The sequence below is a fragment of the Nomascus leucogenys genome, chromosome X, assembly GCF_006542625.1.
Source record: "Nomascus leucogenys isolate Asia chromosome X, Asia_NLE_v1, whole genome shotgun sequence".
Lineage (NCBI taxonomy): Eukaryota > Metazoa > Chordata > Mammalia > Primates > Hylobatidae > Nomascus > Nomascus leucogenys.
In genome coordinates, this window is record NC_044406.1 from 35816654 (window position 1) to 35888742 (window position 72089).

Here is a 72089-nt window from a genome sequence, read left to right on the forward strand (position 1 = left end):
CAAACAAAATAGTGAGGAGAACAGAGCTGAGCAAGAAAATCTAGCCAGCTGAGTCTGTATACCACAAACTCTTATCAAATCCTTTGTAGGAAATGCACAAAAGGAGCACAAAGCCTTCACGAAGCTCCATTCAGGGACACGGCTGAATAGATTCCCCAAAATGAGGAGGACCTTATATGATTAAACAGAGAAACTGTCATGTTTAAGACAACCTGGCTTCCTTTTTTATCCCATGATACTACATAGTAGTTTCATCACAACTTCACCCAGCTAGGGGGAAAAAAGTGATCTACTCATGTCATGCTGAAGAAACAGAGATTGGAGACAAAGTCAAGAAAACAGCCACAATTTCTGAAGTTTAAGATCTTTTTATTAATAAAAAAGTACAATAATTATACTGAACAAGATTGCTTAGTATCCAAGCACACACCCTGCATGGATGCCATAGTGGAGAGTCTCTGAAGTAGAACAGAGTAATCTCTAAGTGGCCATGCTAACAGAGGCAAATCTTGAGTATCTCCAGGTGCATAACAGACTTGTTTATGAGAGATTGCTCATGATTCTAGCCTCAAAGCCATGCCTCTGGAGCAAGAACTAGTATAAAGTAGAGGAAAAACAAGGTGTTTCTCTAAAGCACTAAAATAATGAGGCACAAACATAAGAGTTACAGTGACTAAAGCTTAATATACTGTCTTATAATTTATTTAAACAAACTAACAATGACAAAAAATCCAGCTGATCCTTTCACTGCAGGCTCCTTTCCCCAACACAAAAAAGAGAACCAGTTTCTGGCACTGCTCACCTGTGTGACTGCCTGTCAAAAAACAGGGATGGACACCACTAGGAACTCTCTTACCCTTTTAATTCTGTGATACAATGAAAACAGCACTGCATACAGCATCGTTATAAAGTAATGTCCAACACAGCTACTTGTAGCGACTCTAGGAAAGGAAGGAGAGCTTTTAACAGTTAACAAAATAGTATCTCTTCCCCTGACCCCACCCCAACACCAGAAAAGGAAATGGAAATTAAAACCAGTGTTTGGAAAACAAAGAAATATCCTGCCACTGGTATAAATCCCATCCTCTTCCAACCCACTCCCACCCCCAACCACCCTACCCAACTTCCCTTCTCCTACCTATACTATTCAGAGTAAAGTAAGTTGGGAAAGAGAAAATATAAGTGGTGAAACTGAACTGGCCAAAGCTTAAAGGGCTCTGGAAAATTGCCTTTGTGCCTCTGAGAATGTGACATGGAATGTGGTCCAAGCAGAGTTACAAAGGGGGAAGAATACAGCTTCTGAAGCAATGAATTTTGCCTACCTCTTCCTTTAGGTCCTAATACATTTCCAGTATGGAAACAGATGATAATCCTATTGTTAGTAACAAAGAAGATATAGGGAAAGTGAAAGTAAGAGAATAAATAATATTGCTTCCAGTGGCCACTCTTTAATTATCCTTCTTACTCAAATTTATCTGTTTATCACCTAGGAAGCCTAATCTTCTCTTTTACATAGGGTAAATATAAGGTACTGTAACTATCATTATAATAATGGTTATAATACTTGGCTGTTCACTTAAAGATCTTTCATCATTTTTGCCAAAATCAATTTATGAGAAGCCTCACAACATTCCTGTGAGGTAGATATTGAGATCCCCATTTTGCAAATGGATTAATTGAGGCACAGAGAGGTGATATGACTTGCCTAAGGTCAACCAAGTGAGACCTGGGAAAATACAGAAGAGAGGTAACTCAGGGTATCATCACTGTTGTTAGAGAGCTATATTTAACAGTGAGAAAATATAGTGCTATGTGTTTATTTAAATTTGGCCCACCCAGTTCCTCCTATATCCATCCCTCTATAGTACCTCATACAAGAATTAGCAAACTGTGGAGCATCAGTAACTTCCCTTGGCTTATTTAAGGTTAGGTACATTCTTGATGGTTTGGTTCATGAAAAAAGTTTTTGGGGGCAGGATAGACCCCAGAATCTTGGAACTCAGATCACAGAAATCCCTAATTCCAGAATTTTGCAGACCACTTTGTTTCAAAGAGCTGTTGGAGTTCTAAAAATATTACTATTTTTATGTACATACACACTGTGCTGTAGTTGATAAAGTTGTTTCCCATGGGTATACAGGTTAACAATTCAGATACTGCTATATGTGCACACTGAATTTGAAAAATTAAGTAAATAGATGACAGAGGTTGAGAGCCAGGTTTCTCAGTATTAGTGTGGGAGGCTTCATGTAACTAACAGGAAGAAGCTAGAATGATTCACGTGGTAACAGGTTAGAGTTGAAAACATCAATATGAACTCATGTTTAGCTAAATAAAAATCTGGGTGATTACATATAGAAATATTTATAGAATGTGCATATACATAGGATAGTATACACACATATGTTTCCTTGCTCTGTTAGCTGAGACGCCCTAGAAGCAACAATAGCCCAGTAACAGTGAGCATACCTAATGCCCAGATATTGGTTTCTAATACAATTTTCCAGTAAAAGAAACCAGGACTTCTTGAAGAAATGGCTGATTATAGGAATAGGCCACAAAATATACAAGATGAGCCTGGAACATCTTGCAGTGGCAGAAAGCAAGGACGTGCTAAAAAAAATGATGGGGGTGTGTCAAAAGGACTTGAAAATCACCCAAAAGAGCTCCCAATGGCCAAAGCTGGAACAATTCGAGCAATAAAATAAAGTAGTAGTATTAGATTATAACTCAAAGTATAAAATAAATACCCATGAGTCCATGCTGATATAAATATTGTATAAATAAATAAATGGGGGAGAAGAGACAATCTCCCTTAGAGAATAATTCCAAATAATTTATGTAAGATACGTGCTCTGAAGGGTGTGGCATATAACTTACCACTCCGGAAGCATGGGCTGCACATAGTGATTTCCTTTCAGAGAGTACAGTATGGAGGGGAGGAAAAGAGTACAGGGGAGAAACCTGACAACGACTATTTCAGCCAGGTGATCAAGGTTAAACAACAGTGATGAGTCATGTAAATACAGGCATACCTCGTTTTATTGTGCTTCACTTTATTGCACTTTGCTGATATAGCATTTTTTACAAATTAAAAGTTTGTGGCAACCCTGTGACCAACAAGTCTATTGGCACCATTTTTCCAACAGCATGTGCTCACTTTGTGTTTGTGCCAGTAACATTTTAGCAATAAAGTATTTTAAAATAAGGTATGTACATTGTTTTTTAGACATAATGCTATTGCACATTTACCAGACTACAGGATAGTGTAAACGTAAAATTTTATATGCACTGGGAAACCAAAAAATTTGTGTGACTTGCTTTATTGTAATATTTGCTTCGTTGCAGTGATCTGGAACCAAATCTGCATTGTCTCCAAAGTATGCCTGTATGATGTGATGAAAATGGCACTTCTCCGTGGTCCTACTCTCAAAAACTCATAACCTCAGTCTAATCATGAGAAAGACAGTTGACAAATCTCAGTTGAGGAAAATCTCTCTCAAAACTGTCAAGATCACTGAAAACAAGGAAAGTCTGAGAAACTGTCACAATCAAAAGGATCCTAAGGAGATATGACTACTAGATGTAATGTGGAATCCTGAACAAGATGCTGAAACAATTTTTTTTTTTTTTTGAGATGGAGTGTCGCTCTGTCACCCGCGCTGGAGTGCAGTGGCATGATCTCGGCTCACTGCAACCTCCGCCTCCCAGGTTCAAGCAATTTTCCTGCCTCAGCCTCTCAAGTAGCTGGGATTACAGGCACCCACCACTACACCTGGCTAATTTTTTGTATTTTTAATAGAGACGGGGTTTCACCATGTTGTCCAGGCTGGTCTCGAACTCCTGACTTCGTGATCCGCCCGTCTCCGCCTCCCAAAGTGCTGGGATTACAGGTGTGAGCCACAGTGCCTGGCCAAAACAATTCTTTAAAAAGGATCTTAGGTAAAAACTAAAGAAACCTGAATAAAGTATGGACTTCAGTTAATAATTTTAACATATCAATGTGTTTCATTAATTGTAACAAATATACCACATACTAATGTGAGATGTTAATAATAGGAGAAACTGGGTGTGGGCTAAATGAGACCTCTCTGCACTAGCTTCACATTTTTTCTGTAAATCTGAAACTGTTTGAAAATAAAAAGTTTATTTTAAAAGAAGTTAATATCGAAAACCTTTGTCTTGCCCATAATGCACTCTGCCTAATCTACCCAATCAGTTCATACTCTTCACACTCATAGTTTTTCCTCAATTTTACTATAATTATGAAGTTTATGTTCAACTGCTGATCATCAGATAGAGGAATTCAGCTGCAACAAATCCCATAATATTATCCAATCCTATCGATGCCCTAAGCAACTGTCCAGGCTAAAGGTGCTTTGCTATTGTAAACACAACAAATTCAATTGAACCCCAAATGCTATTCAAGAGAGATACATTTTAGTTCCTTTCCACCTCACTGTCTATCTAGCAAAGTTTTATGTGTTTTTGGTAAACTCTGCACTGTGCTATATTTGAATTCCTGTACTCTATAAAATTCTGTTAATGAATCCTGAGACACTTCTTAGAGCATATGTAAGTAATTGGAAAGCTTTTATCATTTTTTGGAGGGGAGAGGGAAATGAGAATAGGCTTAAAATTGCTTCTTTACTATAGGCAATTAACAAACATAAAAGCTGTCATTATGTTACAGAAACATTTTTAGATAAAGGCTCAGATGTCAGGGACCCCAATATTTGGGATCCTAATTTGATCAACCTAATTAGTTCAACAAGATATTTGATAACCTTTATTTATAAATAGATCATATGTCTCAATGCAAAAGATTCTGAGGTCTTAGGGGAGCAGTTAAGTTCTGAACTCTGAAAAAGGATTATCAGGATCCAAATTTTGAAGAAAATGAGTAAGCTCAGGCTCTACTGTGAAATACTGCATCAACTACTGAATTATTAGCTTAAACTTGTTAGTTCATCTTTACCAATCTGTCTTACAGCTACATTAGAGGTCCCCTTTAACAGACTGGCCCTAGATATCGCCTAGTGCATTAGCAATTATTATGCAAGTTGGGAACGTGTATACCCAAAATCCGGAAAAAGCCCTATCAAAATAACAATGATAACAGTAAAAACCCACGTGTCATTTTGAAAACTACAGGCAGTTCTTGGATTTATGGAGAGTTCATGAGCTAGACAGACATTGAAAGTTAAAATGAGGTAAATAAAATCTAGATATTATAGAAGTGCTAGAAGCATGTGCCTAATGTTATATGGTAATGACCACAAGTACATTTTACTTGCTATTTAATCAGCTGTAAATGATTATTGAGTTCTAAAGTTTTTCTGAAGAATAACATATAAAATTAGACAAATATTTCAACCAATCACGTAAACTTTAATTTGGTTTAATAATGTGATCCTGGCCAGGCGTGATGGCTCACACCTGTAATCCCAGCACTTTGGGAGGCCGAGGTGGGGGCATCACTTGAGGTCAGGAGTTTGAGACCAGCCTGGCCAACATGGCAAAACCCCATCTCTATTAATAATACAAAACTTAGCCAGGCGTGGTGGCACACACCTGTAATCCAAGCTATTTGGGAGGCTGAGGCAGGAGAATCACTTGAACCCAGAAGGCGGAGGTTGCAGTGAGCCGAGATTACGCCACTGCACTCCAGCCTGGGTGACAGAGTGAAACTGTCTCTCAAAAAATAAATAAATCAAATTATGTGATCCCTAGGAGAATAAGCGTGCAGTTGTATAAGGGCTCAAAGAAACATTTGGAGAAAAAAATCTGACCCGTATTTGTCTCATCTGTAAAATATGAGGGATGGGTAGGACTAGATGGTTAACGGAATCCCTTCTTGGTGCTAGAATTCTACAATTTAGTGAGAATGGACAGCCTCAGGAAATAGTAACCTAAAGTATTCAAGCAGGGTTGAAGAGAAAAAGGTGTTCAATATAAAGACAATCTTTAAAAGAGAGGCTGAGTCCAAATTCAAGTGATGCAAAGACCCTCCCGCACCCCTGACCCCAGGAAAGGAAATATGCCATGTGGAGGTAGATCTGTGGTCCAGGGCCAGGAACAGAGGATTTTGTACCCCAGGTAATATTATAAAACAATATGATTGGGCAGCTAAATGAGTATATTATGCAATCTGCTATCACAGCTAAAATAAATGGCTTAGGTTTTCATAGCAGTTGCAGAACATCAAATTGCTTTTTGTATGTCAGTTTTCATGAAAAGCATCTTATGTTTCATTTGAAACATTGGAACAAATGCCAATAACTCCATGGAGTGAACAACATTCCGTTTTTCCAACCCCTTACTTCTGTATAACGTGCCCCTAGTGTGTGATTTCTCATCATGCAATATACTCAATTGCTTCTTTGTGTAAATGAAAAAATAAACAATACAGCCAGCCCCTCAAGACACTGTCTCGACAGCCTGCCATTTGAATGAGGTTTGTGATTAACAGCACTTTTAATATCCTATCCAAGTAAATGAACCCCTCTATTTGTTCTCAGGATCATTCTAGGTCTGTTTGTTCCTGTCACTGCCCAACCTACTCTCCTGGAACATTTTTCTCCTTACTGATATGTCTATGTGTGCTTTGAATATTTGTCCAAATTTAACCTAACAAATAATAATTGTGCAGCAAAATCTTTAATCCTGCAGGAGAAAGTGGAAAAGAAGAAAAAGAGGAGGAGAAGGACAAGAACTCCTCATTCCCTTGATGAACTTAAGAAGCAGAAGCACCAGCACTGTCTGAAAACCAAACTTTAAGAAGAAATAGGGTTAGATTTATTAAAACCTTTTGAGTGTGGTATGGGACTCAGCTTATTCACTGGGAATGTGCCTCAAACTCAGAAACCAAATCCCTGTAAATCTTACCAATCAACTACATTGTTATGCTCTTTCCATTTAGGAAGTTAAAAAAGTCATTTAGGACACTATCAAACCACTTTTAGGTACTTATTTAAAAAAAATATGGATAAGAGTTCTAGAAAACAAGAGAAAAATTGGAAAGAATAAAGCAGCGTATGTTTGTTCACAGCCTTGAGTTTGATTCCTGTTTTGTTACTGTAGGAAAAAAGTCCTATTTCAGAGCAGGGGGGATGGGAAGGCAGCCATGGGTGCCACACTGGAATTCAACCCATGTGGAGGTTGAAAAAAACGGGTCTGGACAGTGGAGAAGTGAAGGTAGAATATGAAGAGCCCCATGGGAGACCAGCTCTCTTTTCCTCCAGTCTCCTCAACTTGGCTCAGTGGGCTGCTTCAACCCCATATGCAAGCTGAAGTCAAAGAGGAAAAAATTGTCCCGACCTCAGCACACGAACAGGAAAGATACCAGCGCAGCTTCTCTAGTGTGACTTGTGCAGCTCACATGGTGTCATGGCGACGGCGATGCAGGGACAGGTGGTCAGAACGAGAAAAGCTGCGGTTGCAGTCTGTGCACCGAAAAGGCTTGATGCCTGTGTGCTTGCGGAAATGGCGAGTGAGCTCATCTGAGCGAGCAAATTTCCAGGAGCAGCCATCCCAGGTGCATTTATAAGGCTTCTCTCCTAAAAAGGGAATGTGACAAAAAAAAGAGAATCAGAGAGATGATTGGATACTAGAAAGATAATAGAATACGTAACTCGTATCAAGGCTTTAGTGAAAAGGTTAGGCAATAACCTTGAGGGCATATGCCTGTAAATCTTTTAAGTTAATTAATTGATTGAGAAGCACTGCATAAATGTGCAACATGATGTTTTGAGATGTATATACATTGTGGAATGGCTAAGTCGAGTTAATTAACATACATATTACCTATATACTTATCTTTTTTTGTGGTAAGAACACTTGAAATCTACTCTCTCATTGATTTTCAATAATACAATACATTGTTACCTACAGGAGTTCTAAAGAAAGGCCAAGATGTTAGAGTGGGAAGCACATAGCCTCTTGTTCAAATAGGCCTTTGTATGATCCGGCTCTACTACAAACTAGCTGTGTGATCTTACATAATCACTTCTCCCTGGCTTGGTCTCTGTTTTCTCATCTCTAAAGGATAAAAATATATCACAAAGTTGTTCAAAACATTTTCTTTTTTAAAGATAGCTAGCAACCAATACAACTGGGATCTAAACTCAGGTCTTTGGCACTTTATAATATCCGTTCCTCTAATATCTCCTACCAAACAGTCTAAAATAGAGCCATATGGCCCGGTGCGGTGGCTCATGCCTGTAATCTCAGCACTTTGAGAGGCTGAGGCGGACGGATCATGAGATCAGGATATTGAGACCATCCTGGCTAACACGGTGAAAACCCGTCTCTACTGAAAATGCAAAAAATAAGCTGGGCGTGGTGGCGGGCGCCTGTAGTTCCAGCTACCCAGGAGGCTGAGGCAGGAGAATGGCGTGAACACGGGAGGCAGAGCTTGCAGTGAGCCGAGATTGCGCCGCTGCACTCCAGCCTGGGAGAGAGCGAGACTCCGTCTCAAAAAATAAAATAAAATAAAATAAAGCCATATATATACACAGGATGAATGTGTGATTCACTGGAAAGGGCCCTCAGCTAAGGCTACAGGTCTTTTGTGTAAGGTTAGAAACTCAAGGGCATGTAATGGCATGGGAGGCAGTGTCAGGCCAAACTTTTTGAAATAGCTCCATGCCCAGAATCTTTGGGTTGTATTTGAATTATATATAGGATATGTATGCTCAAGATAGAAAGCTAAATGGAAAAAAAGTAGTATAAAAAATTAACACAGTATGACCCCATTATGGTATATAGATCACACACCATACATTTGTATACTCATAATAAAGCCAATATCAATACGCTTAAATGTACATTATGAGAGAAACTGTTAACAGTGAATGACTTTGTGGAAAGTGAGGACCAGGGATGGTGGGAAGAGAACTTTTCATTTTTACTTTATATCCTTTTGTACTGTTTTAAATGCTTTAAAATCATAATGTTGTATCGTATAATAAAAAATTTAAGAAAGGAAATAAGCTATATGAGCAACAATAAATATTAACTGTAGTTAAGTCTGGGTTGTAGGATTAGGGTAATGTTTGCTTTCTTCTTAATACATTTTTCTGTTTCCCATCTTCTACAACAAGCATGTATTATTTTATAATCAGAAACAAACAATAATGCAGACACAAAAATGCATTGGTATTCTAACAGTCTCTTTCTCTTGGTCTTTTCCCCTTTACTCCCTGTAAATTACCTAGGGCATTTAATTCTATGCTGTTCTAAATTCTGGTGGCAATCTGGCTTGCATAAACTGTTTTCCAACTTACTACACACCACCTACCAGCCCTCCCAAGTGTTTGCTAATTAACTGTATAGTGTTCACATAATGAGCAACAGAATAAAATCCAGTCTGAATCACAGCTTTGGACTATACCCAGGCAAACATTTCGAAAATTAAAGACATCAATTACTGATCATTTCAATATTCAGAAATAGCTGCATTAGCTGCTAAGAAGAATGAGATAAAGCTGGATGTAATGAGATAAAAAGATGGCCAATGAAATGTTATCAAATCAAAAAAGATACTGAACAACCACACACACACATGCTCACGGAGAGTAGGATCTCATTTATGTTTTCTAAATCTTGTACCTGTCCTTCTCTGTCTCTCTCTCTCTCCAAGGAGGAAAGATCTGGAAGGCTATACAACAAATTGTTAACAGAGGGAAGAAGAATAGGATTTCAGGGGATGTTTAGAGTGTGTAAATGAAATTTTCACTTTTTGTTCTATGTGATTTTATAGCATCTCCACATCTCCCAATGGCTGCATTGCTATCTATACATTTTGTTGTGATCTCTCAAGAATGTCTTCTGAGAATTCCTATATACACCTCAACCAATTGAGGAAAATTTGACTTGTAAAGCAGTGACACCCTGTGGTGATCGGAGCTCATTTCTAGAACACACAAATTATTGTGAAGGAATTCAGCAGTGAGGCCCATTTTCCTATTTCAAAAGCATTTACCCTTGTATTATCATTGAACAAGCTCCTGTTTGTGCCAATGAACATCATACAACACAACTTGTAATCTCCATCAACTTATCATTTGAATTAAAGAACAAAGTATATATGCAGAGAAAGAATTCATAATATAAAGCATATATATTAACTATGTGACAAAGATAGTAAGTGTGACATGGCAGGTGCAGTGGCTCACACCTGTAATCCCAGCACTTTGGGAGGCTGAGGCACATGGATCACCTGAGGTCAGGAGTTCAAGACCAGCCTGGCCAACATAGTGAAACCCCGTCTCTACTAAAAACACAAAAATTAGCCAGGTGTGGTGGTGCGCACCTGTAGTCCCGCTGCTTGGGAGGCTGAGGCATGAGAATTGCTTGAACCCGGGAGGCAGAGGTTGCAGTGAGCTGAGATCGCACCACTGCACTCCAGCCTGGGTGACAGAGCAAGACTCTGTTTCAAAAAAATAAATAAGTGTGATATAAGTTCCAAGGCTAGTTAATAACCTCTGGGTTACTGTGAAGGCACAAATATGGAGGTGTGGGTAGGTTTTAGATGAAGAAAGCAACCCAGGCAGCTGGTGGCAAGGTCTTGGCAAGGCAGTGCAGTGAATGGTACATATAGGGTCAGCCATCTTGGAGCATGGAACATCCTTACAAGAGTATTATGAGATGATCCTTATTATAAAAGACAGATGAAAAACTTGGGATTATTTTTAAAAAGAGAATTTGGACTTAAGCATAAAAGGCAATGATATACCCAAGGGGGTGTGTGTGAGAGCAGTCTGTCCTAGGTGTGAGCAATAATGGGGATGCATTGACAATAGAGAACTTTAAAACAATAATAAAACAGACTAAAAGTTAGTCTAAAAGTTAGTCTGTTTAACTCAAGAATGACTTGGTCAAAGTTGTACATTAAAATTATTTACCCATGCTGTATAAGGTGGACTACAATGACTAGGAGCCTACTGGGTAATCTATTTGTCTGGCATATAAAGCTCAAATTAATTTTTCATTGAATTGATGAAGGAATCAATAATAAATATAAGAATAAAACCTAAGGAGGTGACAGCAAGATTGGAATTGAAAGAAAAACATTAATAAAACCTAGCATTTATTGAGTATTCACCATATGCTGGATACTATTTTAAGTATTTTACACTACTAATATTCCAAGATTGGGAAATTGAAGTAAAGAGGGGTGAAGCAACTTTCAGCAGTGAGTAGCAGATTGAGATGTCAAATCAAGACACTAGTTTCACAATACCTAGCCTTAGCCATTATGAATAAAAAGGCTATTCAAAATTAGAAAGAAATAATAGAACTTTAGAAACAAATAACTCGAGACATAAGAGAATATTAATGGCTCATGCCTATAATCCCACCCAATTTGGGAAGCTGAGGTAGGAGGATCACTTGAGTCCAGAAGTTCGAGACCAACCTGGGCAACATAGTGAGACCTTGTTTCTACAAAAAAAAAAACAAAATTAGCCAGGTGTGGTGGCATGTGCCTGTAGTCCCAGCTACTCCAGAGGTTGAGGTGGGAGAATTGCTTGAGCCTGAGAGAGCGAGGCTGCAGTGAGTCGAGATTGTGCTACTGCACTCCAGCATTGGAAACAGAGCGAGACTCTGACTTGGGGAAAAAAAAAAGATAATGGTAAGAATCAATGATACATTCAGAGCCTGGGAAGATGGGTGATGCCATTATAAATATACTGGGACTTGACAGTATGAACACAGTATGTTTAACGAGAACTGTTATGTCTGTGTTTCCTGCTTTGTATGATTGCAAACTCAAGGGAGATGAAGTGCTGCACTGCATGCCTGGTGTTTGCAGATAAGCAAGAGTCTCATGGCTCTCTGCTGGAAGAATAGCTACCAAAGACAGAGACAGCACTCTCTAGGACACTTAACAATGAATCACAATCTTTGGAGGGCAATGAATCAGGCATTTCTGTAGCTGCCTCAGTCCCAGGGAACCTGTGGAATACTAGCAATAGAGAAAGGTATACCTAGGTTAGGTACAAAGGTCTAATCCTATAGAGCTTTACCCATTTACTACCTGTGTAACTATTGGCAAATTCTCTAGCTCTATAAATGGCACCTCCATTCACCCAGTCACCCAAAACAGAAACCTTAGAGTCACCAACATCCCCTCAATCATCAATGTACCTCCTTCTCTCCATTCCACGGGCAACATACTAGTTGGGCTGTCATCATTTTTTGCCTGGATTGCTTCATTAGCCTCTTTGATCTTCCCCCTTCCACTCTTGCACCTCAATGCTTTCTCCACCCACTGCTGCGCTCAATATGTCCTAGCTAAGCTGAACTAGTATCAGTTATTAGAATAAGGCAAGCTTATTTCCATCTCACTAGTTTTGTACTCTGCCTAGCCAAGAATAGTCTTTTGCCATGCTTTTTATATAGCTTGCTCCTTCTCATATGATCGCTATTCTCCCTACTTTAAAAAACTTCCTTAGTTACACTAAAAGTTCAGACTTCATCACTATGTATCATATCCATGTAACAAAACTGCACTGGTACCCTTTAAACTTATACAATTGAAAAATAAATGGAGAAGAGGGGCAGAGCAAGGGGGCCAAATAGAATGTTCTACCAATCATGCCCCAACAAGAACACCAATTTCACAACTATCTACACAAAAAAGGACCTTCATAAGAATGAAAGTTGTAAACATGTACCCTAAAACTTAAACCATAATAATAAAAAAAAAGAACGAAAAATCATATGACCACTCACAGTACCTGGTTTTAACTTCATATTGTTTAAAGAAGCACTGAAAGAGGGTAGGAAAGAGTCTTGAATCACCAACACCACCCCTCACCCATCCCTCTGCAGTGCCTACATGGTGTGGAGAGAGAATCTGGGTGCTTCAGACAGGGATAGTATAGCACTTGTGAGACACTGCATTAAATTCAGTGCTGCCTTGTCACAACAGAAAGCAAAACTAGGCTGAACTCTGCTGACTCCCACCCATGGAGGGAATGTTTAAACAAGTCAGAGCCAGAGGGGAATCACCCATCCCAGAAGTCAGAACTTGCATTCTGGGAAGACTCACCACTATGAGATAAAGTACTCTGGGGGCTTGAATTAACTTGAAATGCAGTATAGGCCACAAGGACTTCAAGTCTTAGGTGAGTCCTAGTGATGAACTGGGCTCAGAGCCGGTGGACTTGCGGGGAGCATATGACATATTAAGATATCAGTTGGATCAGATAAGACAGTGGTTGCACCACCACTTCCCCAACCCTAGGATGCACAGCTCACAGCTTCAAAAGAGACCCCTTCCTCCCACTTGAGGAGAGGTGAGGGCAGAGTAAAAAGGACTTTGTCTTGCATCTTGGATACAAGCTTAGCCACAGTAGGATAGGGCATCATTCAGAGTCGTGAGGCTTCTTTTCCAGGACCTAGCTCATGGTTGACATTTCTAGACACACCCTGGGCCACAAGGGAAGCTGTTGCTTTGAAGGGAAGAACCCAGTTCTGGCAGGACGAATCACCTACTGACTAAAGAGCCCTTGGTCCCTGAATAACCAGTGGCAAAACTCAGGTAGTACACCATGGGCCTAGGATGAGACTCTGAGACTTGCTGGCTTCAGATGAGACTCGGCACATTCCCAAGCTGTGATGGCTATGGGGAGACACTCCAGCTTAGGAAAGGTGGAAAGAAAAGTAAAGGGGCCTTTGTCTTGCGCCTTAGATACCAATTAGCCACAGAGGGATAGAGTACAAGCAGGATATTGGGGTCTCCAGTTCCAGGATTATGCTCTTGCATGGCATTTCTGGATCTGCCCAGGGCCAGAGGGGAGCCCACTGCCCTCAAGCGTGAGTCCCAGGCCAAGCAGCATTCACGATAAGCTGAATAAAGAGGCCTTGGGCCTTATGGGAACATCAGCAGTAGCCTGGCAGTACTCCCTGTAAGCCTACGGTAGTGGTAGCCAAGGGGTGAGGCTCTTCTGGTTGTGGAAAGTGAAGGGAAGACTGGGAAGAACTGTGTCTCATGGTTTGAGTGCCAGTTCAGCCACAGTACAATAGAACACCAGGTGGACTTCTAAGGTTTTTGACTCGAGTTCCTGGCTTCCAGATGGCATCTCTAGACCTACCAAGGGCCTAGGGGAACTCACTGCCCTGAAGGAAAAGACATAGGTACAGCTGGCTTCACCAACGGGTGATTGTAGAGACCCAGGGCCTTGAGTGAACATTGGCAATAGCCAGGTAGTGGTTACAGCGGGTCTTGGCTGAAATCTAGTGCTGTATTAGTTTAAGGCCTGACCCAGCACAGTCCCAGTGGTGGTAGCCACAGGGATGCTTCTGTCAACCCACTCGCAGATCTAGGTGGCTCGGAAGAGAGAGAGAGAGACTGTTTGTCTGGGATAAAGTAAAAGAAAAGAACAAGAGTCTCTGCTTGGTAATCCAGAAAATTCTTCTGGATCTTATTCAAGAACATCAAAGTGGAACCTCTACAAGTCTGCAAGAACCATAGGGCTTCTGGGCTTGGGTTCTGCATCCCCTAATGCAGAGATGGCTTAGATCACAACACCCAACCCCTTTGAATATGTGGAAAGACTTCCTGAGAAGGATGAATACAAACCAACCCAGACTGTGAAGACTACAATAAATACCTAACTCTTCAATGCCCAGACACTAATGAACATCTACAAGCATCAAGACGATCCAGGAAAACATGACCAAACCAAATGAAACACATAAGGCACCAGGGACCAATCCTGGAGAGATATGTGTCCATTCAGAAAGAGAATTCAAAATATGTTTTGAGGAAACTCAAAGAAATTCAAGATAATACAGAGAAGGAATTAAGAATCCCATAAGTTAACAAAGAGATTGAAACAATTAAATAGAATAAAGCAGAAGAAAAAATTAGTGAGCTTGAAGACAGCCTATTTGAAAATGCATAGACAGGAGACAAAAGAATAAAAAACAATGAAGCAACAACTATAGGATCCAGAAAGTAGCCTCAAAAAGGCAAATCTAAGAGCTATCGCCTTAAAGAGCAAGTAGATAAAGAGATAGGGGTAGAAATATTCAAAGGGACAATAATACAGAACTTCCCAACCTAGGGAAAGATATTAATATCCAAGTACAAGAAGGTTATAGAACACCAAGCAAATTTAACCCAAAGAAGACCACCTCAAAGCATTTAATAATTAAACTCCCAAAGGTCAAGGATAAAGAAAGGATCCTAAAAGAAGCAAGAGAAAAGAAAGAAATAACATACACTGGAGTTCCAACACCTTTGATGAGACTTTTTAGTAGAAACCTTAAAGGCCAGTAGAGAGTGGCATGACATATTTAAGATGCTGAAGGAAAAAAAACTTTTGCCCTAGAATAGTATATCTGGTGAAAATATCCTTCAAACATGAAGGAGAAACAAAGACTTTCCCAGATGAACAAAAGCTGAGGGATTTCATCAATACCATGCTCATCCTACAAGAAATGCTAAAGGGAGTACTTCAATCAGAAAGAAAAGGACATTAATGAGAAATAAGAAATCATCTGAAGGTACAAAACTCACTGGTAATATTAAGGACAAGGAAAAACACAGAATCAGGAAGAAATCCAAAACCTGAACAGACTAACCAACAAGTAATGAGACAAAAGCCATAATTAAAACTCTCCCAGAAGGTGGAGGTTGCAGTGAGCTGAGATCATGCCACTGCACTCCAGCCTGGGCAACAGAGTGAGACTTGGTTTTCGGGGTGAGGTGCGGGGGCGGGGGGGGTGAGGTCTCCCAGGAAGGAAAGCCCAGGACCTGATGGCTTCACTGTCGAATTCTAACAAATATCTAAAGATTAGTTCATATCAATTCTACTGAAACTATTTTGAAAAATAGAACAGGAAGAAATACTCCGAACTCATTCTATGAGGCCAGTATTACCCTGATACCAAAACCAGACAAAGACACATCAAAAAATGAAAACCATAGACCAATATCACTGATGAATATTGATGCAAAAATCCTCAACAAAATACTAGCAACACATTAAAAAGATAATTCATCATGTCCAAATGGGATTTATCCCACAGATGTGGGGATGGTTCAGCATATGCAAATCAATTAATGTGATACATCATATCAACAGAATGAAAAATAAAAACCATTTGGTCATTTCAATTGATGCTGAAAAAGTATTTGATAAAATTCAACATCTTTTCATAATAAAAATCATCAGAAGACTGGGTATAGGAGGAACATAGTTCAACATAATAAAAGTCATTAATTACTGACCCATAAGTATCATACTAAATGGGGAAAAACTGAAATACTTTCCTCTAAGATTGGGAACATGACAAGGATGCCCAATTTCACCTTTATTCAACATAGTACAGGAAGTCCTACCTAGAGGAGTCAGATGAGAAAAGAATTAAAGGGCATCCAAATTGGAAAGGAAAAAGACAAATTATTCTTGTTTGCAGAAGATATAATCTTATATTTGGAAAAACCTAAAGCCTCCAGAAAAAGAGCTATTAGAATTGATAAAAAAAATTAGTAAAGTTATAGGATAAAAAACTGACATACAAAATCCAAAACATTTCTACATGCCAACAGATGAACATTCTGAAAAAAAAAAATCAAGAAATAATCTCATTTACAATGGCTCCAAATAAAATGAAATACCTAGGAATTAACATAAACAAGAAAATAAATGATCTCTACAATATATACTATAAAACATTGATGATAGAAACTGAAGACAGAAACAAAAGGAAAGATATTTCATGTTCATGGATTGGAAGAATACATTTTGTTAAAATGTTTGTACTACTCAAAGCAATCTACAATTTTAATGCAATCTCTATCAAAATATTAATGACATTCCTCTGCATAAATAGAAAAAAAAACCCAAAATTTACATGGAACCACAAAAACCCAGAATAACCAAAGCTATCTTAAGCAAAAATAATAAAACTGAAGGAATCACATTATGTGACTTTACATTATACTACAGAGGTACAGCAATCAAAATAGTGTGGTGCTGGCATATAACAGACACACAGATCAGTGGAATGGAATAGAAAACCCAGAGATAGATCTATGCATTTATAGTGAACTCACTTTAGACACAGATGCTGAGATCATACACTGGGGAATGGACTGTCTCTTCAATAAAGGGTGCTGAGAAAACTGGATATCACAGGTAAAAGAATAAACTAGAGCCCTATATCTCACCATATACAAACATCAAATCAAAATGGATTAAATGCTTATGTCTAAGATCTGAAACTATCACAAGAAAATATTGGGGAAACTCTCCAGGACATTGGACTGGGCAAAGATTTGTTGAGCAATACCCCACAAGCATAGGCAATCAAAGCAAGAATGGACAAATGGGGTGCCATAAGGTTGAAAAAATCTTCTGCACAGCAAAGGAAACAATCAACAAAGTGAAGAGACAACTCACAGAATGGGAGAAAATATTTGCAAACTACCCATCGACAAGGGATTCATAACCAGAACATACAAAGAGTTCAAAAAACTCTATAGGAGAAAAATCTAATAACCCAATTTAAAAATGGGCAAAAGAGCTAAAAAGACATTTATCAAAAGATAAACAGGCATATGAAAAGGTACTCAACATCACTGATAATCAGAGAAATGTAAATCAAAACTACAATGAGATAACATCTCACCTCAGTTAAAATGGCTTTTGTCCAAAATACAGGTAATAACAAATGCTGGTGAGAATGTGGAAAAAAGGGAACCCTCATATACTGTTGGTGGGAATGTAAATTAGTACAATCACTATAGAGAACAATTTGGAGGTTTCTCAGAAAACAAAGTAGAGCTATCATAAGATCCAGTAATCCCACTGCTGGTTATATATCCAAAAGAAAGGAAATCAGTATATCAATGAGATATTTGCACTCTCATGTTTATTGCAGCAGTATTCACAATAGCCAGAATTTGGAAGTAACTGGTGTCCATCGACAGATGAATGGATAAAGAAAATGTGGTGCATATGGGCAAAAGAGCTAAAAAGACATTTATCACTCACCTGTTCATAGCCTCTGGGCAAAACAACTAGGGCTCTGGGTCCTTCTACACAAATTCTAACACAGCAAATGTAACATAGCAGATGTTTACAAGAAAGGAGGGCTTCCTCCTTGTCCAAGGTGTCTAAGTCCCAATTCTGAGCTTGGAGACCACTATGGAAAAGGAGTCTCCAAGGCAAAGGGGACACAATGATAAATGACAAGCTGCATCTGGCTTCTAGGCAGGTTTCTTTGAATTCCTAGGGTTATAAAAAATTTTTGAACTAGATGCCAACATTCAAAATCAAGGACATTTCACATAATAATCTGGATTTTGTTTTTTGCTTTTCTTTGACAATTAAATTTACTAATACAGTCGTCCCTCAGCATCCATGGGGGATTGATTTCAGAGCCACCTACATTCCCAACCCCACCCATCGGGTGGATAACGAAATCCATGGATGCTTAAGTTCCTGATATAAAATAACATAGCATTTGCATATAATCTATGCACATTCTCTCCTATATTTTAAGTCATCTCTAGATGTACTTATGTTACCTGATACCATGTAAATGCTATGTAAGTAGTTGTTATACTGTATTTTAAAATTGATATTTTTTTATTATTGTATTGTTATTTTTGTTGTTTAAAAAATATTTTTGATTTGTGGTTGGTTGAATCCACGGATGTGGAACCTAAGAATATTGATGGCTGACTACATGGATTTGAGTGGCAGCTCTCCTTCTTCAGATCAGGTATGTGCTGTCCAGCTTGACAGGATCACTACCAGGTCTGCTTTATTTATTTATGTGCACCTTTTTTTTTAATGTGAACAAAGACACGTTAATGGTTAGTGGATTAAAACCTGCTTTAATTTCACATAGTTTAAATTCTTCTTGTGCTTTTCCATGCTTAGTAAAACTTGTGAGACCCTGGTAGTAAGGAAGGGAGTAATGCCTTAATCTTTGCTTAAGTGTTGACTCTGCAATTAGAAAGACTCACAGGGGCTCACTGGGAATGATGACTGTTAAGACACCAGATTTAGTTTAGTGTTTTCCTAGGCCGGTTTTATAAAATCTGCCTTAGAGTAGGGACAAGAAATAGGGATGAAAACCATGAATGGAGCCTGAGCCCACGAGTATAAATGCATCAGTCTTTGTTTCAAGACTTCATTCTCTGTCTCTCAGAAATTTTCTCTCTCTCTCTCTGCCCCTCTCTCTCTTTCGTGTGTGTGTGTGTGTGTGTGTGTGTGTGTGTGTGTGTGTGTTGGGGGTGAGATGGGAGTGGGCAGACCTGTATGGATTCTGCGGTGAGCTTTCAGGTGAGAGCTCTTGGTGTACACTTTGCTGCATCCTGCAAAGTCACATTGGTGAATCCGTCTTCTCTTCAAGTCAAGCGACTCTTCTCCCTGCATTTGGGCCATTGCTGCTGGTCTGATCAAAGAAATAGAGATAAAGCCAAACAGTGACTTTAAAGTGAAGGCTAAAAAAATGAATTTACATTCATTGGTGCCACCTCATATCTGCTTTTAATTTATGCGAATTTAATGCTAGGTACCCCCAAAAAGAAATAATTGGAATAGTAAAAACAATTCTGTCAACTAGGCCATTCTGCTCAGTAGGTACAGGTCCCTCAGTAGGTGCTCAGAGAAAGCATGGGAGGTGGTAGTGTTTCCTTCAGTGGTTGTGTTCCCAAACAGTGTGAGCATTTCACTTCAATAAGTTTCATTTTCCTGCTTAAAGAAATTTGTTTTTCATACAACAGTTGTTGCTAAACACAAGCCAACTACTTCCAATTAGTTCCAATATTGAAAGACAAAGCTGTTTCAAACTTACAGAGAGAAATGGTACATAACTACACTTTATGAGAAATTTGAAGATTTTTCAAAAGAAAAATGGATGATCTACAGTTAGAACATAGCTCTACCATAACATGCATGTACATGCACATGTGTGCACACAAACTCATACACTTTCACTGGAAAGGCAGTCTCCCTATATTTCTTGTCCTCAAATTCTTACTCTTGTGTCTGATCATTAGTTCCACCTATACATATGTGCAAATGTACACACACACACACACACACACACAAAGACAGACTTGAAGACAAAAAGTACTCACTCTTGCTGTAGTCCCTGCAGACTCTGTAAGGCTGAGGATCCACTCTCAATTGTACTCTCCTCACTGTCACTTGGAATTTCCAGTGGAGACATGGAGGTGGGGTCAACTTTCACTAAAAGCAAAGAAAGGGAGCAGTGTTAGCTAAAGATGTATGTGCCTCTTTAATCATTTTCAGGATTCCCAGTTTGTCCCACCTTAAGAAGTGGCAGCAAGATAGAAAAATAAAGAAAAAAAACAAGATGAAAGAAGTATATTTGCATGGACGTAAGAGAATAACATTTTATTTTTTTGCATAGCAGGGAACAGAAATGCCTTTAAAGTAAGAGTAGTATGAAGAGTTCTGATACCACTATGAGTGATATCAAATGAGAGTATCTCTAGGATATGGTCTGGGTATGATTCATCTCTCTATCTCCAGCTACCAGGACAGGGTCTGCTGAAAAGTTAGTTTCAATGTGTGTGTGTGTGTGTTGAATTGAACTCACTGAATAGCTCCTGGCTGTCCTAAAATCAAATTCTAGAATTAGTCCAGATGTGAGAACATCAACCTTGGCCTTTGTGCTCCTAAACAGAAATGAGTCAATGAGATGAAACATATACCTACCACCTAGTAGGTGCTTGATACAACCTTCCTTCCCACCTATGTTGACAGAAGCTGTCAAATATTCCTTATTATCAACCACTGATGTTTCTAATTCCTAACAAAACTCAGTCAGGTGGTCAACAGTCTCCTAGACCCAGTGAAACCTTCAAAATTTCTATAGAGAAGAAACTTGGGGGTGGTGATAAGGTGGGGAACAAGTATTTGGTTAAAAGAGTTGTCTCTATACTTTGCATATCATTCACTAAAAAGTTTTAAACATGTATCTTGTGGTGTGCATGTTTGTGCATGTATGTGATATACATGTATTGGTATCCTACAATTTTGTATACATTATAAGAAAACAAACAAAAAGTAGTACGCCATCTCACTTAAGTTAGAGTGACTATTATCAAAAAGACAAAAGACAGTAAGTGCTGGTGTGTATGTGGAGAAAAGGGATCTGGCAATCTCCCTTCTGGGTTATCCATCCAAAGGAAATAAAATCATGTGCCCAAAAGATATCTGCATCCCTGTTTAGTGCAGAATTATTCACAATAGCCAAGATGTGGAACCAACCTAAAATATCTATCAACAAATGAATAAATAAACGAAATGTGACATATATATATATACAATATAATATTATTCAGCTATAACAAAGAATAAAATCCTGCCATTTGTGAGAGCATAGATGAACCTGGAGGACATTATGTTAAGTGAAATATGCCAGGCACAGAAGGACAAAGAGTGCATGATCTCACTCATATGTGGAATCTAAAAAAGTTAATCTCATGTAAGTAGAGTAGAATGGTAGTTACCAGAGGCTGGGGTGGCTAGTGGGGAGGGGGATGGGGAGATGTTGGTCAGAGGATACATAATTATAGTTAGATAGGAGGAATACATTTCAAGAGATCTATTGTACAGCAAGGCAAGTACAGTTAATGATGATACATTTTATTTATTAAAATTGTAAAGAGAATGGATATTAAGTGCTCTCACCACAAAAATGATAATGAGGTAATGCATTTGTTATTTAGCTAGATTTAACCACTCCACAATGCATATGTACTTCAAAACATCATGCTATAGATGATAAAAACATACAATATTGCCGTCAATTTTAAGGGTAAGAAAATACAAATTTTGATACTTTCTTCTTGCACTCCAATTGTTTTATATATGCCCCCTAATGTTTAGTAAGCCCCCCATTTTGGATACTGATGTGGTTTGGCTGTGCCCCCACCCAAATTTCAACTTGAATTGTATCTCTCAGAATTTCCACATGTTGTGAGAGGGACACAGGGGGAGTTAATTGAATCATGGGGGCCAGTTTTCCCTGCTATTCTCATGATAGTGAATAAGTCTCATGAGATCTAATGGGTTTATCAGGGGTTTCCGCTATTCTTTCTTCCTTTTCTCTTGCTGCCACCATGTAAGAAGTGCCTTTTGCCTCCCGCCATGATTCTGAGGCCTCCCCAGCCATGTGGAACTGTAAAGTCCAATTAAACCTCTTTTTCTTCCCAGTCTCGAGTATGTCTTTATCAGCAGCACGAAAACGAACTGATACAGACACCATTGGGCCAATGCCCTTAGCTTGGAACCACATTGAGCACATTTAAAATTTATCCTGTTTATTTAGAGTGGCTCTGATGGACTGATGATATTATGGGGAATACTCAAAGCTCCTTCAAACCATCCTTTGATGCTACCACTGCCTTTATCTGAGCAAACTCTCACACAGGGAATTTTATTTCCTTTTTTGTTTGTTTCCTTTTTTTGGTTTGTTTGTTTGGCTCTCCCTTCGTATATGGAATGGATATCATATCTCAAAATAAGATTATGAACACTTATTATTACCACAATTAACCACTAGTCAATGATAATATTTGTATTCAGAAGACCAGTGCAAAGTCTCAGCAACTTGATGCTTAGTAGTATGTTGTTTTTCAGCCTCCTACATTTAGTACAGGGCATCAAATTTCAAGGGTAGATACTCTTTTATAGTAAGCTGAAATCTGCTTCCTAGTCATTTCCACCCCTTGGCCTTTCCGATACGCAAAACATTATCAGCCTGCTTTAGAGGCCACATAATTTTCCTTGATCACTCCTAATTACAAACTAAAACAGATATACCTCTGGGAGGAGAACTAGTGGTTGGGGGATAGTGGTGGAAGAGAGACTTAATTTATACCTTTCTGAATTCTGAACTTATTTTAAAAATAAAATAAAATGGAAGATTATAGCATTTGAATTCTCTCGGACAAATTTTCAAGTTTGTTCATCAAATTATCTGTTGCAAGACAACTACTAGCACTGTGTTAAGTTCTCTGGAGGCATACATAAAAAAATTAAGATAGAGTATTATTTTTCAGGAATTTACAATTCAGTTGTTAATAATCCCCAGACACTTGTGATACAGGCAAATAAATAAGTAAAATGGAAAGTGATAGATGCCAAATGAGGAAGAATACAGGGAAGATGACAATATTTCAATTACTTCTTTTGCAGGGAAGAGAAAAGGGAAAGTATTGGTACAGGCAGGAGCTAATACTGGCTAAGTATGTTTGAGATAGAAATATTGTTCTCAACTTTTCCACCAAAGCATTCTGAATGGCATAAAATAAACACATTCTCCTGAAAAGTCCAACGGTGGATGCCTTTAGTAAGCTTCAACTATTTTTGAAATATGTGGTTTATCTTAACAGGTTTTTAAATTTTGCATTTTGTAATACAAGATAATCATATTTTAAATATAAAATGCTTTAAATTATTTAACATCAAATAATATGGAAGTTCCAGGAAGTTGTTTGATATGTCATTGATAGATATGCATACTTGTTTGAGAAGCATGGTCTAATCAAGAGTCATTGTCATTCTTAAGCATTAAAAAGATGATAAAAAACAGTACTTTTGAAAGATTACTCTTGAAGCAGTGTGCAAGAATAATTGGAGGAAGTGAAAAGAGACAGGAGTTAGGATGACTCAAAAAGGGAATAGATTCAGAAAGGCCAGGAAAGGGGCAATATTGTTACTTACCTGATCCAGCATTTTTACCATCTCCTCCAATGAGTGGGACTGTAATGGCTGCAGGGCCCCCATCTGCAGGCAAAGTAGTATATACCATGGGCAGAGACTGCACTACCACTGGGATGGTCTTCAGGCCACCCATCTTATTTGGCAGACTGACTGAGGGGATAGTGTGAATGACATGTAAGATCTGCTGGCCACCAGTGCTTTGAGAGGAGGTCAGGACAGAGCCTGGGGTCAGAACAGTAGGAATGTTTGCTGAAGTGCTCATGTCAGATGTTGACGTGGACACCACAAGGGTCTGGGGAGAAGACTGTGGCTTGGGGGGACGTATTGGAGCTTGTAGCATGCTAGCAGGCTGGAGAGGAGCCTTGGGCTTGTGAAAGGAGAGGTCAACTGGTTCCACTTGGGGCAGGCTGAAATCACTAGCCAAAAGTTCTTCTGGGGGCTCAATCTTGATGTCATTAAACAGTGCTGGGTTCTCCATGGGGTTGGCATCCAGGAGTGTTGGAGAAGTCATATTACTTCTGTATTCTATCTCAGGGGGATCTCTGTTCCGAACAGAAGCAGTGACCTTAAATAAATAAACAAATGGGAGATGCATAAGTCAGTGTTAGTACCCTGAAGAGACATGCAAGCAATGTAAAAAAGAAATCTCTATTCATTTCACATGGAAGGAATACATGGTGCTAGGAGAAATAAGGCAGGAGTAAACTAAAGAGAAAAAAAGATGGGAAACTTTACTGAGTACCTGTAAGTACCAGGTACTGTATCAGGCAATTGTTAAAAATTATTTCATTTAACCTTCACAATAATCTTGCAAAATTATTTAAAGTCAACACTTTCTGAGCATCCACTATAAGCTCAGTGGCAGCACACATCAATAAAGTACAGCCAATAAGTACATACTAATATACTAAATATAATGATAGAATAATGTGAACAGTTTATAAATCATACCATAATAAATAATGTAACAGGTATACAAGCAAGGCGTTTTAGAAAAACAAAAGGGAATGACTCATTCTGTCTAGAAAGGGAAGGCTTCAAGGAGGAGGTGATATTTCAGATGAGTCACAGAAAATTAATAGAAATTTTCTAGGCAGATAAGAGATAAGAAAGATAATTCCTGCCTATAGAGCCATAACAACAGACAGTATAATTATAGAATAAACTATGAAATAACCTTGCAATACAGTTAGTTGTATTATATGCAAAATTGAACTCTGTAACTTTTTAATTCTGGGATTTTTTAAAAAACTAATAAATGATCTAAATGATCATAAATGATTTAAACTAATAAATAAATTAGTTTAAAAAACTAATAAATAAATTAGTTTAAAAAACTAATAAATAAATTAGTTTAAAAAACTAATAAATAAATTAGTTTAAAAAACTAATAAATAAATTAGTTTAAAAAACTAATAATAAATTTATTAGTTTAAAAACTAATAAATTTATTATTAGTTTAAAAAACTAATAAATTTATTATTAGTTTAAAAAACTAATAATAAATTTAAATAAGTTTAAAAAACTAATACATTTTTTTAAAAAATTAATAAATGAGCACTTTATATGTAATATATGAAATAAAGCCTCAACCTAATTAAAAACTTTCTAAGAATTCCATGAATTCAAAGGTCAAGGATATAACGAACTGCGTATGCCACTGCCAAGCAACACTCTGGATCTTGAAGATGATTTTGGCGATAGTGGTACCTCTTTAGCCAGTAAACAAACAAGCCTCCATTATCTATCAGCATGATACTTGAATTATGGGAGTTTTAAATTATGAAAAATGTTAAGGAATACATCCTTTATATAAAACATAACCACTTTTAGTTTTGTATATTTGGAAGATGAGGAAAGGTAGAGTTCAATGAAAGGTTGGGTGATAGAAGATAATTGTTTGGAAGAGAGGAATAACAAGGGAAGAACTATTTCTGTGAGATTTAACTAGCTTCTTAATGAAGATTGATTGAAAGAGGAATAAAACTAGATTCAAAGACATTCAAAAGAAAGCAAGTGGAAAAATCTCGATGAGACATGTAAAAATATTTGAGTATTGACTGTATATTAGACAATATTAATGAATTATTGTTAATTTTAAGGTGTGATAATTATGTTATGCTTATGATTTTTTAAAATTTAAGTGAGAGATAATAAGGGTCTGAATTCAGGGAGTAATAAGTGGCAGGGGAGGCAGTGTCTTCTAGCTCTGACTTTATTTTAAAAACCCTCAGAGCGCTGCAGTGAGCTATAATCACACCACTGCACTCCAGTCTGGGTGACAGAGCAGGACTCTGTGTCAAAAACATATGACAACAACACTCAGAGCAGGCTGGGAATGAGTAACGGCACCAAAAACCCATCCGTGCTTTGTCTCCAGAATTTAGCCAGACTGCCATTTTCTTTTCCCTTCTTTTATGCTACAACACTCTTGGTTTCTTGATTTGCAAGCCCCTATCCCAACTCAGCCCTTGTTTGTGGTCCAAACATTGCTTCAATCTGCTCCTCCAGGACATGATTTCTGTGATTTGTCCCACTGTTTCACATACTGCGAATGTAACCCATCCCTCATGGGTGGGTTTGACCCATCCAGATAAGGGGGGAGTAGAATCCTGTTGACAAGGAGAGGAAGTTGTCAAGATTGGCTCTGCTGAACATAAAACTCCCCTGTTCTCAGAATCCCCCAAATCAACTTAAGCTCTTATTTTTCCTACATTTCCCACATATCTCTTCACTTGAGTAGCTCCATTCCCAGATTAAAAAGATAGAATCCAAGGAATCTTCAAAAGAAAAAATGTTATCTCTTTCCATAGTCTATCACTGCTGTCAATAACAGTGAGAAATAGAGTTACAATAGAAAGCATAAGAAGAGGTTCAGTGTAGGGCAGGCACGGTGGCTCATGCCTGTAATTCCAGCACTTTGGGAGGCCAAGGCAGGTGGATCACTTGAGGTCAGGATTTCCAGACCAGCCTGGCCAACATGGTAAAACCCCATCTCTACTAAAAATGCAAAAATTAGCCAGGTATGGTAGCATGCACCTGTAGTCCCAGTTACTCGGGAGGCTGAGGCAGGAGAATTGTCACTGCACTCCAGCCTGGGCAACAGAATGAGACTTTGTCACAAAAAATAATAATAATAATTCACTGTAATACCATTTTCTGTAAGAATATAGTTGTGGGTGCAGGTATAAAAATAAACACAACTTGCCACTGAAATTAAGAAAAGATTTAGCTAAATTTTAGGGACTTTTTGGACTAAGAAACCGGAAAAAGCTGAAGCTTTGAACCCTAACTATAAAATAAACACTACTTTGGCAACTTTTACTCTCTTTTGCCAAAAAAAGGCCATTTCAGTGAGATGAGTGCTGCCTACAACAGTGTTACTAGCTCAAGGCCTTGATCTGCAGGTATACATTTTATTGAAAAACATTACGTAGGAACATCTAAAATGGAACTTGATTGATGAAAGCAGAGAAACTGAAGAACTGATAGTCTATTCTTATTGCCTTGATGAGATACAGTGTTACAGGGTCCTGCTCCAACAGGCCATCATTAATTGTCCTTTTATAGACTAAACCTATTTTGTGGTTTGCCAATTCTTAACCAAACCCTGTCTGCAGCAGGGCTACAATCATTACTTCTCTCCTGCCATCAAAAGGCTTTGAGAGAAATGTTGGAAGGGCAGTTGTTTGGGTTTTAGTTTCTTAATAGTAACTTCCTCAAAGCATAGCATCACATACTTTTTTCTGTACATATCACTTCCAAGCATGCCTCTTATGTCTAAGTGAATCTATCTTGTAGCAAGTATTTTCTGGGTGTAAATATTGTCTTCTGAACGCAAGCTTTCTCGAGAAAACAGACTGTTCTCAAAAGTAGATCTCAATGTTGACCTTACTGTTCCTTCCTTTGTGGCTTAAAGACAAGCATTCCATATCTACACACTATCAGGGTGAATAAGTTTTGTTTGTGTGCACTGAGGATTCTTTTTTCAATATGATCAAAATAATTTTAATAAAAATATTGTTATACAGTCTAACTTATTCCGTATTTTGAATATAACCCTCCCTATGGTTAAAAAAAAAACCAACACACTATTTGCTTTACCTTATCTTTATAGATAGCATATTATGCTTGAAGGTTCTGAAGAAGACCTTCAAGTCTTGATTGAGTGAGTTTTTGTCCCTAGAATTTTGGTGATTTTAAGAATCCTCACTAAGATGACTCGGGATGGGTACCTATTTCATGCTTCATTGAATATAATCACTTCAGCTTTGAAAGCTCATCTGAGGATTGTTCTGTCATCAGATTTTTCTTTTAAAGTAATCTTTCTTCATCTTTAGCGTGGTGTGATGGCTTCAGTTTTTAAGTATTCTCTAGTCAATCACTATCAAAGAGAATAGCTACTTTCCCCATTTGCTATTTTAAGACTTTATCCTGAATTCCCGGATTTCTGAATCTATGAAGAAGGTTGTACATGAAAGAAAACAAAGAAACTTAGGAGTGGTTTGAAGACAAGCTTTAATTTCCACAGTGCTACTCCTCAAATACCCAGAATCCTTATCAGGTTTCCTTAAGCCAATTTGAGTGGACAAAAAAATATAAAAAGAGTTATTTATTCATATATTACTAAAGATGAGACCCTTTCGGTTCTTAGGAAACACCCCTCTCAATTCTAGAAATAAACTCCGAGAAAAGTTGGTTAATTTCACAAATATTTAAGCATTTGATTAAGATAGGTAGAGAGGCCCTGAGAATCAGTGGAATCAACTGTTACAAAGTTTCCATTTTTCATGTATTTGAAACAGCTCTGATGTGGAGCTTGAAAGTGGTAATGTAAGATTAGAAATGAAGAACAAAATACCATAGACAGCACAGTAGGTGGAAAGAGAGGAAGGGATGTTATAGAAACATGATAAAGCCTAGGCTCCTCCCAAACAGAAAGAGGAAACCTGTTTTTGTAAACAGGTACCTTCCAGCTTTGCTCTGGGTTAAAACAATTAGTTTTATGCCTGGATACATATGCACACATGTATTGTACACATTCATTGTTTAGGTCAAAAAGTCTGTTTAACCTTCTAAAACTTGTCTTTTTCCAATAACAGCATTATGTGTTTGGGTATTAGAAAATGGAGAGGTGGATGGAGATGGGTATTATTAGAAACCTAGACTTAATCTAACAAACCTGGCAATTTTAAGAGATTGGGATAGTAGTAGCCACAATCAGGCAAAATGAGATCATAAATGTACAAATGTATGTATATATGTATATGTATGCATATATTTGTTCACTAGGTATTTGCTTAGTACCTAGCACAAAACTATAGAAAATGTGAAAAATACTAAATCAGTTTTTGTTTCTCAAAGAATCTAAGGATTTTTTTGGGTAATACATGGATGAAGTTATTTTATTTTAATATTTATGCTTACTCTATTGTACCGTACATTGGAAAATATATATAACACATTGTAGTGGGATGAATGGTGACCCTCAAAAACACCTGTCCACACCTCAATTCCCAGAGTCTTTTTGGAAAAAGTATCTTTGTAGATGTAATTAAAGATCTTGAAGAGATCCTGCTGGATTATCTGGGTGGGCCCCAAATTCTATGACTAGTGTCCTTATAAGAGACATACAGAGGAATAACACACAGAGACACAGAGGAGAAGGTAATGTGAAGATGCAGGCTGACAGTGGAGTGATGGGGCTACAAGCCAAAGAACACCTATATGTACCAGAAGCTGGAAGAGGCAAGGAAAAGATTCTTCACTAAAGCCTTCAGAGGCAGCATGACCCTGACAATAACTTGATTTCAGATTTCTGGCCTCTAGAACTGTGAGAGAACACATTTCTCTTGTTTTAACCCACCTAGTTTGTGGTAGTTTGTTTCAGCAATTCTAGGAAGGTAATACCTCACATCAAACTGAGAATTCTCCAGATAGCTTAGAACAAAACTAATATAGATTTATTTATTTATTTAAATAATTTCAAAGTATGTGAATAATATTGATAGCAAAGATGTGGCAAAAATCGTGAAAGTGGTAAGTAAATAATTGAAGTTTGGGAGACAAAAAATATTACTGGGGAGACAAGAGATATTTACATAAAGCAGTTGACAATACAGAACAGGTACCACATTAGTGACTAATACAGATAATTTAGTGTTCCAGGAGCATGAGTTCACCAGAGATTCGTGACAGTTGGGGTTTTCTGTGTATGTTTCATGGAAGAGGTAGAATTGGAATTTGAGCCCTAAGAAAAGTAAAGAGTTTGGTGAGCTATACAAGCTCATTGAGGCACAATCCATGTAGAAAAAACAGTGTGGGGAAAAGTGGCACAGAAATGTATGAACCCTGAGAATGCAGCCCAGCTTTAAAAATAGAGAAGGCAAAAAAAGAAATGTATGAGCCAATTAGATAGTATCAAGGAAACATTGTTCATTTTCTTGGGCCTGACAGTGCTGATGTAATTATGTAGGACAATGTCATTATTTGTAGGTGATGCACGCAGGATAATTTAGGGGTGAAGTTTCTTGATGTAACTTACAATAGTAATAAAATGGGGGGAGAGAGAGAATTAGGCTGTGTGAAAATATGTGCCAAATATTAACAATATTAAATTAGGGTAAAGGAGAGACATGTATGATAAAATTTAACCCTAACACTGCTCATACATTTTGACCAAGACATCCCACTTGTAGGAAGTAATCAGAAACGAAAAATAAAGGGCAGGTGACAACCAAGTGCTCTTTCACTGTATGGTATGTTGATACAGAAATTTAGAGAAGGGAGAGCAGCATGTGTGCCCTGAGCTACACACCCATCCACTAGTCCTAACTTTTGACATAAACAAATCCTATAATGAATCAAACCAGGAGGCTTCTCCACACTAGAATGATGCCAGCATTGTGTAGTTAGAGAACACAAACTACTGGCCCTTGTCACCTGAGACATGGCCAGTGTGCTGTGGCCATGTATCACAAGCACTCTAGCTTTTCTAAAAATAAGATATCCTGGAAATGCCAAGAAACAAACAAAAAAAGTGCTTAGATCCCTTACTATCCAGACTTTTCTACACATTGAACCAATTTCAAAGTGCCTCCAAATTCTGGAAGTTCAGTATACCTAAAGAATGCATAGAAAAACATGTCTAGAATTATACTTAGGTACAATGAGATTTCAAAATAAGGTAGCTTTGGCCAGGCGCGGTGGCTCACACCTGTAATCCCAGCACTTTAGGAGGCTGAGGCGGGCAGATCACGAGGTCAGGAGATCGAGACCATCCTGGCTAACACGGTGAAACCCTGTCTCCACTAAAAATACAAAACAAAATTAGCCGGGTGTGGTGGCGGGTGCCTGTGGTCCCAGCTAATTGGGAGGCTGAGGCAGGAGAATGGCATGAACACAGGAGGCGGAGCTTGCAGTGAACCGAGATCACGCCACTGCACTCAAGCCTGGGTGACAGAGCGAGACTCCATCTCAAAACAACAACAACAATAACAACAACAACAACAAAGGTAGCTATGCATGCTCAACAACATTTCATAGAGTATTTTTTATTACAAGTACAATACATTTTTGTCTAATACTACTTATACTCAGCTTCCTCTTGGTATTAACTATCAGTAAGCTCTAACAACAGGCAGAAGTTTTCCAACAATTAGCAAGTTTTGATGTGCTAATAATTCCTAAATGCAAAAGCTACGATTAAGGTAAATGGGACATCAAATAGGGCTAAATATCATTAAAACAGTACAAAGGATTCTCATCCACATGCATATGTAACTTAAGCAAATTCATGTATCCACCATGGGCCAAACAATGATTGAGAACAATTTTTAAAACTGACCCCTAGATTTCTCAAGGAACTTAATACAGAACTACCATTTGACCCAACAATCTTATTACTAGGTATATATACAAAAGAAAATAAATCATTCTACCAAAAATATACCTGCACTTATATGTTCACCACAGCATTATTCACAATACCAAAGACATGAAATCAACGTAGGTGCCCATCGATGGTGGAATGGATCAAGAAAATGTGGTTAAGATATACCATGGAATACTATGTAGACATAAATAAGAACAAAATCATTTCCTTTGCAGCAATATGGATACAGCTAGAGGCTATTCTCCTAAAGGAATTAATGCAGGAACAGAAAACCAAATACTGCGTGTTCTTATTTATGAGAGTTAAACATTGGGTACTCATGGACATAAAGATGGCAAAAATAGACACTGGGTACTACTAGAAGGAGGAGGGAGAGAGGAGAACAAGGGTTGAAAAACCATTGAATACTATGCTCACTACCACGGTGACAAGATCATCTATATCCCAAACCTTGGCATCACACAATATACCCATGTAACAAACCTGCACATGTATCCCCTGAATCTAAAATAAAAGTTGAAGACACTCAACAAAGAAATATCAGACTTAATCTGCACTATAGACCAAATGGATCCGATATATATTTACAGAACATTTCATCCAATGGCTGAAGAATACACATGATTTTCCCCAGCACAAGGATCGTTCTCACTGACAGACTATATGTTAGGTGACAAAACACATCTTAAGACACTCAGAAAACCTGAAATAACATCAAGCATCTTCTCTGACCACAATAGAATAAAACTAGAAATTAATAACAAGAGGAATTTAGTAAACTATACAAACACCATACACCACTAGTGTTATAAAACATTAATTTATTAATGTTTAATAATATTATTAAACTTTAATTTAATTAGGGAAATTAAAAAATATGCTCCTGCCAGGCGTAGTGGCTCATGCCTGTAATCCCAGCACTTTGGGAGGCCGAAGTGGACAGATCACCTGAGGTTGGGAGTTCGAGACCAGCCTGACCAACATGGAGAAACCGCGTCTCTACTAAAAATACAAAATCAGCCAGGTGTGGTGACGCATGCCTGTAATCCCAGCTATTCGGGAGCCTGAGGCAGGAAAATCACTTGAACTCAGGAAGCAGAAGTTGCAGTGAGCTGAGATCACACCGTTTCACTCCAGCCTGGGCAACAAAACAGTGAAACTCCGTCTCAAACAAACAAACAAAAAACAACAACAACAACAAAAATTGCTCCTGAATGACCAGTGAGTCAATGAAGAAATTAAGAAGAAAATTGAAAAATTTCTTGAAACAAATGATAATGGAAAACAACATATCGAAACCTATGGAATATAGCAAAAGCAGTCATAAGAGGGAAGTTTTATAGCTATAAGTGCCTATATCAGAAGACAGAAAAAACTTCAAATAGACAATCTAATAATTCATCTTAAAGACCTGGAAAAGGAATGATACCTGCATATTCTTTTGGAAAAAAATAGAGAAGCAAGAACAAACCAAACCCAAAATTAGTAGAAGAAACAACAAAGATGAGAGAATTAAAAGAATTTGAAATAATACAAAAGATCAGTGAAACAAAAAGTTGTTTTTTGAAAAGTTAAACAAAATTGACAAACCTTTGGCCAGGCTAATGAGAAAAAAAGAGAGAAGATCCAAATAAATAATATCAGAAATGAAAAAGGAGACATTACAACTGATATTGCAGAAATTCAAAGGATCATTAGTGGCCACTATGACCAATTATACGTCAATGAATTGAAAAATATAGAAAAAAATGGATAAATTCCTAGACACATATAACCTACCAAGATTGAACCATGAAATCCAAAACATGAACAGACCAATAACAAGTAATGAGATTGAAGCCATAATAAAAAGTCTTCTAGTAAAGAAAAGCCCAGGACCTGATGGCTTCACAGCTGAATTCTATCAGACATTTAAAGAAGAGCTCATACCAATTCTACTGAAACTATTCTGAAAAATAGAGGAGGGACTATTTCCAAACTCATTCTACAAGGCCAGTATTACCCTGATACCGAAACCAGACAAAGACACATCAAAAAAAGAAAATTACAGACCAATATCTCTGATGAATACTGATGCAAAAATCCTCAACAAGCTACTGGCAAACCGAATTCAACAATACATTAGAAAGATCCTTCATCCTGACCAAGTGGGATCCCTGGGTGCAAAGACAGTTCAACATACACAAATCAATCAATGTGATACATAATATCAACAGAATGAAGGATTAAAAACCATGATTATTTCAACTGATGCTGAAAAAGCATTTGATAAAATTCAACATCCCTTCAAAAAACTGGGGATACAAGTAACACCTCAGCATAATAAAAGCCATATAAAACAGACCCACAGCTAGTATCATATCAAATGGGGAAAAACTGAAAGCCTTTCCTCTAAGACCTGGCACATGTCAAGGATGCCCACTGTCAACACTGTTATTCCACATAGTATTGGAGGTCCTGGCTAGAGCCATCAGAAAAGAGAAAGATATAAAGGGCATTCAAATTGGAAAAAAAGAAGTCAAATTATTTTTGTTTGCAGATGATATGATCCTATATTTGGAAAAACCTAAAAACTCCAGAAAAAGCTATTAGAACGGATAAACAAATTCAGTAAAGTTGCAGTATAGAAAATCAAACTAATCAAATCAGTAGCATCTTTATGCCAACAGTGAACAATCTGAAAAAGAAATAAAAAAGTAAACCTGTTTACAATAGCCACACATAAAATTAAATACCTACAAATTAACCAAAGAAGTGGGAGATGTCTACAATGAAAACTATAAAACACTGATGAAAGAAATTGAAGAGGACTTCAAAAAATGGAAAAATATTCCATACTCATGGATTGGAAGAATCAATATTGTTGAAATGTCCATACTGACAGGGACAGGAGGCAGGGAAATTCTAGGCAGAAGTGGGCAGGTCCCTGGTGAGGGCCCCACCCTGAAGCCTGGAAACACGGTCCAAAGTGAGAACTTATATATCCGTTTTCCTGCTTGAATGTTGCCTTTTCCAAAACCACCCATGGCTGACCCTGCCCCCTATCCTGTGCCCATAAAAACCCAGGCTCAGCTGGCAGAAAGAGGAGAAACAGCTGAACGTTGATTATAGTCGGATGTTGGAGAGAAGTGGCTTGACTTCAGAGGGACAGCTTGATGGCATAGCTTTGGAGAGGAGTCCAGATGGGGACAGTTGGAATCCAGGGGAAGATTACCTTCCCACTCCATCCCCTTTTCAGCTCCCCCTCCCACTGATAGCCACTTTGATCAGCAATAAAATCCCCCACATTAACCACCTTTGATTCATTGTGTAACCTCATTCCTCCTGGATGCCAGACAAGAACTTGAGTGTGGGTGCAAAAGGCTGTCACACTGACCCTACGGTGAGCTGTTAATGCTTAAGCCATCTGCAGACAGCAAAGTTAAAAGGACACCGTAACACTCCTTCTGGAGCTTCAGGGGTCGCAGGCACCGCCCCCCCCAGACTCTGCTGCGGGGTGCGCATAGAGTTTTGCTCCTGCCGGTGCCCAAAGGCACTCACCCCGGCTCCTGCACCCACTGACCTGTGCTTCCCCTCCCACAAGGGGTAGAACACAGCAGGTTTAAGTGAGTGGAATTCGCCCCTGCTAGTGCCAAAGCGCCAGCTAGGTCCAGCACCAGTGCACTCCAGTTCCCACCCACAAAGGGGTCAGGGAAATAGCCTGCTTCAATACTACCTAAAACACAATACAGATTCAATAAAATCCCTATCAAAATACCAATGACATTCTTGTCTGGGCGCAGTGGCTCATGTCTGTAATCTCAACACTTTGGGAGGCCGAGGTGGGTGGATCACTTGAGGTTAGGAGTTCAGGACCAGTCTGCTTAACATGGTGAAACCCCATCTCTACCAAAAAAAAAAAAAAAAAACTAGCTGGGCTATGGTGGCACATGCCCATAGTCCCTGCTACTTGGGAGGCTGAGGCACAAGAATTGCTGGAAGCCAGGAGGTGAAGGTTGCAATGAGCCGAGATTGTGCCACTGCACTCTGGCCTGGGCAGCATAGTGAGACAACATCTCAAAAAAAAAAAGAAAGAAAGAAAGAAAAAAAGACATTATCTACAAAAACAGAAAAACAAAATCTGAAAATTTATATCAAACCACAAATACTGAGAATAGCCAGTTATCCTAAGCAAAAAGAACAAAACTGAAGGAATCACATTACCTGACTTCAAGTTATACTACAGAGCTATAGTAACCAAAATGGCATTGTATTGGCATGAAAACAAACATATAGCGCAGTGGAACAAAATAGAGAACCCAGAAATAAATCCATACATCTACAAAGAATTCATTTTTTACAAAGGTGCCAGGAACATACATTGGGGAATGCACAGTCTCTTCAATAAATGGTGCTGGAAAAACTGGATATCCATATGCAGAACAATGAAACCAGAACCCTATCTCTAACCATATAAAAAAATTAAATTAAAATGGATTAAAGAGTTAAATCTAAGACCTCAAACTATGAAACTGCTGCAGAAAATATTTGGGAAAATCTCCAGGACATTGGTCTGGGCAAAAATTTCTTGACCAATACCCCACAAACATAGGTAACCAAAGCAAACAGGAACAAATGGGATCACATCAATTAAAAAGCTTCTTCAAAGCAAAGGATTCAATCAACAAAGTGAAGAGACAACCCATAGATTGGGAGAAAATACTTGTAAACTACCCATCTGACAACAGATTAATCATCAGAATATATAATGAGCTCAAACAACTCAATAGAAAAAAGTCTAATAATTCAATTTAAAAATGGGTAAAACATTTGAATAGACATTTCTCAAAAGAAGACATACAAATGGCAAACAGGTATATGAAAAGGTGCTCAACATCGGTGATCATCAGAGAAATGCAAATCAAAACTACAATGAGATATTTAAAATGGCTTTTATCCAACAGAGAGGCAATAATAAATGCTGGTGAGGATGTGGAGAAAAGAAAACACTTGTGCACTGTTGGTGGGAATGTAAATTAGTACAGCCGCTATGGAGAACAGTTTGGAGGTTCCTCAAAAAAATTGAAAATTGAGCTACTATATGATCCAGCAATCCCACTGCTGGGTATATACCCAAAAGAAAGGAAATCAGTATATCAAAGAGATATCTGCACTTCCATGTTTGTTGCAGCACTATTTACAATAGCTAAGATTTGGAAGCAACCTAAGTATTCATCAACAGATGAATGGATAAAGAAACTGTGGTACAGATACACAACGGAGTACTATTCAGCCATAAAAAGAATGAGATCCTGTCATTTGCAATAACATGGATGGAACTGGAGATTATTATGTTCAGTGAAATAAGTCAGGTATAGAAAGACAAATATCACATGTTCTTATTTATTTGTGGGATCTAAAAATTGAAACCATTGAACTCATGGACATAGAGAGTAGAAGGATGGTTACCAGAGGCTGGGAAGGGCAGTGGGGTGTTGAGGAGGAGGTGGTTGTGGTGAATGTGTACGAAAAAATAGTTAGAAATTGTCTGGGTGCAGTGGCTCTCTCCTGTAATCCCCAGCATTTTGGGAGGCCGACGTGGGCAGATCACCCAAGGTCAGGATTTTGAGACCAGCCTGGCCAACATGGTGAAACCCTGTCTCTACTAAAAATACAAAAAATTAGCTGGGCGTGGTGCCTGTAGTCCTAGCTACTCAGGAGGCTGAGGCAAGAGAATTGCTTGAATCTGGGAGGCGGAGGTTGCAGTGAGCTGAGAAGCCACCATTGTACTCCAGCCTGAGCAACAGAGAAAGACTCCATCTCAAAAAAAAAAAAAAGTTGGAAATAACAAATAAGACCTACTATTTGATAGCACGATAGGGTGACTAGAGTCAATAATAACTTAATTGTACACTTAAAAATATCTAAAAGAGTGTAATTGCATTGTTTGTAACACAAAGGATAAATGCTGCAGGGATGGATACCCCATTCTCCATAATGTGATTATTTCACATTGCATTCCTGTATGAAAACATCTCAATGTATCCCATAAATATACACACCTACTATGTACCTACAAAAATTAAAAATAAGGCCAGGTACGGTGGCTCACACCTATAATCCCAGCACTTTGGGAGGCCGAGGTGGGTGGATCCTGAGGTCAGGAGTTCGAGACCAGCCTGGCTAATATGGTGAAACCCCGTCTCTACTAAAAATACAAAAATTAACCAGGCATGGTGGTGCGTGCCTGTAGTCCCAGCTACTCAGGAGGCTGAGGCAGAAGAATAGCTTGAACCTGGAAGGCAGAGGATGCAGTGAGCCGAGATTGCGCCACTGCACTCCATCCTGGGTGACAGAGCGAGACTCCGTCTCAAAAAAATAAATAAATAAATAAATATTTAAAAATTCAAAAAATAAAATAAAAGTTGAAATTATAACAAAAAGATTCCTAAATGTAACCTACTTTATCTGATGAATTAAATAAAGAAATAGACAAGTATTGTATATACAACACTGTATACTCAAGTCTATAGGTGATTTAAAGATTTTCAAGGTTAATTTTGACTGTATTTGAGTTTCACTCATGCAGTGAATTTGCAACCCCAAGAAAGACGGGACTTCAACATCTAGCACAGAGCCCTGGGATATAAAATCTAGATAACCTGTTTTGAATCCTAATTCTTGGAGTGTTCAAGGCCAGTTTTATTTTCCATCAAATGGGGAAACTAAGAATAATGATGGTTAATTTTATGTGACAACTTGGCTGGGCTACAGTGCCCAGATATTTGGTCAAACATTATTCTAGATGTTTCTGTGAAGGTATTTTTTTGGATGAGACCAACATTTAAAACATTGTACTTTAAATAGGGCACATTACTCTCTATAATGTGAGTGGTCCTCATCCAATCAGCTGAAGGCCTTAGTAAAACAAAGACTGTCCTCCACAGAGCAAGAAAGAATTCTTCTCACAATCTGCTTTTGGACTCAAACTGTAACTCCTTCTGAATCTCCAGCCTGCTGGCCTACCCCGATGGGGTTTTGGACTTGCCATGCCTCCACAATCTAATGAGCCAATTTCTTGAAATCTCTCTCTCCATGTACATATATGCATACACACACATACACCATACACACATATCCTGTTGGTTCTGTTTCCCTGGAGAATACTAATTAATACACTGTTCAACAGGATTATGGTGAAGATTAAATAAGACAATGCATTTAATCTTCATCCTATCTGAAATATGAAACAGTGCTATATAAATAGTTGCTATTGTCTACTAAATGTCTACTCTTGTCTTTATAGCCTTGATTCCAGAGGCTGTTTCTTTTAGGCCAGATCTACTCCCTAGCTGAACATGAAACCAAGGCATTCATATACTTTCTAGAAATATGTCTTCCTTCACCTCTTCTCAATCCCCAAACATGTTATAGAAAGAAAAATGAGTTTAAATTCTGCAATCACTACCAAGTATTCAATACTATTATGGCCCAATATTAGTACCCTATTTTCCTGATAACTGACCTGCTTGAATACCTGCATTGAGCCACCTTCTGAATTAAGTTGGACCTCCAAGTTGTTTATGAGTTTATCCATATCTGGAAAAGAGAAAAGGAAAAGACAACTTTCAGAATAAAATCTAACCCACTATATGCATAAGTATGCCATTAATGTTATGTGTGTTCTATGACCTTTATCTTTCAGTACTTACTAGATACTGATAAGCCATTGAAACCTGATTTATTTTACTCATCAAGATGGCCCTAACTTTTCCCCAATAATATTAGCTGCTCCCCTCCACCAAACTGCATGCAGGTAATCTGTTTCTTCCTGTTTCACCAACATGCTCTGCCTTCATAGGAACATCAGCATAGCTACAGTTTTCAGTATTCTACCTTCCTGGTCTAGTTCTTGCTTGAAGGAGTTCCAAGCTCCTATATGTATATTTACCCCAGTGAACTTATTTACACATCAAGGCCAAATATCTCTAGAGATGTATTTTATCTGTCTACGTCTCTTAAATCTACAAGCCAGGTGGGGTAATAAAAGCAGTTTTCTCTTTCCTCTTTAGTTTTTCCTCTTATAAAAAGGAATTAGTGTCTTAATTCAGCTGCCTTAAACCATCAGTCATTCATACTAGAAGCACCTACTAGCTTTCTTCCTCAACCAGATTTTCTGGGAGTTAGATGTGCGGCACTCACATCCCATAATCTTTGGCAAGGCCTTTTTTTTTTCCTAAGCTTCAACTTGTCCATCTATGATTAAAAGATTTCAGACTATCCTCTGCAGAGCCCTAAGGCTTCCATGGAACTTGGGGGTGGGGTTTGTTAAATTAAGGTTAGCTTAAAGCTTCCTCCTCACATATTTCAAGTTTAGCCTAAAGGTTTCCCCATCTATAATGAACCATAACCTAACTGGATGTGTAGACAGTGTAATCTACTATTGCGTCAATCACAGAGTTTCAGTCGATTACAGGCAGTCAACAACTTGAAGTGTGTGAATAAGGCAAATACTGAGATATAACCAATCCAGCTGTTTCTGTACCTCACTTCCATTTTCTGTCCATAAATATTATCTGACTACATGGCAGCCCCAGAGTTGCTCTGAATCTATTATTTCTTCTGGGGGCTGCCTGATTCATGAATAATTCTTTGCTTGATTAAACTGTTAAGTGTAATTTGTCTAAAGTTTATCTTTTAACAGGTTAATGGAGGAACTGTAGTAAGTAATAAGAATAGTAGAAGCCAGAATTAAGAAAACTGACTTCCAATAGAATCTGAGCTCCTTGCAGGCAGATACCTTCATCTTTGTTTTTTTCACTAATGTATTCCAAGGCCCTAGAACATTGCCTGGTACATGGTAGGTGTTTAATCACATTTCTGAAGGTTTTCGATGACAATGACAGAAAAGGAGAGTGAGGGAATGTGTTTTCTCAAGTACAGAAATTGGAAAAGGGTGGAAAAGAACGAAAGAAAATTAGAGAATTTATGCATGAAAGATGCCTGAGGTGTAATTAACTATGAAGTGAGAGGTGGTAGAGGGTAGCTAAGCTTTTTCTGATTTCTAAGACTGGAAAAGGAGGTGTGATGGTGGAAAAAGAATGTGAGGTCAGGTAACTCTCATACAGCCCACAGGGGGGCACCAAAACGCCAGGAGAGCTTTCTTTGTTGCTGCCAGAAACATCCGTAGGAGTGGAGAAGATTCCATTCTCCCTCTGCATTCACCCAACACCTTCAACAGGCTTCATTATTTCTAGCAAGTACAACTTAAGAGAGCCATCTCCAATCTGTTCTTCGATTCCTATGGATTAAGAGACAGCAGAGTTGAGGAAGCAGAGTGATTCTGAGAAGCTATATTAGCTTCTATGAACCTCAGTTTCTTCACCTGCCAAAAGAGGGGAACACGGTATTGCCTTAACAGAGTTAATGTGAACATTCCATGTTAATACATTCATATGCCATGTAATGACGTTTCAGTCAACGATGACCCACAGATACGACAATGATTCTTTTCATACTTTAAGTTCTAGGGTACACGTGCACAACGTGCAGGTTTGTTACATATGTATCCATGTGTCATGTTGGTGTGCTGCACCCATTAACTCGTCATTTACATTAGGTATACCTCCTAATGCTATCCCTCCGCTCTCCCCCCACACCATGACAGGCCCCGGTGTGTGATGTTCCCCTTCCTGTGTCCAAGTGTTATCATAGATACGACCATGATTCTATACGATTATTAACAGAGCTAAAAAAATTCCTATCACCTAGTGACATCATACCCGCTGTAATGTCACAGTGCAAAGCATTACTCATGTATTTGTGGTGATGCTGGTGTAAACAAATCGACTGTGCTGTCAGTCAATATAATTATATACAGTATGTAATACTTAACAGTGATAATAAATGACTATGTTATTGTTTTCTGTATTTACTACACTATACATTCTATCATCATTTTAGAGTGTACTCCTTCTACTTATTAAAAAGAAGTTAATTATAAAACATTCTCAGGCAGGTCCTTCAGGAGGTATCCCAGAAGAAGGTACTGTTGTCATAGGAGATGGCAGCTCCATGCATGTTATTACCCCTGAAGACCTTCCAGTGGGACAAGATACAAGGTAGAAGACAGTGATATTGATGATCCTGACCCTCACAGGCCTAGGCTGATGTGTGTCTTTGTGTCTTAGTTTTTAACAAAAACTTGTAAAAAGCAAAAAAAAAAAAAAATTAACAATAGAAAAAAGCTTATAAAATAAGAATACAAAGAAATAAAATATTTTTGTACAGCTGTACAGGATTTGTGTTTTAAGCTAAAAAAGTTATAGTAAGCTAAGGTTAATTTATAACAAAAAAACTGTTTATAAATTTAGTGTAGCCTAGTGTACACTGTTTAAAAAGTCTAAAGTAAGGTACAGTAATGTCCTAGGCCTTAACATTCACTCGCTACTCACTAAGTGACTTACTTAGAGCAACTTCTAGTTCTGCAAGTTTCCTTCATGTTAAGTGGTGTTCAGGTACACCATTTTAAAATCTTTTATACCATATTTTAACTGTGCCTTTTCTATGTTTAGATACACAAATATACACCATTATGCTACAATTGCCTACAGTATCCAGTACAGTAACATGCTATAGAAGTTTGTAGCCTAGGAGCAATAAGCTATACCATATAGCCTAGGTTGTAGTAGATTATACCATCTAGGTTTATGTTAGTACATTCTATGATACTCACACAATGTAAAAATTGTCTAAGGATGTATTTTGCAGAACATATCCCCTTCATTAAGTGATGAATAACTGTACACGTAAATACACTTAAAACAAATCTTGGCATATAGAACACTCTCAGTTAGCTATTATCACCACTATTATTATTGTTGATTATCAGAATCTTGAACTCTGGCCCAAAGAATCTGTCCTGTGTATCAAATAGGACTTTTATACCCCATGAGTTCACAAACCTACTCCACCTCTTATATTTCTAATCTCAATTTCTAGTACCACCATAAACCCAGTCTATCAGTCTAAAAACCTAGGGGTCAGCCACCTTTGACTCCTCTCTCCCTATCTTCAGCCAGTTGGTTATCAGCTATAATAATTCTCCTGCAGATACATCTCTTAAATCTAGCCCTTCATCATTTCATAGTCACTTCCTTCCCCTTCTGGTCAACACTCCACATTGCTCTCAAAGTGTAGTAAAACACGTGGGCTCTGGAGTGAGTGCCTAGAATCACATTCTGATTCTGTGACTTCTTAACAGTAAGAAGTTGGGCAAAGTTTTTCCAGCCTCTTGTGTCTGTTTTCTCATCTGTAAAATGGGAATAATAATAGTACTAGGTCACAGAGTTACTATGAGGATGTATCAAGTTGATATATGTTCAAGTATTTACAACAGTACCTGGCACAAAGAGGAACTGTCTGTTTCCTTCACCACCAGGTGAGCCCTTCAGTAGTTACCTAGTCTTGTTCCTTTTTTTGTATCCCTATCTTTTAGCAGAGCATCTCCTATACACTATGTACTAATGTCCAGTGAATAAAGGAATGAATGATCTTGGAAATGAGGAAAGATAGAGCCATATCCAGAACTATAACTGCCCATCTTCAAAAGCTTTAATAGCAACAATCAAGGAGCCTGAAAAATACTTCTTGGTCCTCCTATATCACAAATATTTTAGTAAAATAGTATAAGAGGGAGAGCTGACAATTAAGAATGTCTCAGCCATTTCTGGTTAGTGCCCTCACCCAGAAAACAGCCAAATGGAGTAGCCATTAGGTAATCCTGGTCAACATTCTAAATATTGGTAGGAATGACTATAAGGAAAGATTCTGGGAAGGTATATAACCTCCTCTTTTAAATTTAATTTTTAAAAATATTTACCCAGGCAAAATTGAAAACTGAAGAAAATTAAGGCCCACAGAAGGTCTTAAAGGTGGCTCTGGTTTTTTTTTTAAGAGGGATTTATGAGCCTCTTGCTTTTCTCTAGACTTGGAATTTCTGCTCTAAGTGTCTAAGAGAGTCCAGACAGCTGCACAGAGGCTGTCAGGGAAGTGGTAAGGAAATATACAAAAGGGGATTATAGTATATATGGCCTGGGCCATTGAGATGTGAATCACTCAGGCAGGAGGACAGCAGAAATGCAAATTACCAACTTGAGGTAATAACCATTATTCTGCTTGGACTGGCTCTTCAAGCCTTTGTGTCTACAAGCTGGACTTTCTGGTCCTTCTCCTAAGGGCAGGGGTACTATAGAAGGAAACAGAGGAGGAAGAAATAGGGAAGAAGATTGAGTCCCATCGCCAGTGGGTCAATGTCTCATATATGCAGGACATCACAAACCACATTCCAGGTACTGTGACTACAGGAGTTTGATAAAATTGTGTAACTTTTGTCATGTCCCCAAGTTTATATTATACCAAAATGGCATTTCCTATAATGATCAGCTTGTCTTACAAAACTGAACAGCGCCTCCAAGGAACTGGAGCAGGTGCTGGCTAAGAAGAAAACATCTCATCCTTTGGCCAACCCTGGAAGGGGAAAAATGCCTACAGGTAAAGTGACAAGGGGTACTAGAAGAGATAAAGTAAGGAGGGGTGCAAAGCAGAGTCATTAGAGCCTACAACTAAAAAGAAAGCAGAGCATTGGAAACCCTGACTCAGGCCTAAGAAAGGACCTTGTGCTTTGACAGGATACAGCATTTGGACAATTCAAATAATGTCTTATATACATCGACATAGCTTTACAGTAAGGAAATACACGGCTTTCATATAATTTCCATTTCACACATAATAAATTTGGAGGCCCGAGATCACATAGTTTAGAAGTGCTAGAATCAGAACTGAAACTTTAGTCCTCTGACTCAAATTATAGTGCTCCCCAACCATTTCCTAATACCTCAAATCTGGTGAGCACCTTCTTTCTGAAAAATTGTCTGCTAAAAGATGAACACATTTAAGGACAACACAACCAATCACTTAGGAAGATCTTAAGCAGATATCATTCATCTTTCGCCTCTAACCTATAAGAAGTACTTGAATTATTTAAAAATAAAAATCAATGCTTAAGGGTTTTGAGAAAGACTAGAGTACACATTTATTTTCAGACAATTTTATTGTACATCTTCCAGAGGAATTAACAGTAGTGTTGCAATAGGCCTTTGGGAAAGCCTTCAGGATATCTCTGCAGCATGACATTAATAATGGAATGGTGATAAAAAGAACTATAACAGCCGACATTCACTGAGTGCTTACTATGTGTCAGAATATAAACAGATATTCTGTTTATATCTATTTATCTATCTATAGAGATCTTCATTTAATCCTTACAACGCTAGTAGTAGGCACCATTATTTCCTCATTTTAAAAAGGAAGAAAGTGGGCCTGGCACAGTGGCTCATGCCTGTAGTTCCAGCACTTTGGGAGGCCAAGGTGGGAGGATCACTTGAGCTCAGGAGTTTGAGACCAGCCTGGGCAACACAGTGAGACCCCATCTCTACCAAAAATTTAAAAATTAGCCAGGCATGTTGTTGTGTGAGGCTGAGGCAAGAGGATCACATGAGCCCAGAAGGTAGAGGCTGCAGTGAGCTATGATTGTGCCACCGCAGTCTAGCCTGGGTGCAGAGAGACCCTGTTTCAAAAACAGAAAATAAAAATTAAATTGAATTGAATGAAATTTAAAAATGAGGAAACTAAGGCACAGAGAGATGAAGTTGCTTACCACCAAATCACCAAGTTAGTAAACAGCAGAGAGGAGATTTAAACCTCAGTAGTCTGGAGACATAAAGCAGCTATAATGAAATTACCTGGGTACCAGTGGGATCTTCCAGCTTCTGTTTTAAGCAGATTCCACAGCAGGGAATAAATGGTTGCTATAAACCAACTGCTTAATAAAGGGAGATTGCAAGATCCTCCAATTTCTCTCATTTCCCCCAAACAGGCTCACACCTATCACCATTGGAAAACTCAACCTCAACTCCCAGTTGTAGCACCTCAGCAGGCAGCTCTGTATGACTTTTCTATTCGAGAGTTTTGGGCCGGGCGTGGTGGCTCATGCCTGTAATCTTAGCACTTTTGGAGGCTGTGGCAGGCGTATCACCTGAGGTCAGGAGTTCCAGACCAGTCTGGCCAACATGGTGAAACCCTGTCTCTACTGAAAATACAAAAATTAGCTGGGAGTGGTGGTGCATGCCTGTAATCCCAGCTACTTGGGTGGCTGAGGCAAGAGAATTGCTTCAACCCAGGAGATGGGGAGGTTGCAGTGAGCTGAGATCGCACCACTGCACTCTAGCCTGGGAGACAGAGTGAGACTCCATCTAAAAAAAAAAAAAAAAAAAAAAAAAGGCAAGAGTTTCAACATACACAAAAGCTGGAGAGTGACTTGAGGTACCCAATCTAAATTATAAGAACCACCACCACAGCAGGTACTCAGAAGTAGGTGTAAAACAGAAAACCCCGATAAGATGGCGCGGAAAGGGAAGAAGGAAGCTCCTGCCCCTCCTAAAGTCAAAGCCAAAGCAAAGGCTTTGAAAGCCAAGAAGACAGTGTTGAAAGGTGTCCACAACCACACACACAAAAAAGAAGATCCACACGCCCCTCACCTTCCAGCGGCCCAAGACACTGCAACTCTGTAGGCAGCCCAAATATCCTCGGAGGAGTGCCCCCAGAAGAAACAAGCTTGACCACTAGGCTATCACCAAGTTTCCGCTGACCACTGTGTCAGCCACGAAGGAGATAGGAGACAACAGCACACTTGTGTTCATTGTGGATGTTAAAGCCAACAAGCACCAGATCAAACAGGCTGTGAAGAAGCTCTATGATATTGACGTGGCCAGTCAACACCCTGATTTGGCCTGATGGAGAGAAGAAGACATATGTTTGACTGGCTCCTGATTACAATGCTTTGGATGTTGCCAACAAAATTGGGATCATCTAAACTGAGTCCAGCTGACTAATTCTAAGTTTATGTGTATCTTTTCACCAGAAAGAAAAAACAAACAAACCAGAAAACCCCTGTAGTTTTCCTTCTTAGCTTACCCGGAATGAGATAAAAGGAAGTGAGGGCAAACTAGGATGTTAAAAAGAACAGAATTTAAGAGGAGAAAACATATTGCCACAAAAATAAATGAAGGTTGACAGCACATAACATGTATGAATGACAGTGACAGAAAGACTGAAATCTAGTATTACATAATTACTACAACAGCCAGCTAAACTTGAAGTAGTGAAGTCATGTAAGGTATTGAAGATATAAGGTGATAAGAAATACCAGAAAAGAGATTTATAACTTTGGGCAAGTCATTTGACCTTTCTATGTCTGTTTTCTCCTTTGAAAAATGGGAATACACCAGTGTAGCCCTCCCCACTCATGGCTGTTATGAAGACCAATCATGATAACACATGGAAAAACGTCTTATAAGATGTAAAGATAAAATAGCCATATAAGTTTTTAGGATTACTTCTGTCAGAAAATTTTTAAAAGTACATAAATACGGTCACATACTTAAGATGTAAACCATTTCCAGTAACAAACTTATGTATGATTTTTGATATCTTTATCTCCATTCTCCCATGAGTTCATGTTCTACAATATCACCTGCATAGCCTCCAGTGCTTTCAGCCAGTTGCGCTTCTCTCAGATGCTGATGTTAAGCTACATTTTCTTTTCCACAAAAAGATAATAAATATGCCAGAATGAAAAATTACCTTGGAATGTGCTAGAGATTAAGATTCCTCATTCTGGAAAAAGATGAAAGCTAAGAGGAATTACGATAAAAGTCTAAAACTGGAAATACAAGTGGAGATGAAGCTCAATAAACTCCACGCCTGCGTTTCAGTTCTAGTTTAATCAGTAAATTGTTGTGTGACCTTGAGCAAGTGTCGTCACTTTATGTAGAAAGTGGAAATAACTCCTCATTCACCTCACAAGATACTTATAAGAATCAATTGACAAAACAGATTTAAAGGTATTATAGAAACATAACCTCAGATGCCTAGAACCAGTCCCCTTGCCTTGAATCTCCATTGAACAAATATATTTATGTTTAAACAATAATTAATCTTATATGCAATAAGCAGATAAAACTCTTACTATTAAAGAAGGCCATGTGAAACAATGGGAAAATCATTTAACTAGGATCTGGGAGACTTGTATTCTAGATCAGGCTTCACTGTTATCTAGCAGTGCCATTTTGAGTAAACTACTTAGTCCTTTTCAGATCCCTTCCAGTTTATAACATTCTATGATATATGATTTTATTACAAGGACATAGATGGAAAATCCATAATAATCATCTCAGGTTTCTGCTTAACCTGTGAGATTGATGTCAAGAAGGATTAAGTTTTCTACAAACCATCAGGTAAACTTGAGTCTCATTCCAATGGTATTTTAAAAATTACTATGAATGACTGGGCTCGGTGGCTCACGCCTGTAATCCCAGCACTTTGGGAGGCCAAAGCAGGTGGATCACTTGAAGTCAGGAGTTCGAGACCAGCCTGACCAACATGGTGAAACCCCTTCTCTACTAAAAAATACAAAAATTAGCCAGGTGTGGTGGCACATGCCTGTAGTCCCAGCCACTCGGTAGGCTGAGGCAAGAATCACTTTAACTCAGGAGGTGGAAGTTGCAGTGAACTGAGATCATGCCATTGCACTCCACTCTGCGTGAAAGAGCGAAGCTCCACCTCAAAAAAAAATTATGGGTGATTTTAAATGTATACAAAAGTAGACAAAAACCCCATGTGCCTACTCTCAGATTCAATGATTTTCAGCTAATGGTAAACCTTATTTCATCTGTACCTCGACCCACTCCCCCTACCTCAATGGATATTTTTATGCAAATCCCAGATATCATACCATTTCATGGCATTTCTTTTTTTAATTTTAATTTTTAAGTTCTGAGGTACATCTGCAGGATGTGCAGGTTTGTTACATAGGTAAACGTGTGCCACACTTCATGGCATTTCTAATGGGACATATTTAATTTTCACAATTGCCCTGTGAGGTAGGTATTACTGTTGATCCCACTATACACATGAAGAAATAGTCAGTGGGATTAAATAATCCCAAGGTCACATAAACTGGTAAATTATTGAGCTGGGATTGGAATCCAGGTATGATGTTTGATACCAAAGCTCTTTTTTTTCCTTAAAGTACATGCTACTACCCTGCACTTTGAAATAGTTTGTTAGAGTTGAAAATAATAATAATGAAGGTGTTTTTATATCTTTGCAGCAAACTCTAATATTGAATATATGTACAGAGTATTAAAAGATTCCCACTAATTATTATGTTAATTATAAAACAAAACCTCTACGAATTACAACTCCAGCATGGCACTAAGGGACAAAGAGCCACAGCAGCAAAAACTCATTGCTCTGAATCATTATGTAACATCTCATGTGATCCTCTTCATTACTTCATATCTTTATTTCATGCAACAATCTCCTCCAATAAATTAAACATGGTGGTAGTGTGGCAACCACAAATAATTTGTAACAATACAATTGGTCCTCATCCATGTTTTGTGCAACAGGTACTTAAGGGAAGAGACCTTGGCTCCTGAATAACTTTTCTACTCACTGCCTGAGCAGTGGTTCAGGAGCACCAAGACAAGGCATCCTAGAAGAGTCTTGGACCATTTCAGTTTGTAGAGCTCCAGAAAGTGAGGTTAATGCAGTAGCCAATTCAATGCTACACATCTATTCTAGGATCTAGCTACAAAATTAAGGAATAAGTATGTTATTATTCTTTTAGCACCAACTGTTATGTATATTTGTCAGAACTAGTTTAACAAACAAGAAATAAATATATTCACATCACATCCCCGCCCATTCTAACTGAAGATGAAACAACCGCATCATTGAACGTATAGGAAGAAACAAGAGATGGAATAATTAGCTCCAAATAATCAAAGTTAAATATATGCTCAGCATCATGTAGACCTTTCTGAAGATACTGTACTTTATTTGTGATGTACAATATTTCAAGAAAAATGGTAAATAGAAGAGAAATGCAGAAAAAAATGAAAGCAACTCTAGAGAAATAACCAATTTTTTTAAAAGAAAACAAAATGGAGCTAGATCAAGAAATGTAGATGATTACATCTGGCAAAAAGGGGGACAGGGAAAAAGAAAGCTGGCCTGATAATTGTCTTCAAAGGCACATTTAGGTATTTGGAGAAAGTAGAACTACTATGTCATTTACAGGACATCATGGTTAACTTAAAGGGGAACTTTCTGGTGATAATCAAGTCTTTACCAAGAACCTACTAAATAGCCAACACTGTAGCAGATATTTTGTGAGAAGGAGGGAGGAGGTAATACCAGAAGGAAGAAAACAAACTTCACGGTCTCTGGCCTCTATCCTCAGTAAATTTGCAGTCTAGGTCAGATAGAGAAAACTGGCAGCCTGCTGCAGATGTTGGCCTGGTTCTCATAGTGATGTTAAAGATTAAAACAGAAACATATAACAACCTTTCAAATGCAGATTTCATATTTTTTAAGAAAAAAATCCTATTTCTTGCTTTTCTAAAAAAGCTGAGAGATTTTATAATACAGACTGTACATTGACACAAGGGAAAAATTAGCTGGAGATGATCAATAGCTGTCCCCTTTAGACAGGGCATGCTTTTCTCATTTTACTGGGCCCTGGCAATTTGAGTTTGAGATCCCAGGTCCATGTGATGAGAAACAATTATGCATAAAATAATAGCAATCAAATATTACAAGAAAATAGATGCTGCATTGCTGGATTATGATTTGAGGCTACGAGCAATAATTAGGAGAGGAGGAGATTACTGAGAATGGAATAGTCAGAAAAAATTTCAAATAAATGGTTTGCTTTGAGGTGGGCTTTGAAGAACTAGGACAGTCAAGAAGAAACAGAAAGGAAATCCAGATGAGAGGAAAAGTAAACTGCATACTCCATGAAGGCAAGGGTCCCACTTAAACTGATAGTTTACCTAACCTAAAGTGATAGTTTACCACTATCACCTCAGCTTCTAGCATGATGCTTCCAACTTTGTAGACACCCAGTAAATTACTGTGGAGTGAAGGAGAGTAGCATAATTTTTAAAAGTGTTTTAAGGAATATATCCTTGCAGTGGTCCTCAGAGTAGACAGGGAAGAAAAAATCAAGGTAGAACTAGAAGCTATTGGAATATTCTATGAGTACTGCGGTAAGAGCTTACATAGGTGCCATAATCTCAATATCTAGATTAGGGGTCAGACAGGTTAAGGCCACCTAGGCCAGATGAGCAACGTGGTGAACAAAAAATACAAGTTTTAAAGGGGAGGGAGGGAGAGGCTCATCAACTCTAGACAATTATTGCCAAGAGAGAATGCTGGTTCAGTATCTTCTGATTATTCAAAAGAAACTGGAATTGTAGAATTTTTGTTTTCTTTTGAGATGGAGTTTCACTCTTGTTGCCCAAGCTGGAGTGCAATAGTGTGATCTCGGCTCACTGCAACCTCCGCCTCCCGGGTCCAATAGATTCTCCTGTCTCAGGTTCCTGAGTAGCTGGGATTACAGGCATGTGCCACCATGCCCGGCTAATTTTGTATTTTTAATATAGATGGGGTTTTACCATGTTGGTCAGGCTGGTTTCGAACTGCTGACAGGTGATCCTCCCGCTTCGGCCTCCCAAAGTCCTGGGATTACAGATGTGAGCCATTGCTCCCGGCCTAGAATTCTAGAATTTTAAGGGAAATCTGATTTTGAAATATTGGCAATCAACCAACTTTTAAAAGTGTGGGACTAGGCAATTTGACACACTGCTATGAACTGACTTGTGCCGTGTCCACTCACCAAAAAAAAATTACTAGGTAGAAGACCTAACCTAGTGACTATATTTGAAGATAGGGCCTTTAGGAAAGAAATTAAGGTTAAATGAGCTCATTAAAGTGAGGTTCTGTTCTGACAGGATTAGTGTCTTTCTAAGAAGACACACCAGAGAGAATTCACTCTTTCTCCTCCCATTTGTACAAAGGTCACATGAGTACACAGTGAAAAGGTGGCCTTCTACAAGTCAGAAAGAGAGTCCTCACGAAGATCTGACCATGTTGGCACCCTGATTATGGACTTCCAGCCTCCAGAACTGTGAGAAAATACATTTCTGTTGTTTAAGCCACTCAGTCAATGGTATTTCGTTATGGCAGCCTGAGATCTCTAATGCACTGCTTACAAAAGTTTTTATTGTTATTACAAATAACACTGCAAAAGTTTGGAAATAACTTAAAGATCAATCAACAGAAAACTGTTTAAAAATTTGTGGCTCATGCATATAGTAAAAACCTATGCAGTCATACAAAAGAATGAGGCATTTAAAAAATGTACATATATGAAAATATCTCCAAAGTATATTTTTAAGTAGACAAGCAAGTTGTAGAGAATATGCAGAATGTGTTACTATCTGTGTATAAAAGGTGAAGGGGATATATATATATATATATATATATGCACACACACACACACACACATATATATATAAAAGAAACTACCTCATAAGGCTGCAGTGAAGAATAAGTGTGTTAATTTTGTAAACACTTAGAAGAAGGCATGAAAGTGAAGTAAGCAGTGAGAAAATATAGTTGTTGTGGTTCTTACATATATACTAATATTATATATATATTATATATAATATGAGCTCATCTAACCTTAATTTCTTTCCTAAAGGCCGTATCTCCAAATACAGTCACAAGCTTAGGTATTAGGTCTTCAATGTATGAATTTTTTTTTGGGGGGCTCACAATTCAGTTCGTGTCAGTATGTCAAGTTGCCTAGTCACACACTTTTAAAAGTTGATTGATAACCAATATTTCAAAATCGGATTTCACTTAAATTCCTAGAATTCCAGTTTCTTCTGAATAATCAGAAGATACTGAACCATAAATATATATATATATATATATCCATCCATCTATCTATAGAAAACCAACCATGATTTCACATTATCTTTGAGTAAACAAATGAGCCCGATACTACAATGTTATTCACACACACAGACACACACACACACACACACTCATTGCTTGATATACACTAAATATCCTTGGAAAGATTCCTAATAAATAGATAACATTAGTTGCCTCCAGCGAGGCAAAATGGTGGCTAGAGAACAGGAATAGGAGGGAGACTTTTTCACCATGCACCCTTTAGTAAATAATGAATTTTGAGCCACGCGGAATGCATTACCAATTGAAAATGCATGTTTTAGTTGAAAGTTTTTAAATTTTAGGGAAAACAAAACACATGTGTGAGCTTTAGTTGGTCTGTAGGCTAATTGTTTGCACCTCTCGCCTAAATTAAGGTGGTGGCAGTTAGAATAATAATAAAGAAACAGATACCAGATACAAAGGGGAAAAATACAACAGCTATTGGCATCTAATTAAATGAGAAAATGAGGAAGAGGGGAAAGTTTAACACCAGCATTTGAGCATGGGACATGAGTACCACAACAGCTACATTTTCCCACTGCTTCACTTTCATGCCGCCTTCTAAGTGTTTACAAAATTAACACACTTATTCCTCACAGCAACCTTATGAGGTAGTTTCTATTATTATCCCCAATGCACAGACGGGACAACTAAAGTACAGAGTTTAAATAAGTTCACCATTACTATGGTCATAGTAAGTTGCAGAACCAGGGAAGTGAAAGGAAGAGTCTTGAATGAGGAAGGAGTGAAGAGTCCAGAGGTGATGATGGGCTGTATATTAGAAATGGTGAGTGTGAGGTTACAACAAAATGTCAAATTGCTAGTGATTTGAAATACCTGGATTGGGCTCTTGAGATAGGTTATTGCTCCTTAATAATCCTAGAGCTTGGTTTGCCCACATCACATCTATTTTGTCTAAATACACAGATAACATCTTTTAGTATATTATACAGAGCATCTAGCATCTTTCATATATTTAAATCCAGCTTCCTGTCCACTAATCTACATTCCACTTCTGCAAACACACAGCAGCATTTAAATAAAACAAAATTTTTTAAATAACAAAAATGATGAGACCGCAACTTATGAAACATATTAGATATCAGGCACTGGGTTCAATGCTTTACTTACATTATTTATAATCACAAATTATCACATCATTTTAGAGATGAGGAAACTGAGGCTAAATGATGAAACTCAGTTGAGGATAGTAAACATTAGCATATAAAAATCAGGAAGAGGTCGGGCACTGTGGCTCATGCCTGTAATCCCAGCACTTTCGGAGGCTGAGGTGGATGGATCACCTGAGGGTGGGAGTTCGAGACCAGCCTGACCAACATGGAGAAACCCCGTCTCCACTAAAAATACAAAATTAGCCAGGTGTGGTGGTGCATGCCTGTAATCCCAGCTACTCGGGAGGCTGAGGCAGGAGAATCACTTGAACCCGGGAGGCGAAGGTTGCGGCGAGCCGAGATCACGCCATTGCACTCCAGCCTGGGCAACAAGGGCGAAACACCATGTCAAAAAAAAAAAAAATCAGAAAGAATACCAAACATGATCTCACACTGTCTTTGAATAAACAAATGAGCCCAATACTGCAATGTTATTCCCTGATTCATACTCTACTTAACAATAAGATGGTAATCATACTAGATAATCATCTATGTCAATCGTCCTAATCAAGTTTTCCTTCATTCACAAAATCATGACATTGTAAAGCTAGATCTTAGAAGATCATCTACAGCCCCCACCACACCAGGCACAGACAATCTGGCAAGATCAAAGATGATTAGGCTCTGTTTGCTACTTTGGTTATTGGAATTCACTTAACTCAGCCAATGAGAACCCCATCTCAGAAATGCATGTATTAGAACAATGAGAGTGGTGATGGTGGTCTGCTACATGGTTATTTTTTTTCCCAATTTCCAATGTGTCCTGAAAAGTCTAAACAAGAGGGATGTATAGCTCCTGAGGGCTCTGAAGGTACAGCCATTAAGTAAGTTGGTCTTGAGGGAGGACTACATAGATGCACCTGTCATTTTTACTTTTGAGGTTATTATTTCTACTCTTCCTATGTTTTCTGCCTGTCTGCCCTCCAGGCTTACCTGAAGACATTGCTCCCCACCCATTCTCTGTGTCCCCAGCAGTCACCAAAGGTCAACAACTCTCAAGGGCTTCCCCATAACTCTGAAGAATGGGATGAGGTCATTTATCTATCACTTGTTTCTGTTGTCCAAAAGTCCTGTTGGTTATATCATTCTGGTTAAGTTGCCCAAAGAATGAGAGAAAAGGCAGGCTAGTAGCCCTTTCTTTCAGAAGTGATGAAGTCTGGTGGAAACAATGTTAAATCAGAAGCAAATAAAACCTGTGTTCTAGCCTCAGCCTTTGGACAAACTAATTCAGTCCTCCTAAGTTTCCTTTCACCACATCTGGAAGGTGTTTTAAGGACAGAAAAACACTAATTTTATCAGCAGTGGTCCAGAAAAAGAGTTCCAAACTGAGCAGAAAAGGGAAGTTAAACTAAGATACAAGTGGCAGCCTCTGCCACATACACAAGATATTTCATCCACCCGAATATCTATTGAGATAGAATTATTAATCTGCATTCTATGGAAGAGAAAAGCAAGGCCCAGGGTGATGCAGCTAATAAGTGGTGATACTAGGTTTTCAAAGCAGATTACCCCAAACCATGGCAATCTCCATCAGTTTCAAATCCAAATTTAAAGATTATTCTTTTTGCTCAATTATTACCACACTGGGTGACAGGTGCTTAATAAATGCCTTTCTTCACGATTAAGACAATACCAAAAGAAATAAGACATCGTGCCTTTGGCCACCTGTTTGGATGTGATTTATTTTTTCCCAAATTCTTAGGGTTAAAAAAAAAAAAAGCCCATAAAAAGACAGCTCCGCCAAGTGGCTGAACAAATGGATTCACTTCAGCAATCACAGCAACTAGGCCCAATCAGTCTTCCACCTACACAGACGAACCAACTGCCTTGGCCACGTCTTAAAGGGCCGGAGCAGAGCCTAGGCTCCGGCTTCCTTCTCCAACCAAGCTCAGCCCCTCCTTAAAGAGCTGGCACGCCCAAAGCAGCTCCTCCCCGGCAGCTGCTTCCAGGCCTCACTCTGTGCCTCCAATAGCCTAACTTTGCACCTTAAACCACTGTCTCCTCCTCCCTCTTTTCAGAAGCTTCTCTAGGTACCCGCTATGGCTTCAGGGGGTTACCTGGGAGCTTTGGCCTTGTGAATCCTTTTCTGTCTGGTTGTGACTTTGGCTGTGTGGGGTTAAGTCAAAGACAATCCTTACCGCTTAAGGAGTATTGGGAGTGCCGAGACAGGGGAGGCTAGACTAGACAAATCCATCCATTCTTGCCCCCTTCCACTTCTTCCACCAAGCTCTCTCCTCTCCTTCTTGGCCCTTCTTTGCCCAGCCCTTTAGCAAAGTCATTTTCCCTTGAGTTTCATTTGATTCCACATAGTGTTCTTAACCTTCCGCTCCCGCCCCCACTGCTGAAACCCCAAGTGGGGTGTGTGGGGGGAGCAGGGGGACTGGGAGGGGGGTTGAATCTAGACGAAAGAGGTGGGAGTGGGTGGGTATTAGTCCCAGTGTCACTTACCGACCATGTCACTAGCTGAGGACTCCTGAAGTGTCCAGAACTCATGCCGTCCTCCGGGAGGCTCATACTCCTGAGCTGATCGCAAGAGAGCTGTTCCCCTCACACCCGCCCCATTCTGACATAGCGCAGGGCGACGCGTTCTCGTCTTCCTGTTCTTGGGCCCCCACTCCCCTATTTCTCCGGGCTGGAAAATGAGGAGGGGATCGAAAGGGGAGGGAGTGGATTCAGACCCAGCTGGGCCACTCTCGGAACAAGGGAAACAAAGCTCTCAAGCATCCAACCCAAAAATCAGGGGCCGGCAGAGTAGACTTCCTAAAAAGAATCCTCCTCCCTGCAGTTTTTCCTTGGACAAAAATAAAGTGGGTTCGCTGGGCCGAAGTGGCCAGAGCTTAAGGTCCTCCGTTCCCCTTTTACCTCCACCAATTCAGTTCCGGCCAAGCCCGCTCTCCACCCATTCTCTGAACTCCACACACCCTTTAAAAGGAGAGGGCCGGGGGTGGGGGCTATGAAAACCAACCCAATCCCCAAAGCACTTCTTGAACACAAAGTTGAGGCGGAGAAGAAATCCTTCAAGACAGGAACCCACGAGGAGATACCACAAGAGGATCCCTTCACCGCCGCCGTTGCCGCCGCACACCCCAGCGCCTTCCTAAAAAGAAAGAAGGGAGGAAAAAAATGCCGACGATTGGTAGAATCATAGAGAACACCAGCCCCAGGGCAGGGGCTTCAGCGAAAAATGGCAGCAACTCGTGCGGGTCCTCTGGGGCGGGGTTTCTTGGAGGCACCTAGCTGCCCCACGGGGGACCTCGCGCCCCACGCGGGACCTCGCGCCCCACGCGGGTCAGAACCTAAAGTGCTCTCTGGGCAACCTGAGTGGGTAGAGTGATTCCGTCTTTCTCTGGCCCTGCTAGGCCCAAAGGAGAGGTGTGACTATCGTGAGGACTCCACCTAGGGTGGAGTTCCTTAAAAAGGACAGGCGGCCGCTAGAGGAGAGTGCAAAGTGGGAGGAGGTGGAGAAGGGTGGGGCTGAGAAGGAGGAGGGAGGAAGGAGGGGGTGGGGCGGGGCCCTGGGCCGACAGAGCTGGCCTCGCCTCCGGCGGCCGCCTCCCTCAGCCTCCAGCAGCGGCAGGTATAATTCCAATCAATTTCAGTTCCTTATCTGTCCCAAAATTAAGGCTTGCAAGCACACTGCTTGATTACCTATTTACTCCGGTTATGCTAATTCTCCAGGGGAGGGTGGTGAAACGGGTACTGGGATTGGGGCTGGGGGCTGTGTAAGAGGGAAAGGATGGGGAAAGGAGAAAACAAAAAAGCTGACAACTGGAAGCGATATTTATTCTCCTACCTCTCCATGGTAACACGAGCAAGGACAGCGAGGTCACGGTGTCTTCTCAGGGAGGAAGCTAAAAGGAACGGAGATTGGAGCTGGGTGCATTTTCTAGCAAGAGATAAGCCAAGGAGGTGAGGGCGAAGGAGTAGGTGGGGAAGAAGGAGTTGAAGATGATCTGTGAATACAGCGTGGCCCAGCAGGGAGACTTAAGAAAGGCTTTCTCAGTCTCCCAGATACCAGACCTCTAAGAATAGAGTTCTCAACCCCCTGAGACCGCCTCTCAGCCAGGCATTGGCGAAGATCCCCGTAAAGCTGAATCCACAGGATAGGAGCCATGTTTCCAGGATTTCTTTACGCTTGCCTGAAAGTCTCTCTCTAGCTCATTTTAATGGGAGGCCAGGAAGTCACAAGCAACCACAGCCCATTTTCAGTGCCTCTTCCCTACCACAATTCTTTTAAAGAAGAGGAAAAAGAAGAGAGACAAGAAACAAAGCAGAGGGAGGAAGAGCAAAGAGACAGGAGAAATAATAATATCTGCCATGTATTCAGCACCTAATATGGGCAAGTCCCTGAGCCAGGTGCTTTTACATTCAACATTTCCCAATTTAGTCCCAATAACAACCCTGGGAACTAGGTACTGTTATATTCTCTGTGCCCTTTATTTAAAAAAAAATAAGGAAACGGAGGGCCACAGCCCAGTACTTTCGAAGACATAGGTCTACTTGCTTAGTTGATATTTCTGCCTGAAAATCTTCTGTGCATCTCATCTACCTTCTTTTCCCCAAAACACTCTGTTCTTCCTCCTGTAGTTCACCAGTTACCCGAATGGCACCACCATACATCCAAGGCAGCACCCTGGAACTCATCCTTTAACCTGCTGTGATTTGGCCTTTGTCTACCTCTCAAACAGCAGAGATTTTGCTGTTCTCCTGGGCTTTACCTGGATTACAAATCCCTGAGAATTCCAAGCTGTTTCCAATCTCTATGCCTTGGGTTGCTTTACTTTCTCTGACTGAAATAGACTAAGCTCTCTGTCCACCTTTTTTTTCTTGCATGTCCTTCCAATGAATCTGTCCACTTTCTTGAAAGGACTAACTCAAGGTCATCTCCCCTCCTTACTTAATTTCTTCAGGCAAAACTGACCATTGCTTCCTCTGTGCCCTTCTCTACCTCGGAGCACATATTTGTTGGTATAATTGCCTCCCCCTACTAAACTATAAAGTCCTTGAGCTGAAGCACCAGGTGATCTCATTTCTGTAACTTGGATGCCAAGTTATATTATTATTAACAATAATAATAGTTATTGAGCATTAACTATGTACTAAACTCTGTTGTAAGCCTCTTATGTATATTAACTCATTGAATCCTTCTGACAATCCTATGGGTAGACATTGCTATCCCCATTTTACAGATGTGGAAACTTAGTGACAGGTTAAATAAATACACATGCATATCTATTTGTTTCATAAAAGAATGTCCCTGTAGTAGGGGTTTCATAAATAACTCTCTGTCTCACTATATCTCTTCACCACCACCTGCACCCCTGCCAAGCTTACAAGGTAAGATATATTGAGATGGAATCATACAGAGAAGTGTACAACTCTCTACTCCTTCATTTAAAAAATTTACTTTGCTCCTTGGAGCCTTTGTTTCTCAATGTATAAAATTTGGGAAGTATTATCCAATATAGGATTCTCACCACTACAGCACTGTTTTGAGCAATGCTGAAAAGTTTTCTCTTAGATTCAAGTGTGTGAAAGACATTAAGCAGTTTATATCAATAATAAATGCATTTTTGTGATGTGCAGATGAAAATGAGTAGATTGCTGAAGTAACATTTTGAAAAGAGTAGCCACTACTAGCCCTGAATACAGTGGGTGTGCCTTAAGGTCATCGAGTTACTTTTTCAGTCTGAAATAGCTTTTCAAGAAGGTCGATCCATACACAGATAGCTTAACAGTTTATATTTTATTAAAAGTCTTTATTGTTAACAAATTTATTTTAAGCTCTAGCTTTTTGTTTATTTTAGAAATACTGCCTCAACTTTATTTGTGGGGAAAACTTAGACCTTAGATGGCAAATTCAGTTTTTGAAAAACTTGAAGTTATTGAAACTTGGAAAAACAAACCCAAGATCCTTTCCCATCTGTTCTTTCATCCATTCAGTCAATAAAATGTATTGAGCACTTGTGCTTTATCAAGAACAATGCTAGGTGTTGGGGGGCGGTGGAATGAGAACATCCATTCTAAGAGGCTCCAGTGGATGAACCCTCAATTTCACTGTACGCACACAGCCTATTAGTCCACATTTCCCCTTCAAGTCTTTTAGAGATGGCCTCTGTCTCACTCAAATTAGGACCCAAAGATGGTTCACAGGGAACTATGAAACCTATGACCACAGTTAATGTCAAAGGTGGGAGTTTGCCTTTATATTCTTTTACTCTTGACACATAGAAATAATCAGCATGTGGTTGGTGTTGTCTATGTCACACGAAAGGGTGTGAGGGAGCAGGTATGCAGAACTAGAAGTTTTGATAAATTTCCCTGTCCTTCTAGGAGCACCTCAGGCTCTCCTTTCTTTAGCTGGCTAGAATAAACATGAACCAAATAGCAACCTGCGATATTTTCAACTCCTTCCATCCGACCTTATGCGTGAGGGAGACTGCTTGAAGAAGCAGCCTGTGCCTTCCTCTATATATCCAAGTAATCAGATGAGGAGTATTAAATTAAGTGTGGAACCTAATGAAAAGCAGCTGAGAAATATGCAGACACGATTCTGGGCCCACATATGCTGTTCTTCCCTTCCTCTCTTTCTCCTCTTCATCATCCTGCGTCTCCTCCTCCTGAAAGCCAGCTGACAAACTACCAGGGTGGAGCCCAGTCTGAGGGCTGGAGGGAAGGGAGGAGGAAAAGCCTCAGTAAGAGGACTCCACCCTCTCTGCTCCCAGTAGAACAACAACAATAAAAAAAAGAAGGCTTCAGAAGCTGGGCCTGACAGGAAGGTGGGGCAGAATAGGGCAAAGTGAGGAAGGGTGGGTAGATGGGACGGGAGTTAGGACCTCAGCTGGGTAAAGCTGGGCTGGGGAATGGGAGGGAAGTCAAGCAATATATAAACAGAAAAATCTGCATTCATTAAATCGCTGTTGTTTGTGGAACAACAAAAATGTAGCTAAAACCAGGGCATAGTTCAGACCTAGTGGGAACAAAATTGTCCTCCTCACCCACTTTTCTTCTTATTCCACAGTTCCCCAGAGAGCATATTCCTTCTGCGAGCTCAGCTAGAAGGAGACCTTTTGCCCCTCTGCTAATGTTGAACCAGTGTTAAGTTCCTCACATGTCCCAGAGGACAGCACTAAGGTTACTGCCAGCAAAGGATAAAGCTATTTTGGAGAAGGAAATCTAGTTAGTTGAGAGAAGAAAGCCTGGAAGGAGATTGCAGGGATAAAACAATGATTTAGATTGCAAACTGTGCAAACCTGGGCAAGTGCCTTCACATCTCTAAACATCACTTTCCTCACCTATTTCTTTTAAAGATATCTTATTACTTCACAGAATTGTCAAAAAGATTAAATAAGATGCAGAGGTGGCTTTACAGTAAAATTAATGAAGCTTAAGCTTTACGCCCCTTTCCAAGACTCTGGGAGTGATCAAACATTGTGTTTTTCTTAAAGATGGTCCCCAAAGTGGTATAAGCTTCCAGTCCCACAAAACCTAGATTGGCCCCCGATGAGATTATAGCCTACAAAGCACAGTGTCTGGCACAAAGAAAGCTCTCAATAAAGGTTAACTAATATTCATAGCAATGGCAACTGTGAAGACTACCAGCTTTAGGTTGAGTCTCTTTCTGGTCATAGATATTGAGAACATGCTCCTGTGTTCCCCACAACCCTTGCCACTGTATGTATAAATAAACCAGTTTATAAAAATCAGCAACTAAACTGCTTGCTTGAGACATTCAGAGGCATGATTAAATTTGGTTTAGGAATGGCCAGTGGGCCAGAAACATGTGGCCAGGGTTTGAAATTCTGGCACGGCACCATCCCAGACAAGCTCTAGCAGGCCTGCTGAGTCCTATAAATTTAGTTGTGCCTCAGGCTGCTATCTTTATGAGCAAGGAGCTTGACTAGGTAGGGGTGTGTGTGTGTGTGTGTGTGTTGGGGCTAGGGGGTTGAGTATGTATGGGTTTTTAACTCCATTTTAGACCGTAGAAACCACCACACCCATAAATTGGAGGAGGGAAGAGGGAAGAGACTTTATAATCAACAATCAAGTCAAACCAGAAAAACTGCACCTGCAGAAAAGGGATAACATCCTTGGCCTTGTCCCCAAAGTGTATATTCCTGAGTCAGGGAAAGAGCCTATTGTGTATACAAGAAAAAGACTTGCAGGCCGGACACCCTGGCTCACGCCTGTAATCCCAGCACTTTGGGAGGCCGAGGCGGATGGATCACGAGGTCAGGAGTTCGAGACCAGCCTGGCCAATATGGTGAAACCTGGTCTCTACTATAAATACAAAAATTAGCCAGGCATGGTGGTGCACACCTGTAGTCCCAGCTACTTGGGAGGCTGAGGCAAAAGAATTGCTTGAACCCGGGAGGCGGAGGTTGCAGTGAGCTGAGGTCGTACCACTGCACTCCAGCCTGGGCCACGGAGTGAGACTCTGTCTCAAAAAAACAAAAAGAAAAAGACTTGAATTACTGCTTTAATATTAAACAAATAAATATATGAGATTGTCTAAGGAAATGCATAAATAGAATATGAACTTTTTTTATCACTGAGCTAATCCAGAGAGGCGCCAGGGCTCTGAAGGCCCCCAAAGGCAGGCTCATGCTTATCATCCTTGTGTTACTTACCACAAGCAGCTCTCACTTCCCCAACAGAGGGGTGGTATCCATCTTTCACTGTCCCCTAAGCCAACAGGAGATTGGCCTTCACCCTTCTTCCCATTGCAGTCTTATCACTTCCCTCAGAAAGTAAAAGGGAGAGAATAAAGAGGGTGGGGAGGATGTCTTTGGTGCTTTCTTAAAACCTTTCTGCCAACACACCTATTGAAGTACTGCAGCCTCATTTTTCATACTTTGTTTGCCCAAATGGCCTTGCATTGTGGTAGTTGGAGCAGTTTACCCTGGAGCCACAATAACAGGATATTCCCTTCTCAAGTCAGGCCAGCAGGGTATTTAAGAGTAAGCCAGGCAGATTAGCAGTAGTAATTTACTTCCTAAGGTGAAATAAATTCTTTGATCCAAGATGAGAGTCTAATTAGTATGTTATGGGGATATAAGCAACAATACCTGTTTACATGATATAAACACACAACTGAATGTCCAGGAGTATGTGAACAAGTGGGGAGAATATACACAAATATACTGAAAATAAAACAATGCATACACACATACTAGCAAGATTTAGTCACCCAATCACAGAATGTTGGTGTAGGAAGGACCCAAAGAGGTTATTTCATCCAGTGGCATTCATACCAGGTGATTTAGGTGGTACACAGATAAATATTTTCTAATAGTATATATTTATTTGTATGGTTACCTTCTATTTATGGAGAGTAAAACTAGCTTTCCATTTATGGTAATGCTATTTTTGATGAAATTTATTTAAGTAAAACAAGTCAGTGTATTTAAAGAAGCATATTACGTAAATAATGATATAGGTAGTACTCAGATATGGTCTAAATCATGAAGTTAAAACATAAATAATTGAACTTTAGCAAACCATGACTGAATTAAATTCTACTCCCAATTCAGGAGTTCCCTTATTTAGACACCTAGGTCTAGAGGAGAGTCTAACCCGGAAATCAATAAATATGAAGCAAGCTTGCCTCCTCCTCCTGTGCCCATGGCAGAATTGAGAACAGAACATGGCATTTTTCCACTGAGCCTAGGTGAAGCCTTCTACTCTTCTTCCTTGAACCTCCAGTTTGGGCTAATGGGCCCTCTTCTGGCTCTTACAGCACTCTGACATATTTCTTTCAGAGGGCTCACTGCAATGTAGTATACCTCTCTTTTTATGTGGCAGTCTAATCCATTTGATGGTCAGCTCCTTGAGGCCAGGAGTCTAATAGTAGTTCAATCATCTTTATGCTTTCAACTCTGAACACAGTGCCTGTCATATGACAAGTAATAAAAGTTTGTAGAATGGAATAATTTAGAGCTGCAAATGCCTGGATGTGAATACTGACTTCGCCACTTACTAACTGTGTGACCTAGGACAAGTTACTTAACCTATCTGGGCCTTGGCTTCCTCCTTTGTAAAGTGAGCATAATGATAGTACTTACCACACAGGATATTGAGAGAATTATGTAACTTAATACATGTACATAAACATGCTTAGAGCAGTACTTGCCACAGACTAAGCACTATATAAATTTTTGCTATTATTTTGTTGAACTGAAATGTGCCTCTCTGATATTTCCACCTATTGGTCCTGGGACTCATCCCTGGAGAAACATAGAACAAGTATATTCCTTCTATGTCATGATCCCTCAATGGTCTCACCTTCTGTCCTCTCCCATAAATTTGCCTGATTGCATAATCTATCTCTTGCATAACATAGTTGTCATACCCCCTTACCACCTATTAGTTGGTTGATTAGAGCAAAATAATAAAGACTCCTAGGCCAGGGATGCCATCTCACAGAGACTAAGGTGCTTTACCATATAGTTTACCAGGTAAACAAGTGCAAGGGTGAGAATAAATGTCTCTATTACCAAAAAGCCAGAGATGGAAACAAACGACGGTCACCCCAGATTTAAATATAATAATGAAAAAATTGAAAAGATCTAAATGTTTAATAATAAGATATTGGGTAACTAAATTATAGTACACCCATAAGATTGATGCACTGCTAGGGTCTAAGTATATGTGTGCCCTTCAAATTCATATGTTGAAATCTTAACTGCCAATGTGATGGTATTAAGAGGTAGGGCCTTTTGGAAGGTGATTATGTTATGAGGGCTCCACCTGCAAAGATGAGAATAGTGTCCTTATAAAAGGGCTTCAGGGAATGAGTTCACCCCTTTTACCCATCTGTCCCTTCCTACATGTGAGGAGGCAGTGTTCATCCCCTCTGGAGGATGCAGCAACAAGGCACCATCTTGGAAGCAGTGAGCCCTCACCAGACACCAAATCTGCTGGCACATTGATTTTGGACCTTCCAATCTCCAGAAATGTGGGAAATAAATTTCTTTTATGTATAAATTACCAGGTTTGGGGTATTTTGTTATAAAAGCAGGAACAGAGTAAGAGATAGACATTATATAGCCATTAAAATTTAAGTTTTTCAAGAATTCTCAATCACTACAGAAAATATTTGTATAATAATATTAAGTGTAAAAACAGGACATAGAAGTATAGTTATACTACCATTTACATTTTACTAGACCGACGCACATGCCATTCATCTTTGCCACAGAAACAAACACAGTTTAGCATTAAAACAAAGGATAGCTAGTAGGATTATAAGAAAATTTTATCTTACTTAAAAATTTTTCTATAAAATCATATATTGCTTTTATAATAAAAAAATTGAGTTGGACATAGTACTGTAGTTGTAGGTAGCTGAAGGATTATGGTGGTTTTTATTTCCTTTATTACACTTCTTTGTTTTTCAAATTTTCTATGACAAATTTGTAGTTTTGATATAATTAGATAAAACGAGATGAACTGTTTTTAAAGCAACATCTTATCATACTGTTCATTTACCTGGGTCATATCAGCTTCAGGAAAGAATACTCAAGGAGCATGAGTATGCAATACTAGTAACAAGACCCACCATAACATTTCTTACCTACACTATCAAAATGACCTCCTAATTGGTCTCCCTAACCGTTTCTGCCCTCATGCACTGCAGCTAAAATTTACCATTCCAAAATCAGAAATTTCTCAAAGGTGTCTCATTGCCCTCAAGATAAAAACTAAGGCAGACGCCATGGCTTACTCCTGTAATCCCAGCACTTAGGGAGGCAGAGGCAGGAGGAGAGCTTGAGCCCGGGAGTTCAAGACCTGCCTGGACAATATAGTGAGACCCCATTCTCCACAAAAAGAAAAAAAAAAGACAAAAAATATAACAAACAAGTGTAAGATGAAAACTAAAATCTCTTAATGTGATCTACAAAAAACAACAACAAAAAAGCCTTCAGAAATAGCTTGTGCTTTTCTCCCTAGCCTCATCTCCCCAACCAGGATTTGCCACTTGCTCAAGACAATGCTTTGCAAGGCAAAGTACACAAATCCTGGCTACATCTTTCTCTCTGCTTAGAAATTTGGCTTAGTAACAATAATCACATTTTGTAATTAGGTATGTTATATATTTGTGTGATTACTTTTTCTTTGCCTGTCTCTCCCACTAGAATCCTTACTGTGAAGGCAGAATCTAGGTGAACTTTACTCACAAATGTGACCCATTGTTTGAAAGAGAGTAGTTGCTCAATAAATATTTGCTAAATTCACTCACTGGCTAACTAAATGATATCCTCATTTGCTTTTTATTGCAGTGTTCATGTTTGATTTCTCTGATCTACAAAGCTCTGAATGTGCTGGGATGGCAAGGGGCCATAGTGTTGGGGGTAGGTTAGGTTGTAGTAAGTTATTTATTCCTGTTAATGATAACTGGAGTAAGAGTTTGAGGCTGAAATTAGTCTACATTTCTGTAATAATAACTAACATGAATAGTGTGCTTGCTATGTGCCAGTCATTGTTCTAGGTGCTTTACATGTAGTAAGCTATTTAATTCCTATGAGTACCATTATCCCCATTTTACAGAGGAGAAAATTGAGGCAGAGAGAAGTTAAGTGAGTTTGCCAAGATCACATAACATATCACTCCTTTCAGTTGTTTTGATTGTAGCTGGATTCAAAGAACATGGACCATAGTGAGAGGTGACAGCGTGCTGGCAGCCATCGCTGCCCTCGCTCGCTCTTGGCGCCTCCCTGGCCTCGGCGCCCACTCTGGCCATGCTTGAGGAGCCCTTCAGCCTGCCGCTGCACTGTGGGAGCCCCTTCCTGGGATGGCCGAGGCCAGAGTCAGCTCCCTCAACCTGCAGGGAGGTGTGGAGGGAGAGGCACAGGCAGGAACCCAGACTGCATGTGGCGCTTGTGGGCCAGCTAGAATTCCGGGTGGGCGTGGGCTCGGCTGGCCCCACACTCGGAGTGGCTGGCGGGCCCCACCAGCCCTGGGCAGTGAGGGGCTTAGCACCTGGGCCAGCAGCTGCTGTGCTCGATTTCTCACCCGGCCTTAGCTGCCTTCCCAGGGGCAGGGCTCAGGACCTGCAGCTGTCCATGCCTGAGCCTCCCCCACCCCCACGGGGGGCTCCTGCGCCACCCTAGCCTCCCTGACTAGCACCGCCCCCTGCTCCACGGCGCCCAGTCCATCAACCGCCCAAGGGCTGAGGAGTGCAGGCCCACGATGCGGGACTGGCAGGCAGCTCCACCTGCGCCCTGGTGCGGATCCACTGGGTGAAGCCAGCTGGGCTCCTAAGTCTAGTGGGAACTTGGAGAACCTTTATATCTAGCTGGGGGATTGTAAATGCACCAATCAGCACTCTGTGTCTAGCTCAGGGTTTGTGGATGCACCAATCGGCACTCTGTATTTAGCTAATCTGGTGGGGACTTGGAGAATCTTTATGTCTAGCTAAGGGATTGTGAATACACCAATCGGCACTCTGTATCTAGCTCAAGGTTTGTAAATGCACCAATCCGCACTCTGTGTCTAGCTCAAGGTTTGTAAATGCACCAGTCTGCGCTCTGTGTCTAGCTGATCTGGTGGGGACTTGGAGAATCTTTATGTCTAGCTAAGGGATTGTAAATACACCAATCAGCACTCTGTATCTAGCTCAAGGTTTGTAAACACACCAATCAGCACCCTGTGTCTAGCTCAGGGTTTGTAAATACACCAATCGACACTCTGTATCTAGCTAATCTAGTGGGGAGGTGGAGAACTTTTGTGTCTAGCTTAGGGATTATAAATGCACCAATCAGCAACCTGTCAAAACGGACCAATCAGCTCTCTGTAAAACAGACCAATAGGCTCTCTGTAAAATGGACCAATCAGCAGGATGTGGGTGGGGCCAGATAAGAGAATAAAAGCAGGCTGCCCTAGCCAGCAGTGGCAACCCCCTCCGGTGCCCTTTCACAGTGTGGAAGGTTTGTTCTTTGGCTCTTTGCAATAAATCTTGCTACTGCTCACTGGGTCCACACTGCCTTTATGAGCTGTAACACTCACCGTGAGGGTCTGCAGCTTCACTACTGAAGCCAGCGAGACCACAAACCCACCGGGAGGAATGAACAACTTCAGACGTGCCACCTTAAGAGCTGTAACACTCACTACGAAGGTCTACAGCTTCACTCCTGAGCCAGGGAGACCATGAACCCACTAGAAGGAAGAAACTCTGAACACACTGGAACATCAGAAGGAAAAAACTCCTGACACGCTGCCTTTAAGAACTGTAACACTCACTGCGAGGGTCCACAGCTTCATTCTTGAAGTCAGTGAGACCAAGAACCCACCAATTCCGGACACAATAGGACATGACATGGATCCTCAGAAATGAACCCTAGAGGTCTGGATAAGGAACTATTATAAACAAGTTTGCCAAATGACAATCCTTTTTGCATGTTCATGTCTGTCCTTGGCCACACTGTATTGGAATAAGGCCAGGGGAGGCGCCTCTAATCATGACCCAAGTAGGAATAAAACAGGAGGCACTTTTCCAAGGTGACCGAAAAAGCCATTTGCTGTAGAATTATTTTTTAATTAATTAATTTTATTTTTTTATTTATTTATTTTTATTTATTTATTTATTTATTTATTTATTTTTTGAGACGGAGTCTCCCTCTGTCGCCCAGGCTGGAGTGCAGTGGCGCAATCTCAGCTCACTGCAAGCTCCGCCTCCCGGGTTCATGCCATTCTCCTGCCTCAGCCTCTCCGAGTAGCTGGGACTACAGGCGCCCGCCACCACGCCCGGCTAATTTTTTGTATTTTTAGTAGAGATGGGGTTTCACCGTGGTCTTGATATCCTGACCTCGTGATCCGCCCTCCTCGGCCTCCCAAAGTGCTGGGATTACAAGCGTGAGCCACCGCGCCCGGCTATTTTTTAATTTAAAGTTTACTTCAGAACTAGTTCTGATGATTCCAGCCAGTACTATTTTTTCACATTTTAGAGCTCCAGAAATGCACAGATTTATTTTTTCCATGAAATAATCAATATGGCTTATTATGCTTATGTGCAAGTAAGGAAGTATAATTTAACTTAAATTATTTTGCCAAGAATATAAATTAGTATATTAAAAATGGAAACCCAAAATGTCAGATTCTTTATTCAGATAACTATATAAACTATGACAAAGCACAGAATAAAAACATAAGAGTATTGTATAATACACATTTGTGAGAGAAACATGAACACATTTGATAAAATAAAAGGCTTATGTGAATAATAGCACGTTTTTTGTGAAAAAGAAGTGCCTCTCAAAGAGTTAAGAGTCTATGACAGCACTTAAAACTTCAGTATCTGGGCTGGGCACAGTGGCTCATGCCAGTAATCCCAGCATTTGGGGAGGCTGAGGCGGGCGGATCACTTGAGGTCAGGAGTTCGAGATCAGCCTGGCCAACATGGTGAAACCTGACTCTACTAAAAATACAAAAAAAATTAGCTGGGTGTGGTGGCTCATGTCTGTAGTCCCAACTACTCGGGAGGCTGAGGCAGGAGAATCGCTTGAACCTGGGAGGCGGAGGTTGCAGTGAGCCGAGATCAAGCCATTGCACTCCATCCTGGGCGACAGAGTGAGACTTTTTCTCAAAAAAAAAAAAAAAAAAAAGAAGAAAGAAAAAAAAACCCACGAAAAACAAAAACAAAAGCAAACCAACTTCAGTATCTTATGGTTCTCACACTTTAGCATGCATAAGAATTCCTGGGAGTTCTTGATAAAACACAGATTGCAGGGTCCCAACTCCAGAGTTTCTGATAGAGTAGGTCAGGGGTGGAACCCAATAATTTGCATTTGTAACAAATTCCCAGGTGATGCTGATGTTGCTATTCTGAGGACTAATAGTCAGCAATGATTGCAATTCTTGGAGTACTAATGGCCTAGGTCTTGCCCTTTAGGGAATAGGAACATATATTCTGTTATTCTATTATTGCTCTACAGGTGTTATAAACCGACAAGTGATCCACAGAAAGTACATTTTGTAGATCTTTAGCACAAGGAATATTTTCTGTCTTTAATTTTTTAAATCTCCATTTTATGAAAGCATCTAATAATAATAGCTACCAAATTAGCACTATGCATACATTACTTCATTTACTCCTCAGTACAACGCTGAGATTCGTATTTTACCCTGAGTAGGAACTGAGTTATTATCCCTGTTTTATAGCCAAGTACATACCAGATTGTAATCTCTACTGCCCCCCAATGTTCAGAGTTAGTCTCAACCTTTTACCAGCTTTTCTTTTCTTTTCTTTTTTTTTTTGTTTGAGACAGTCTGGCTCTGTTGCCCTGGCTGGAGTGCAGTGGCACAATCTCAGCTCACTGCAACCTCTGCCTCCTGGGTTCAAGCGAGTTTTCTGTCTCGGCCTTTCCAGTATCTGGGATTACAGGCACGTGCCACCATGCCCAGCTAATTTTTGTATTCTTTCAACAGTTCTGAATTGAAGTAGGGGGGCAAGGATGGGAAAAAGTGGGAGAAGGTGAGGACATTGGGGAGAGGATGGGGTCAGCAGGCATCTTCAGCACTGGTCCCTATCTGAATATTTCTGGACACTAGCCTCGTGATCGCTAAGAAGCACTTTTATTTTTATTTTTTCCATTTATGGAGGTTGTTTTTAGTATAGGTCAAGAAACAAGCCTGGCGCTTTAGCAATGGCCCATTCCCAGTTGCTAATATTTAGGGCTCAGAACCTCTTGATTTTAATAATCTCTATGCCCGCACAGACCCCTCCTGCTGGAGAAGCTGTCATAATTGACCACTAATCATCTGTGTTTAATGATACTCCACTCCTCAGAGAGGCCTCAAAAGAGGTTTCTTTCATGGACTATCACAGATGGGTCCTGAAAAATCACTTGGTCAAGGCCTCAAATTCCCTAAAGTTATTAAATTTAAACTTCTGCTTTTATTGTCAAATCACATTGAAATAATATTTCTTTTTTTCTGAAATAATATTTCATCATACAAATTCAAACGTGGAGCCTATGATTGGACTACACCTTCTACAGCACATTATGACATTTATATTTATATATAAGAATATTTTTATCATCTTATAAATAGCATTCTATTATGTGTGCTTGTTAAAAAACGTTTTGTTTAGTGTGAAAATTTACAATATGCCACGATTTTGAAGACACTATTTTTGATATTTCATTTAAAAAATATTATGAGAATCTCAACAAAAAGAAGTAACACAAATTCCTTTGACCACTGTGAGGTCTTGGCCTCATGCTGTTAACCTCTTCTCTAAACCAAATGGATTTTTTAATCTCACATCTTTACTTTCTCAAGGTGAGAGCCTAACCTAATCCTCACAAACCCTTTTAAAGCTATACAAATCTGAGTGGATAGTTTCTGAGAAGGAGATTTGCCCCTTTGGGACCTAGTGTAAAATTAAAGTTGAATTTTTCAGCGGTTTTTAAACCTTCCTTACTATTTATGACTAGTTACTATAAAGCAAGATAGCAATTATATGTATCAGTAAACATGAGTTAGGTTAACTTTTATGTTCTAAGTTTGACTATATCCCTAGTACATGATGGGTTCCTTTGATTGTCATAATATATTGCTCAGATGGAACGATGATCTGCTTATAATAAAAGAGAGGAGTTACTGGTTTTAAGAGGAGACTGGTGATATGTTTATTGCCAGTTTTGTACACAGGAAACAGTCAATTTATTTAGGAGTTCCTATCACAGAACATGTTTTGAACCAGCGAAAGGACTGTTTTTATCATACCCCAAGATATATCTATTACTGAGCAGGACTATGCTCTCCATCACTCTAACCCAGACCTCTTGGCTCAGCTCCCAGAACTTTAGCCTAAGTATATTACCTCACTATCTCCTGCTTGTAGCAGGGGTGAGTTTACATACTTTATCTGATATCTCAGACATTTATAGAGTTCTAAAATAATTTAATCAAAAACATCAAAGTTCTTTTATCCCTGCCCCTTGGAACAGGTTATCTTTGGATCCTCTTTACACAGATGCAGGCATAGGTACAGGTTTTCCTTTCTACTGTTGGTATGTAAAACAAGCCAAATGATTCTGCCTCACACTAGTGCTACTGATGCAATGGCTGTTCAGTAGTTGCATCTCTGACCCGACTAGTTTCTGAGATTCTGCAAATTCCATCCCCAGTAGTGATTCCACTCTCACCTGGTCTGCAGCAAGTGACCCCAGCTATCACCAAGGGCCTAGAAGTTTGGACCTCTACGCACCACTCGTCCTTCTTCAGGGTAGTGCCCCTTACTTTTTGCTATCTATCCACATTCCCAATCCTAATTTACTTCTCCATTTCAATGTTCTGCCTGTCAAAATATCTGCTTCTGCTCTAACTCTTAAGTCCAACCAGTATCTTTAGCCTTTTAAAAGGTACAATTGACAG

General features: G+C 39.5%; 1 protein-coding gene across 1 annotated transcript; it reads right to left on the bottom strand.

The window, feature by feature from the left end:
• Positions 1–348: 348 nt before the first annotated feature.
• On the bottom strand, positions 349–57158 carry KLF8 (Kruppel like factor 8). The gene is made up of 6 exons (XM_030807102.1): positions 56157–57158; positions 39131–39204; positions 23733–24297; positions 20114–20225; positions 19286–19425; positions 349–7559 (listed from the first exon to the last, which is right to left on the bottom strand). Exons 1-6 carry the CDS (start codon positions 56161–56163, stop codon positions 7378–7380), a joined length of 1080 nt encoding a protein of 359 aa, XP_030662962.1. The 5' UTR covers positions 56164–57158; the 3' UTR covers positions 349–7377.
• Between the last annotated feature and the right edge of the window lie 14931 nt (positions 57159–72089).

Excerpts from the sequence above, each read along its gene's own strand:
- KLF8 (XM_030807102.1), bottom strand. Across the intron at positions 24,298-39,130 it reads CAATGCAGGTATTCAAGCAG|GTCACTGCTTCTGTTCGGAA; the intron begins GTCAGTTATCAG and ends TATTTATTTAAG. Across the intron at positions 7,560-19,285 it reads TCACCGCAGAATCCATACAG|GAGAGAAGCCTTATAAATGC; the intron begins GTCTGCCCACTC and ends TTCCCTTTTTAG.